The 60,948-nt window shown below is 42.9% G+C and overlaps 5 protein-coding genes across 20 annotated transcripts in view; 1 reads left to right on the forward strand and 4 right to left on the reverse strand.

The window, feature by feature from the left end:
• matn3a (matrilin 3a) overlaps positions 1–516 on the reverse strand; it is a 7,732-nt gene extending 7,216 nt beyond the window's left edge. For 2 of the 8 annotated variants that reach the window (XM_055873167.1, XM_055873165.1), the window contains exon 1: positions 1–512. This exon is cut by the window's left edge and continues 186 nt beyond it. The gene's annotated coding sequence lies outside the window, so the exon portion shown is untranslated. The other 6 variants (XM_055873161.1, XM_055873160.1, XM_055873164.1 and 3 more) reach the window with 4 other exon arrangements.
• Positions 517–8,218: 7,702 nt separating this feature from the next.
• On the reverse strand, positions 8,219–22,736 carry LOC129817689 (lysosomal-associated transmembrane protein 4A-like). Its single transcript, XM_055873179.1, has 7 exons — positions 22,511–22,736; positions 16,399–16,537; positions 13,286–13,362; positions 12,186–12,308; positions 11,066–11,161; positions 10,389–10,487; positions 8,219–9,243 (listed from the first exon to the last, which is right to left on the reverse strand). The coding sequence occupies exons 1-7, from the start codon at positions 22,637–22,639 to the stop codon at positions 9,169–9,171; spliced, it is 738 nt and encodes a 245-aa protein (XP_055729154.1). The 5' UTR covers positions 22,640–22,736; the 3' UTR covers positions 8,219–9,168.
• Positions 22,737–24,555: 1,819 nt separating this feature from the next.
• Positions 24,556–34,251, reverse strand: LOC129817691 (syndecan-1-like). Its single transcript, XM_055873181.1, has 5 exons — positions 33,822–34,251; positions 30,907–30,988; positions 30,639–30,781; positions 30,414–30,528; positions 24,556–30,303 (listed from the first exon to the last, which is right to left on the reverse strand). Exons 1-5 carry the CDS (start codon positions 33,888–33,890, stop codon positions 30,137–30,139), a joined length of 576 nt encoding a protein of 191 aa, XP_055729156.1. The 5' UTR covers positions 33,891–34,251; the 3' UTR covers positions 24,556–30,136.
• An 87-nt stretch (positions 34,252–34,338) lies between these two features.
• On the reverse strand, positions 34,339–57,238 carry LOC129817688 (pumilio homolog 2-like). Of its 9 annotated transcripts, none has more exons than XM_055873170.1 (23): positions 56,799–57,238; positions 54,919–55,273; positions 54,131–54,199; positions 53,882–53,987; positions 48,767–48,954; positions 48,352–48,524; positions 47,747–48,068; positions 45,694–45,787; positions 45,169–45,276; positions 44,856–44,992; positions 44,555–44,675; positions 43,612–43,779; positions 42,995–43,285; positions 42,578–42,805; positions 41,936–42,203; positions 41,555–41,684; positions 41,074–41,208; positions 40,489–40,626; positions 39,710–39,835; positions 39,234–39,305; positions 37,903–38,024; positions 37,413–37,605; positions 34,339–36,884 (listed from the first exon to the last, which is right to left on the reverse strand). In XM_055873170.1, the coding sequence occupies exons 2-23, from the start codon at positions 55,258–55,260 to the stop codon at positions 36,753–36,755; spliced, it is 3,663 nt and encodes a 1,220-aa protein (XP_055729145.1). In that variant the 5' UTR covers positions 55,261–55,273; positions 56,799–57,238; the 3' UTR covers positions 34,339–36,752. The 9 variants fall into 9 exon arrangements, with proteins under 9 accessions (XP_055729145.1, XP_055729148.1, XP_055729146.1 ...); XM_055873173.1 differs by lacking the exon at positions 56,799–57,238 and adding an exon at positions 56,436–56,738 and having other exon boundaries at positions 44,856–44,983; XM_055873171.1 differs by lacking the exon at positions 56,799–57,238 and adding an exon at positions 56,436–56,738 and having other exon boundaries at positions 41,080–41,208.
• Positions 57,239–57,755: 517 nt separating this feature from the next.
• On the forward strand, positions 57,756–59,652 carry LOC129817690 (rho-related GTP-binding protein RhoB-like). Its single transcript, XM_055873180.1, has one exon. The coding sequence runs from the start codon at positions 57,958–57,960 to the stop codon at positions 58,546–58,548; it is 591 nt and encodes a 196-aa protein (XP_055729155.1). The 5' UTR covers positions 57,756–57,957; the 3' UTR covers positions 58,549–59,652.
• Positions 59,653–60,948: the final 1,296 nt, after the last annotated feature.

Below are 60,948 nucleotides of genomic sequence, written 5' to 3' on the forward strand. Positions count from 1 at the left end.
ACGTCCGTTCAAGTTCTTGCTGGCTTACCCAGTCCGCACAAATGTCTGAAACTCGAATGTTTAGGAGAGGGACTTGGAGGGCCAATTTGAAGACCACTGACCAAAGCACGTGTGTAATTATTGTCCAATCCAGATGCAAGAGCACAAATACACCATGACAGCGCAATACACAAGGGGTGGAACAGTGGCAAAGGTACCCCACGGACAAACAGAATAATATTAGTCTGAGGAGAGATTAAATAGCATTAATACAACAAAAATAATTCTAAACACACCTTTACTTTACAAAGTTAAACAGATGTATTTTTTCTTCATAATAAGCAGGAGTAATATTCTTAGATCAGAATGACAGCGCAAAAGAGCGCATTTCCCCCCTCCCCAAACCAAACACAATTTTGGAAGGGTCGGCGATTTGGAGGATCCTTGAATGTCCCTACCCCCATTTCAAATGAATTGTTTTCAGGAGGTCAAACCAATAATCACTAAGCTATTTGATTTTTAATTTTAAGACCTCTTGAAGTATCTAAAAAATATACAGTACCAGTCAAAAGTTTGGACACACCTACTCACCTGGCACATGAATACTACTCACCTGGCACATCAATGCGAGCTGTGGCAAGAAGGTTTGCTGTGTCTGTGCACATTTGTGGCCTGCTGGAGGTCATTTTGCAGGGCTCTGGCAGTGCTCCTCCTGCTCAAAGGCGGAGGTAGCGGGCCTGCTGCTGGGTTGTTGCCCTCCTACGGCCTCCTCCACGTCTCCTGATGTACTGGCCTGTCTCCTGGTAGCGCCTCCATGCTCTGGACACTACGCTGACAGACACAGCAAACATTCTTGCCACAGCTCGCATTGATGTGCCATCCTGGATGAGCTGCACTACCTGAGCCACTTGTGTGGGTTGTAGACTCCGTCTCATGCTACCACTAGAGTGAGAGCACCGCCAGCATTCAAAAGTGACCAAAACATCAGCCAGGAAGCATAGGAACTGAGAAGTGGTCTGTGGTCACCACCTGCAGAATCACTCCTTTATTGGGGGTGTCTTGCTAATTGCCTATAATTTCCACCTTTTGTTTATTCCATTTGCACAACAGCATGTGAAATGTATTGTCAATCAGTGTTGCTTCCTAAGTGGACAGTTTGATTTCACAGAAGTGTGATTGACTTGGAGTTACATGATGTTGTTTAAGTGTTCCCTTTATTTTTTTGAGCAGTGTATATATATCTATACAGTAAAAATGTCAAACTGTTTTTACTGTATTATATATATATATATATATACACTGCTCAAAAAAATAAAGGGAACACTTAAATAACACAATGTAACTCCAAGTCAATCACACTTCTGTGAAATCAAACTGTCCACTTAGGAAGCAACACTGATTGACAATAAATTTCACATGCTGTTGTGCAAATGGAATAGACAAAAGGTGGAAATTATAGGCAATTAGCAAGACACCCCCCAAAACAGGAGTGATTCTGCAGGTGGTGACCACAGACCACTTCTCAGTTCCTATGCTTCCTGGCTGATGTTTTGGTCACTTTTGAATGCTGGCGGTGCTCTCACTCTAGTGGTAGCATGAGACGGAGTCTACAACCCACACAAGTGGCTCAGGTAGTGCAGTTCATCCAGGATGGCACATCAATGCGAACTGTGGCAAAAAGGTTTGCTGTGTCTGTCAGCGTAGTGTCCAGAGCATGCAGGCGCTACCAGGAGACAGGCCAGTACATCAGGAGACGTGGAGGAAGCCGTAGGAGGGCAACAACCCAGCAGCAGGACCGCTACCTCCGCCTTTGTGCAAGGAGGTGCACTGCCAGCGCCCTGCAAAATGACCTCCAGCAGGCCACAAATGTGCATGTGTCTGCTCAAACGGTCAGAAACAGACTCCATGAGGGTGGTATGAGGGCCCGACGTCCACAGTTGGGGGTTGTTCTTACAGCCCAACACCGTGCAGGACGTTTGGCATTTGCCAGAGAACACCAAGATTGGCAAATTCGCCACTGGCGCCCTGTGCTCTTCACAGATGAAAGCAGGTTCACACTGAGCACATGAGCACATGTGACAGACGTGACAGAGTCTGGAGACGCCGTGGAGAACGTTCTGCTGCCTGCAACATCCTCCAGCATGACCGGTTTGGCGATGGGTCAGTCATGGTGTGGGGTGGCATTTCTTTGTGGGGCCGCACAGCCCTCCATGTGCTCGCCAGAGGTAGCCTGACTGCCATTAGGTACCGAGATGAGATCCTCAGACCCATTGTGAGACCATATGCGGACACATGCACATTTGTGGCCTGCTGGAGGTCATTTTGCAGGGCTCTGGCAGTGCACCTCCTTGCACTAAGGCGGAGGTACCGGTCCTGCTGCTGGGTTGTTGCCCTCCTACGGCTTCCTCCACGTCTCCTGATGTACTGGCCTGTCTCCTGGTAGCGCCTGCATGCTCTGGACACTACGCTGACAGACACAGCAAACCTTTTTGCCACAGTTCGCATTGATGTGCCATCCTGGATGAACTGCACTACCTGAGCCACTTGTGTGGGTTGTAGACTCCGTCTCATGCTACCACTAGAGTGAGAGCACCGCCAACATTCAAAAGTGACCAAAACATCAGCCAGGAAGCATAGGAACTGAGAAGTGGTCTGTGGTCACCACCTGCAGAATCACTCCTGTTTTGGGGGGTGTCTTGCTAATTGCCTATAATTTCCACCTTTTGTCTATTCCATTTGCACAACAGCATGTGAAATTTATTGTCAATCAGTGTTGCTTCCTAAGTGGACAGTTTGATTTCACAGAAGTGTGATTGACTTGGAGTTACATTGCGTTGTTTAAGTGTTCCCTTTATTTTTTTGAGCAGTGTATATAAAATGGAATATAACATTTACACAAGTATTCAAACCCTTTACTCAGTACTTTGTTGAAGCACCTTTGGCAATTATTACAGCCTTGAGTCTTCTTGGGTATGATGCTACAAGCTTGGCACACCTGTATTTGGGGAGTTTCTCCCATTCTTCTCTTCAGATCCTCTCAAGCTTGGTCAGGTTGGATGGGGAGTGTCGCTGCACAGTTATTTTCAGGTCTCTCCAGAGATGTTCGATCCGGTTCAAGTCTGGGATCTAGTTGGGCCACTCAAGGACATTCAGAGACTTATCCCAAAGCCACTCCTGCATTGTCTTGACTGCGTGCATTGTCCTGTTGGAAGGTGAACCTTCGCCACAGTCTGAGGTCCTGGGCACTCAGGAGCAGGTTTTCATCAATGATCTCTCTGTACTTCGCTCCGTTCATCTTTGCCTCGATCCTGACTAGTCTCTTAGTCCCTGCCTCTGAAAAAACATCCCCACAGCATAATGCTGCCACCACCATGCCTCACTGTAGGGATAGTGCCAGGTTTCCTCCAGACGTGATGCTTAGAATTCACACCAAAGAGTTCAATCTTGGTTTCATCAAACCAGATAATCTTGTTTTGCATGGTCTGAGAGTCTTTAAGTGCCTTTTGGTAAACTCGAAGCGAGCTGTCATGTTCCTTTCTACTGAGGAGTGGCTTCTGTCTAGCCACTCTACCATAAAGGCCTGATTGGTGGAGTGTTGCAGAGATGGTTGTCCTTCTGGAAGGTTCATCTCCACAGAGGAACTCTGGAGCTCTGTCAGAGTGACCATCGGGTTCTTGGTCACCTCCCTGACCTAGGCCCTCCTCCCCCGATTGCTCAGCTTGGCCGGGTGGCCAGCTCTAGGAAGGGTCTTGGTTGTTACAAACTTCTTCCATTTAAGAATGATGGAGGCCACTGTTTTCTTGGGAGACTTTCAATGCAGCAAAAAGTTTTTTGCTACTCTACGGACAATTCCTTCAACCTCATGGCTTGGTTTTTGATCAGACATACACTGTGGGACCTTTAGACGAGTCTTGTGAGGCCTGTGGGTGTCCTAGAGCAAAGCAAATGACCTGTAGGTGTTCATGAGAGTCTCACCTTTCCACAGAGTGGATATTGTGTAGCAAACTGTTCAGACACTACAGACAGAAGTTGGCAGATTGGTTATATGGACTTCAGATGAGTCTCAAGACGCAATCATATTCGTGAGTCTCACCAATCCATAATAGTTTGTAGGCCAAACCGTTTGGATGCTACAGACAATTGTGTGAAAAGACTGATTTCATGGTCTGACAAACACCACTCTAGCTCTGTCACCTTTAACCACAGATTCAGAAGTTCTACATAGGCAGATGCATTATTAAATTGACTAATTACATCTAACAAACTGAATATTCATTGCCGTACAAAGCACGGAGTGTGCAATTCAAATTCAAATTTTGTCATTTACTGACATGAGATGACGCCAAAATTCATTCTTCAGGCTAGAGAAGCTGCTTCTAAATCGATTTTAACAAATGCCGAAAGTACATTTATACTGTAGGCCAAATAGGTATTGATTAACAATGACATCACATTGAGCTTTTGCAATTTAATAGCTGCATTGCCTGCACTTTAATTGTGTATATTTTTTTGCAAACGTTCCATTTCATAAAAATGCCACGTTCATCCACTTATATCAGTACAGTTGTAACAGCCTAAACATTACGACATTTCTATTCGATCAAACAATCCTCATAATTCTACACTCTCTCAGACCTCGATACAAAAAAATCCCCACTTGGTCTGTTTCTCACATGGACAGATTTTGGGTGGAATAAATCTTCTCGCTTTGCCTCTTCCAATCTGGTCAGATTAAAACGCAGGAAATTGTCATACCTCTGAATTGAGAGGACTCAAGAGATAGAGGGTTTTGTTTTTGTCATTCAACCAAGTGCTGCCCTGAAACAATATGGAAATTGCCATTTAAAATAAGAGTGAAGTATCACACAGTAGACCTAGCATGGAGACAAAATTGATAGAATATGCTGTGAGATATACAGTAATAGCCAGTGGCAATTTTAGCATGCAAATCTTGGTGGGGCAACAAAAACTAAATTCTGGCGAAGCAGCCACAAATGTCAGTAAGTGTCCATGATGGATTCTTTGAATGAAGAGATTGAGATAAAATTGTTTAGTTTGAGTGTTTGTTGCAGTTCGTTCCAGTTGCTAGCTGCAGCAAACTGAAAAGGGGAGTGACCCAAGGATGTGTGTGCTTTGGGGACCTTCATTAGAATGTGACTGACAGAACGGGTGTTGTATGTGGAGGATGAGGGCTGCAGTATATATCTCAGATAGGGGGAGAATGAGGCCTAAGAGGGTTTTCTAAATAAGCATCAACCAGTGGGTCTTGCGACAGGTATACAGAGATGACCAGTTTACAGAAGAGTATAGAGTGCAGTGATGTGTCCTATAAGGAGCATTGGTGGCAAATCTGATGGCCAAATGGTAAAGGACATCTAGCCGCTCGAGAGCACCCTTACCTGCCAGTCTATAAATGCCGTCTACGGAATCTAGCATGGGTAGGATGGTCATCTGAATCAGGGTTAGTTTGGCAGCTGAGGTATGTGGTATTGTGATAAATGTTTGTATTTCTGCAGGTCAGAGAGAGCGGGCGCTCCGCCATGCACAAATAGGGACAAGAGCGGTGACTTGTTTTGTTCTCAAGAAAAGGGCGCCACTGAAAGGAGTGATTACTGGGGTAGCGGTAAATGTAAAAGTGGCCAACTGAAGGGGAAGATTCCTAGTCTTTGTGATGCTCGCCGTTTGGTGCGATGCAGACAGGGTGGCGTGACTGTCGAAATGGAAGAGTCATTGTTTGTTCTTTTGAGTTTTGTTGAGTCCCTGCCCAACAAAGCGAGCTTTTGTGCCAAATCCATTACAGGTGTAACAAAACCAACACCTAGGAACCCCCCCTCCTACACACTGCTGCCACATGCCCATAAGCTTAACACCTGTTACATAATGGATTTGGCACAAAATATCGCTTTGTTGGGCAGGGACTCAACAAAACTCAAAAGAACAAACAATGACTCTTCCATTTCCAACACTCACGCCACCCTGTCTGCGTCGCACCAAACGGCGAGCAGAAGGGCATGACAACAGAATGTGTAGTATTGGGGAAAGAAGTGGTATCTGTTAATTGTAGGGGTGCCCATATGACTGGGCATCAGAAGTGTCCGGAGGCGAGAGACACAGGTTGAGGTTACCTGGGTTAAAGTAGTGCTGACGTTGTCGTATGCAGAGGCATTGGAGAAAGTAGAGGGGTCACGGTGGAGGGATCCTGAGAATGTGTGTGTCAGTAGTAAATCTGTGCCAGCACAGAGGGATAGGCCAACGAGTAATATATGGTTCAGTAAGATTGGCTTTTTAGCATTCATAGCGTTCAGTCACTAGGCAAGTCAGTTAATAACAAATTCTTATTTACAATGGACGGCCTACCCCGGACGACGCTGGTCAATTGTTCGCCGCCCTATGGGACTTCCAATCACGACCAGATGTGATGCAGCCTGGAATTGAACCAGGGACTGCAGTGACACCTCTTGCACTGAGATGCAGTGCTTTAGACCGCTGCCCCACTCGGGAGCCCAGTTATCAACTGTATCGCAGGGCTGGAATGTAAGTCGCAGAAAATAGAGGTTGTGGTGGCAGCTGCAGATAAGTATTCGGGTGTACGAGATTTGACTCCAGAAGAGTTACCGGGTGCGCCGAGTCTCGTCCTCCCAGGCCGTTGGTTGGACCAGGTTTAAATAGTGGAGGATGGTGGGTTTAACGAGTTTAGGATTAAGATGCAGGTTTTTATTTATATTTATATATATATATACACTGCTCAAAAAAATAAAGGGAACACTAAAATAACACATCCTAGATCTGAATGAATGAAATATTCTTATTAAATACTTTTTTCTTTACATAGTTGAATGTGTTGACAACAAAATCACACAAAAATTATCAATGGAAATCAAATTTATCAACTCATGGAGGTCTGGATTTGGAGTCACACTCAAAATTAAAGTGGAAAACCACACATCCAACATTGATGTAATGTCCTTAAAACAAGTCAAAATGAGGCTCAGTAGTGTGTGTGGCCTCCACGTGCCTGTATGACCTCCCTACAACGCCTGGGCATGCTCCTGATGAGGTGGCGGATGGTCTCCTGAGGGATCTCCTCCCAGACCTTGACTAAAGCATCCGCCAACTCCTGGACAGTCTGTGGTGCAACGTGGCGTTGGTGGATGGAGCGAGACATGATGTCCCAGATGTGCTCAATTGGATTCAGGTCTGGGGAACGGGCGGGCCAGTCCATAGCATCAATGCCTTCCTCTTGCAGGAACTGCTGACACACTCCAGCCACATGAGGTCTAGCATTGTCTTGCTTTGTCTTGCATTAATATCTGCTTCAGTAAGGTGGGCTTTTTAGCCTTCATAGCCATGGTTGTCAATTGTACTGCAGAAATGAATGGCCTCACACTAGTACAGTACGGGGCGGTGCATGCACCTAAAAGTTGGATGTGATCCGCCAACGAAATCCAGAAGAAATTACGCCACAGATGGAAACCACAAGCCTAGCTTTGCGATCTCCAAAGTTTGGGATTTTCCATAAATTGCGGCCGTGAATCCGCCATATAAATAGTTGAAGCTCCCGTAAAATGGATAGCTATTGAAAAGATAGCTGATATGCATTTCTCTACATTGTAAAAGACAGTGGGGCGACGGGGAGCGGCTTTGCAAAATGCTATCGCGCAATTATATCATTTATAAAATGGCAAGATATTTTTAGACTAGCACAAAAATAAGTGAATTTACAAATTATCAAATTATGATAATTCACCCCCCCCCCCCAAAAAATGGAGGTGCAAAAACACAAGTTTCCCCCCTATTTTAATTAGCTCCATGTCTCAGGTGGCCAAGTAGACACAAGGCTGTTTGGCTTATCTCTGTCACAAAGAGGAATAACTTTGCAGACCTTTTCTGTTAATAAACAATGCTATGCTGGCAGATGGTAACATTGAAATAAAACCCAGCCCCAAAATAATTGTATATCATAGGAAAAGACACATTCACATGGATTTTAACACAGAGGGCAGTTTGGATTTGTCACTTTAAGCGCAAATATAGAATAATTTGACTAAGTCAAGTTTTTGACTTAAATTTTTGACTTAAATCATTGTGCAACATCACACACCTCTTTGGGGGGGGGGGGTTTTGACTGGTATGAGCATTTAACCTAAGTACAGAACCAAATAGGTTCTCAACAAAAAGGACGTTTCTTTGCTCACATCAGGTAAAAATGAATGTACTCAGTCGGGTAATGGATACAAAATGTTTTTGAATGGTTTATTGAAGTAATTTGTTTCCCACAAGGATCAAAACACAATGTAAAGAAAAGAAAGAAAGAGTAGCATGGATCCACTACTGTTCACACTAGCCGTTCGTTCCCTCCAGGTGAACCTTACGCTCTCCTTAAAGGGACAGTCCACTTCAAAACCAAAGTTTGTCTGATGTTTTCAGTCCTCCAAAGTGGACTTTTGTTAAGAAGTCTTATTATTTAAATCTTGACATTGGACAAATTTTGAGGTTTGAAAACATCTGCCAAATGTTGGTGTACTATCCCTTTAACCAGCAGTGTCTGGACGCTTCGAACTGCAACACAATACACTAGCTTGACTAAGCTAACAACGCAATGTCACAAAGGCGGTGGCGGAGAATGAACATGGCACACAGGTTGCGGATGGATGTCCAAGGCTAAATAAATAAAGGGATAAAGAGAAAGTGCTTCAAAACGTCCCCATCAAACTCTTAGAATAAAATCTAGATAATTTAACAAGCAAAAAACAATTAAAGTATATGTAAAATGTAAAAAACAATTAAAGTATAAAGATGAATTATCATAAGTGGATTGTCTTAAGAGTATTCCTTTTTACATTCACGTATTATAATACCAATCTATAAGGAAAGGATATTGTTTTTCTAAAGCTGGACTGGTGAAAGGCATTGAAGCGATGGTACTTTCACAATATCCCTTTTTTTATTAAGGCATCAAAAGACGGGGCGAGACAAGGAAAGAAAAGTCGTAAAGCTTTCATCGCTTTATACACTACACGGCATCTGCCCCTCCCACTTGTCTATAATATAACGGGGGTTTGAATGTTAGCAAGATTTTATAAAGAGTATCCCTCCTCTCTAGAAATGCATGGTGGGGTCAAAATGACGAGCTCTGGGTGGCCCACACATACATATAGATGGGGGTAGAGACGGGGGGGCACGGGGTCTTCAGGCAGGCATGTAGGGGGGAGGGGGCTCTTTCTCTGGCATCTTCATTGCCATCTCGTAGGTAGGCAGAATGTACTGAGGAGAGAGAATTATTTTCATTCATCAATCAATTTAGAAATATACTGCACACAGTGAGAGGACCAAAGCCATGGACATAATCATATTTGAGACATTTGATATTGTGCTAGATATTTCATCCGTCTAAAACTCAAAAGGAGGGCAGACTGGGTATACAGTACATTCGGGAATTATTCAGATCCCTTGACTTTTGTTACATTACAGCCTTATTCTAAAATTGATTAAATACATTTTTCCCCCTCATCGATCTACACACAATACGCCATAATGACAAAGCAAAAACAGGTTTAGATATTTTTGCAAATGTATTAAAACACATACCTTATTTACATAAGTATTCAGACCCTTTGCTATGAGACTCGAAATTGAGCTCTGTTGCATCCTGTTTCCATTGATCATCCTTGAGCTGTATCTACAACTTGATTGGAGATCCTTGATACTTCAGAGCACTCAGGACCTCAGACTGGGGTGAAGGTTCACCTTCCAACAGGACAATGACCCTAAGCACACAGCCAAGACAACGCAGGAGTGGCTTCGGGACAAGTCTCTGAATGTACTTGAGTTGCCCAACCAGAGCCCGGACTTGAACCTGATCGAACATCTCTGGAGAGAGATGAAAATAGCTGTGCAGCAACGCTCCCCATCCAACCCCGACAGAGCTTGAGAGGATCTACAGAGAAGAATGGGAGAAACTCCCCAAATACAGGTGTGTCAAGCTTGTAGCGTCATACCCAAGAAAACACGAGGCTGTAATCGCTGCCAAAAGGTTCTTCAACAAAGTACCGAGTAAAGGGTCTGAATACTTATGTAAATGTCATTTACGTTTTTTTATTCTTAATAAATTTGCAAACATTTCTAAACTTGTTTTTGCTTTGTCATTATGGGGTAGTGCGTGTAGATTGAGGGGAAAAAACTATTAAGTCAATTTTAGAATAAGGCTGTAAGGTAACAAAATGTGGAAAAAGTAAAGTGGTCTGAATACTTTCCGAAAGCAATTGAAACCACCTTGCATCCTTGAACTGACTAAGGATGTGAAAGGTATGCCCTCTACTGGTTATGCCACAGTATGCTTCAGAGGTTTGATTACGTGTGCCATTGACAATTAGTTTGGGACCCGGAGAGGAGGCTTTTCAGACACAAACCTGTGGAGGGGCCATGAAGGTAGGGTAAACAGCGCTCTCCTGCACATTCCTGTTGTTGATGTACTTGTAGCAGTTCCACACACTGTTGATCAGGTAAGCCTGGGGGGGGACAGCCAAAATGTTAAGTCTTTTTACCTGAGCCAGTGATGCTCAATCCTTTGTCCTAGAGAGCTACAATGTGCAGGCTTGTGTTCTAGCCCAGCTCCAACACCACTGATTCATCTCCAGAAGCTCCATCATCCGTCTACTGAAGACCTGTCAGTCAAGGTCTATCATCCGTCTACTGAAGACCTGTCAGTCAAGGTCTATCATCCGTCTACTGAAGACCTGTCAGTCAAGGTCTATCATCCGTCTACTGAAGACCTGTCAGTCAAGGTCTATCATCCGTCTACTGAAGACCTGTCAGTCATGGTCTATCATCCGTCTACTGAAGACCTGTCAGTCAAGGTCTATCATCCGTCTACTGAAGACCTGTCAGTCAAGGTCTATCAACCGTCTACTGAAGACCTGTCAGTCAAGGTCTATCATCCGTCTACTGAAGTTCAGCCAATGGATGGTAAATCAGATCAAGATCTCAGTTAACACTAATAAGTGCAGTAAATCTAAATATTCTTGGGAATCTGGATGGGGGAAAATAAGTTTAGTATTCAAATCAATCCATTTTCAGAAACACACACCTTCGTGATGATGAGGAAGGCGAAGAACATGAGGACGAAGAGCAGCAGGCAGCTGGAGTCCATGGAGAGTAGGTTGTTCTTGTAGGGGAAGTCCGGCTGAGACGAGACACACATTCAGCACGTACAGAAACTAAACACCCCATAAAACCAGGGATTGTACTGAAATATGGGCCTACAGAGCATCTTTAGCTTCGGTTCCATTGAACATCCCAGTGCTTTTTCATTTCTCATTCAGATGTCAAATCCATCTGATATATTGGCAGCAGGTCTAATGTAAAGACAGTGGAGACGGTAGTGAGAACACATTGTTAAGCCTCCAGGGGGTATGACAGAGTAGGGCCAATGAGTTTGCCAGCTAAGTTACCTAAGCATTCTGCAATTACTTTGTTCATTCTGAATATAAAACTATATTGAACAAAAATATAAACGGCAACCATTTCAAAGATTTTACTGAGTTACAGTTCATATAAGGAAACCAGTCAATTGAAATCTAATCTAATCTATGGATTTCACATGACTGGGAAAGGGCTTACCCATGGGTGGCCTGGGAGGGCATAGGCCCACCCACTGGGGTGCCCACAAAAGGGCTTTATTACAGGCAGAAATACTTATCAGCACCTCCCAGATGATCCCGCAGGTGAAGAAGCTAGATGTGGAGGTCCTGGGCTGGCATGTTACACGTGTTCTGCGTTTAAGGCCGGTTGGACGTACTGCCAAATTCTCTAAAACAACGTTGGAGGCAGCTTATGGTAGAGAAACTAGCCAACAGGCCTGGGGGGGGTGGTGGACTAGCCGAAAGGCCTGGGGGGTGGCGGACTAGTCGACAGGCCTGGGGGGGGGGGGGGGGGGGGGGGGGGGGTTGTGGACAAGCCGACAGGCCTGGAGTGGGTGGTGGACTAGCCGACAGGCCTGGGGGGGGTGGTGGACTAGCCGACAGGCCTGGGGGGGGTGGTGGACTAGCCGACAGGCCTGGGGTGGGTGGTGGACTAGCCGACAGGCCTGGGGTGGGTGGTGGACTAGCCGACAGGCCTGGGGGCGGTGGTGGACTAGCCGACAGGCCTGGGGGCGGTGGTGGACTAGCCGACAGGCCTGGGGGCGGTGGTGGACTGGACTGACTCACCAGCTCTGTCATGTAGTCCTTGATCCGGGGTAGGTAGGTGAGGGAGCTGATGGCCACCAGACAACTCAGAGCAAAGTCAAAGAGCTGGTAGCAGAAGAACGGGATGAGCCAGCCGTCACGATGCTACATGGGGAGGAAGAGTAAACACACGTCATTGACCATACATGTAAAAGGATGGCCATTTCACAAGAGTTTGTCAGGTTGTTTGTCAAGCAGGAAGCATATCTAGCCCTAGCAAAAACCTGATCTAAATTTTGGGTTCTAAGCAATGTTGAGGATGTCACAAAATTCACAGGCATTGAATCAATCTATGTACATCTGTTCTTATGTCATCTGGACTGGGTATTTTGCCAGGGAGGCTACAGCAGCAATGGAACTACTCTGACAAACACTGAATACAGGACATCTACAAGGGTATCCTAAGAGCCTGTATTCACAGCTAAGGCATAACGTTCGTTGCTCACACAAAGATCAACCAAAACCTAGACAATGCGTCGTGCTTTAGCGGTGCGTCGCCATTTAAAGTAGCAGCTCTATTCAGGTCCACGTCACATATCCATCAAACCTGTCAGTGTGGATGCCCATCAGGTAGGCCTGGTGAGGTAAAGATGATAACATTAGAACAACGTTGTGTAGCAAACTTTCCGCTCACCCTGGTGGGGCTAGTTGAATGCACAAGCAAGGAGTTTGCATGTAGTGAATCTGTTATTGGTCAATCTGAATTGCTTAAAAAGCATAAAGACATTAAAAAAACATATTGTACTTTCAGACACCAGGAAGGGACAAAGCACTGCCATCAGAGTTGCATTCATTGGGGCACATAGATGTTTTAAAACATTTTGAAACACAAAACTCAAAATGAGTGTTTATTATTGGACAACTCCAGGTAGTTCTTCCCCGTTTCAGTCTGCTTTCTTCCATAATGAACATGACCACGGTTGAAGTTCAGGGAGAACTATCTTTTCAACTTCCTATTTCTCCCACTCCTCCAGGGGTAATTGTCGTCCCCGCTGTCACAACTTACATTTGTATGCTGGGCTTAGAATATATAAGAGAACATTTGATTGACACACATACAAAATAGATGGATAGAAACTTACAGTAATGGCTCCATAGACCATCATGGCGCTGATAGTGAGCATCAACAGAGAGATTGCGAATCCCACACAGGCATTCTCTATAAGCACAGAGAGAGAGAGAGTCAGAGAGACTAACAGAGTTCCTTCATTAGGTTCAAATACTTGTGTATTCAACTACAAACTCAACTTGTAGTAAGTCTTGAAATTAACGTCAGTCAAAGGCGTTGGGAGAATAATTTCCTAAATCTAAAAAATATTAACCCAAATGTTGAATTATCTATAACTAACAATTGAATATAGTGGTATTGTGCACCTATCCTTGTGAGCCATCATGGCTGCCTGGTCTGGGCCCGTTGCATCCCACGATGGGGCCCCACAGAGTGCATTCATGCAACTGTCAGTGAGAGCGTTACTACAGAGGCCCAATTGATTTGTGTGTAACTGAAGCATCTCCAGGGATGCATTGCCTACTAACTCGCTCTCTTTTAGCGTTAGCGTACTCTGGGGAGCCCTTAGCTTCTCCCACTCAGGCACTCAGTAGCATCAGTGAAGACAACGCACAACAACACAGGCTACGCTAGGCTAATTAATAGGCCTGCCATCTGCTGCACTCTGGTGCGTCGGTCAAGTGCTTCTGACAGCTCACAGCCTCGTGCTGGGCACTAAGTGAGTGAGGTGAGGCGATGCATGTGTGGTTCACTCCAAACTATCAGTCAGTCGTTCTAAAGCTGTGCAGGAAGCCGTTTCTCTTCGGAGTGTAACATATCCGATTGTCGTAACGGTAACTGATGCAATCTGCAAGCCATTCCTTCCTAGTAGGGCATTTATGAGTGTGACTGTGTGAGTGAATGAGAAGAGGCGTGTGTGAGTGAATGAGAAGAGGCGTGTGTGAGTGAATGAGAAGAGGCGTGTGTAGTCCATGCGGAGCTCCCAAATTCAGTTCTGAAACTGTGCATTGTGTGTGTGTGTGTGTGTGTATCAGAAGGGTTGTCACTGATGCAATCTGTAGCCCAATCCATTACAGTAGATCGTTTAGCATTACGTCCCGTGTCTGTCTGAGGCCAGGCTATACATTCATCAGCCTCTGGCAGGCATTCTGAACCAGGGCATCTGCCAACACCAACTGGATAACTGTGTATCTTTCTATGCGTGTGTGAAATATCTGATATTACAGTGAAAGATGTCAGTGGAAAAGAACAGATGGAAATGGTAGTCAAATACAGAACTTTTTCAATTTTTTTGAGGTAATCGTAGGAGAGTATTCGGATGGGAACAACATCTCTTATTTGGGGCTTCTCCATTTGTTTTCAGCTCTGTTAGAATACTTCAGAAAGGTATCCTGCCTTCCTACGTACCTGGAGGTAATCACAGATCTGAAGTGGTTGGATTGCCGACAGTAATAGGGCGCTAACGTTGTTTAATACCGATCCAATCACTTATAGATCTGTGCTTACCACAAGGACACAAGAAAGGAAAGATGCATTTTCAAGTACTCTGACAGGGGCCCTCTTCTAACAGGGGCCCTCTTCTAACAGGGGCCCTCTTCTAACAGGGGCCCTCTTCTAACAGGGGCCCTCTTCTAACAGGGGCCCTCTTCTAACAGGGGCCCTCTTCTAACAGGGGCCCTCTTCTAACAGGGGCCCTCTTCTAACAGGGGCCCTCTTCTAACAGGGGCCCTCTTCTAACAGGGGCCCTCTTCTAACAGGGGCCCTCTTCTAACACACCTTGTACTTTGATATCAGATATCAGACTGCAGGTCACGGCGGTTCAGTCCCTCATGTTTTGTCTGTAAACAATATCCTTTATTTAGACCGTAGGTGGGAGTCCTAGAAAAGGATAGACAGCATTGAAAGTGTCCTACCGGGGATTCATACCTCTAACGCGGGGCGATGTCATACCATTGCTTGTCCGAAGTCGGCTGTGTAGGCTCCAAACTGGCTCGCAACCTTCTTAAAACACGTCAACCAAGTGGGAAGATGCTGTCTAGAAAAGGCACCCATGAAGCCACAGCAGTGCCAGGCTTTGGATTTACATAACACGTGCACCCCCTCCCTCCCCGCCTCCCTTTCTTTTGGCACAGCCCTGCTGTGTGTGCGTGTGTTGTGGGGGTGGTTCAGTCGCTGCCCACAAGAGCCAAGCCCTTTCAGCTCTTACTGAGTCACTTTCTGGGAAATGAGGAGTCCTTGTGCAACCAAGCCAAATAAACAACAGAATCGCACCGAATAAACTAAACACAACAGCCAGCCACAGAGAGCACAGCTCAGCGCTGCCCAGCTCCAGGTTATGTATTAAAATCCTGCTTTTACAGGCTTTGGGCCTGTGAGAAAATAAGAGTTGTAGCTAAATCAGTCTGTATAGGGCTGAAAGGTTAAAGAAGCAGGCATTTGGCGAAAGTTATCAATGCTGGGCCTCCCGGGTGGCGCAGTGGTCTAGAGCACTGCATCGCAGTGCTAACTGCGCCACCAGAGTCTCTGGGTTCGCGCCCAGGCTCTGTCGCAGCCGGCCGCGACCGGGAGGTCCGTGGGGCGACGCACAATTGGCATAGCGTCGTCCGGGGTAGGGAGGGTTTGGCCGGTAGGGATATCCTTGTCTCATCGCGCTCCAGCGACTACTGTGGCGGGCCGGGCGCAGTGCGCGCCAACCAAGGGGGCCAGGTACACGGTGTTTCCTCCGACACATTGGTGCGGCTGGCTTCCGGGTTGGAGGCGCGCTGTGTTAAGAAGCAGTACGGCTGGTTGGGTTGTGCTTCGGAGGACGCATGGCTTTCGACCTTCGTCTCTCCCGAGCCCGTACGGGAGTTGTAGCGATGAGACAAGGTAGTAATTACTAGCGATTGGATACCACGAAAATTGGGGAGAAAATGGGATAAAAATTTAAATAATAATAAAAAATAAAAAAAAGTTATCAATGCTGGATGAGAAGGGGATTGGTGTGTGTGTGTGAAAGAGCTATGAGGTACCAGTCCAGACAAAGTACTGCAGCTTTGCTCACAAATACCAAAATCGGGAGACTATGCTAAATCATGCCAGCTACTGCCTTTTGGGAAGATAAACACAGATTATCGTGGATGCTGTCACTACTGGCCTACGTAGACAACTCAAGTTGAACCAAACATGAAGATAGAACGAACTAACCCTTCAAAACATTCCCCTCCACCTGGAGGGTGTGGCTAAAGTAGTGCTCGATAACCTCATACTGCAGGTCCACAGTGGGCACGTTCTCTGGGTGGGTCACGGCCACAGTCAGCAGAATGCCCATCAACAGGTTCACCACCTGGAGAGACAGAAAGGCATTGTTATGTCCTTCAACACATAGCCTGGTCCTAGATCGGTTTGTGCTGGTTTGCCAATTCCTATAATGTGGCGTGAGTGACAATGACCATAGGAGTTGCCAAGACATTACAAACAGATCTGAAACCAGGCTAGGATACAGTCTGTTGTAGATTAGAACTTTGATATTTTGTGACATACTAGGTTTCTGTTTCCACAGATAAGCAACAAATTACACTTCATTTTATTTGAACAAACCAAGGCGCTCTCATTAGGATTAGCCTAAATAATAGTTATTATTACCAGGTGGTTTGTATGGTTGCTAGGAGTCCTTTCCCCTAATCTGTTTAATGGACTTTCCCTGTCAAAGTGTATGTTATATTTAAAATATTACATCCCTCTCACACATTGCATAATATATTCAATGATTAGACTTGTGATATAGGCCTCTGTCATCAATGTATCCAGAGGTTTTGCCAACAACCGTTGTGAACGACGACAGATGGATCAAATGTGTCTTTTTACACTTGTCAACTGTTGGATGTTAAATCATGCACCGTTACCGATCTTCACTGTGCAAAAAAACAACAAAAACACTCCAAGAAATGTTATACACTTGTGGTTACGGTCCCTCCGTAATTCTCACTTCTTATAATACATATATCAAGTATTAAAATTTTAAAAAACACGAGACGGAGAAAGTGAACATTTATTGAAGACAATCCCACAGGTGAAGAAGGCGGATGTGGAGGTCCTGGGCTGGAGTGGTTAAGTGTGGCCTGTGGTTGGTCTGCGACAGTCAATTCTCTGGGAACAGCTCTGGTGAACATTCCTGCAGTCAGAATTCCAATTACACACTCCCTCAAAACTAGAGACATCTGTGGCATTGTGTTTTGTGACAAAACTGCACATTTTAAAAAGTGGCCTTTTATTGTTCCCAGAACCTGTGTAATGATCATGTTGTTTAATCAGCTTCTTAATATGCCACACCTGTCAGGTGGATGGATTAGCTTGGCAAAGGAGAAATAGTCAATGTGTTGTAGAGTGGTGGCCTGTTGCCAGAGAATTGAATGTTCATTTCTCTACCATAAGCCGCATCCAACGTCATTTTAGAGAATTTGGCAGTACGTCCAACTGGCCTCACAACTGCAGACCATGTGTAACCACGCCAGCCCAGGATCTCCACATCCGCCTTCTTCACCTGCGGGATCGTCAGACAGCCACCTAATGAAACTGGTTTTGCACATCCAAAGAATTTCTGTACAAACAGTCTCAGGAAAGTGCATCTGCGTGCTCATCATCCTCACCAGTCTTGACCGGACTGCAGTTTGGCGTTTTAACCTTCTTCAGTGGGAAAATGCTCACCGTTGATGACCACTGGTATGCTGGAGAAGTGTGCTCTTCACAGATGTATCCCTGTTTCAACTGTACCGGGTAGATGGCAGACAGTGTGTATGGCATCGTGTGGGTGAGCGGTTTGCTGATGTCGACGTTGTGTACAGAGTGCCCCATGGTGGCAGTAGGAATATCGTCAATGTTCCTAGCCTATTCCCTGGGACTGCCAGGCAGAAGAAACATCAAACACGAGATTGTATTTCACTCAACTTTCTAGAGTTTTCCCCATTAGTTAACACTATCAACATTTCCCTTTACTGTGGGAATTGTGATCAAATCAACACAATAGCCACTTCCAATGCTACATACTGAAACAAAACAAACTCTTCAAAACTTAGTATGCAAAACTAACAATGCAAGAGATTTTGTTGTAGGCAGAACGCATCGGAGTAGGATTCTATTGCATTGACTGGCACGACTCAGGCCCGTACTCTACACAAATCAGTGCGCCCTAAATAAGAGCTGCAGTCGGGCCTGCAGTCGGGCCACTACATATGCAAAAAGGCACTTTGCCATATATGGATCTGTGCCAGTCATTTTGAACTGGACTGTGTTTACAGCATGAGCAGTTGTCAGTAGATGTGCTTGTTTTGAGAGCAAAGTGACAGCTACATGTAGTGATGTGTGCACATTTGTACATATCCTTTGCTACTTAGTGAGTCATTACATAATTTGTAGTCAGCAATGTGGGAGTGTTTGCCTCCTACAAGAGCACAAGGTGTGCATTTCCAGACATCTTTGAAGCGAGTCAGAGCTTTTTTTGTCATAAAAAGGGACAGTGTTGTATTTTGAGGCAGTCTTGAATAAGCTAAGTAGCCAATAGGCGAAGGGTAGCATACATTTTGATGGTAGGCCACAATGGTAGGCCTACATTATGATCAAATAGCCACAGTAGCCTATTTGATCACTGTTAAAACTAACTTAAAGTGGATACAACCTCAGTGTTCACAGTAAACGCACGCCGGAAGTTGCACAGCATTTTAAATGTTCAAGTTTGCGCTCGGCAGACCTGAATCTTGCTCAGTGATGAAAAACATTTGAGGGAACATTGGTTATGCTATGGGCAGGCATAAGCTACGGTCAGAGAACACAATTGCATTGTATCGACGGCAATTATGAATGCAGAGATACCGTGACGAGATCATGAGGCCCATTGTCGTGCCATTCTTCCACCGTCATCACCTCAAGTGTCAGCATGATAATGCACGTCCCCATGTCACAAGGATCTGTACACAATTCCTGGAAGCTGAAAATGTCCCAGTTCTTCTATGGCCTGCATACTCAGCAGACAAGTCACCCATTGAGCATGTTTGGGATGCTATGGATTGACGTGTACAACAGCGCGTTCCAGTAAATATCCAGAAACTTTGCACAGCCATTGAAGAGGAGTTGGACAACATTCCACAGGCCACAATAAATAGCCTGATCAACTCTATGCAAAGGAGATGTGTCCCACTGCATGAAGTAAATGTTCACACCATACCCTGACTGGTTCTCTGATCCATACTCCTACTTAAAAAAAAAAAAAAAAAGGCGTTTCAAAAACAAATCTGTGACCAACAGATGCATATCTGTAATCCCAGTCATGAGAAATTGATAGATTAGGGTCTAATCAATGTATTTCAATTGACTGATGTCCTTATATGAACTGTAAATTGTTGCATGTTGCGATTATATTTTTGTTCAGTGTATACAGCTAACTAGGTACTGTTAGCTAGCTAACTAGGTACTGATAGCTAGCTACCGCTAGCACTAGCTACAGCACCAGCACCAGATGTGCATGGGCGGGAGCTGAAAGGAGAAGGGTGTAATTGCAGCCCGAAATTCAAGGTGTTCCTGCATATGCAGGAATGCCTACATCAGAGCTGCCAACTCTCACACATTGGCTGTGAGACACGCACATTTGACCCTCTTCAGGCCACACCTCATATTTCATACATTGAAAACTCCTGCATTTATTTTCCTAATTTATACATTAGCGCGTTAACTGTCCTCCAAATCTTTTGGAAATCAAAGCATCTGCGCCTACAATTTAACATCATGAGCGGAACCACTATCATTGTCCTGTCTTGCCACAGCACTGTGAACCACAGCACATTGAAGCAAATGATTGGTCTAGTTATGTGAAGGATCAAGGGGATTGGATGCATGTTTTAAAGAAACTCCCCTCAAGATTAGACTGGAGCTGAGTTTATAAAACTGTAAAAAGAACAGCATGGTAGCTGTGTTTTAGGTAAAATGTCAACAGAATTAAGTTCTTGTTACTCCCGTCCATAAATCTATTGCAGAATGCAGCCTTTTGACAGCATGTACTAAAGTCGATTTAACCCACACTTGCATTAGATCCCTCGTTTGTTTATTGGCATTTAGGCTGGGATAACAAAAAGGGAGCAGACAGACCTACAGTATGTTTTAGCAGGGAAGTTTGGTAGGGTGACCTGATTTGGAACTATGACAATAATTGTGTCAGATTGTGAACCCAAAAGTGCAAAAGTGTACGTTTGATTCTAAAGGGGACGGAAAATAATTTGGTTAGGGTGTAGTGGTAGATTTGTCATATTTTTATTATCCATTTATTTAGTCTGATCAGTGGAACAATTCTAATTCTTTACAATGGGCTAAAATATAGGGTAATTACTGTGCTTGTCAGCAAGAACACTACTGTTATTCCCCAAACTTGTATTATTCCATTTTGCCAGTGGAATTACCTATTTGAAATATGATATACCTGTTGTGTCTTTCAAAACGAATGATGTATTATTGTATTATTGCAGCCCTTCATGGACAGTTTTGAACAAGTCATACAAATCAGCAAACGGATGTTAAATGCTCCAGGAATCAAATATAATTGTAAACAGTTTAGTATTGTGCACATGCTAGGCAGAGATGGTAGGGGGACTCACCTCATAAATACATATGTAGAGTAAGATGATGTCAAGGATATTCAACTAATAGGCATAAACCACCTAAATATTGATATTCATTCAAATGTTCTTGAAGGTTGGGTGATTGAGAAATTAATTGTTATAACAAGAACATTTTCAAACACCCAGCACCTGGAAAACATAGATCAGGGGTAGCCAACCCTCCTGGAGAGCAAGCAGGGTTTTCTTCCAGATCTATTTTAAAGAGATAGCTAGTTCACCCAAATTACAAAATGTTTGTGTCCTTACCTTGAAAGCAGTCTATGATTTGGTTACCCCTTGCCATCAACCTTTACAGGATTGGTGGGTCCCCCACGGGACGGTTGAGCTAACGTAGGCTAATGCGATTAGCATGAGGTTGTAAGTAACAAGAACATTTCCCAGAACATAAACCTATCTTATATTGTCAGAAAGCTTAAATTCTTGTTAATCTAACTGCACTGTCCAATTTACATTGCTATTGTTTGAGGAGTGCACAGTTATGAACTTGAAAAGTTATTAATAAACCAATTAGGCACATTTGGGCAGTCTTGATACAACATTTTTAACAGAAATACAATGGTTCATTGGATCAGTATAAAACTTTGCACATACACAGCTGTCATCTAGTGGCCAAAAATGTTTTTTCTTTGTATTATCTTTTACCAGATCTAATGTGTTATATTCTCCTACATTCATTTCACATTTCCACAAACTTCAAAGTGTTTCTTTTCAAATGGTATCAAGAATATGCATATCCTTGCTTCAGGTCCTGAGCTACAGGCAGTTAGATTTGGGTATGTCATTCTAGGCGAAAATGTAAAAAAAGGGTCCGATCCTTAATCCTTAAGAGGTTTAAAAAAAGAAGAAAGAAGTAAACTCCCGTGCAGAGCACTACACACAACTTTCTACCTGAGAACAGGGATCAATCCCGGCTTCCAATCTTCCCACATTTTCTAACATTCTACCGTCTCCCTAGCTCATTTTATTACAGTCTGAATGATTCTCAAACCACGTAAACAAAATGTTAGAAAAAATATTAGCATACTTTAAATTTCATCCCCTCAAAGAGGTCGAATGTTGAGTGTTCATTTAATGTTCAAAGCATCCTGAATACACCAGACCTGTGTTTTTTATTTTGTATTTTTTCCACCCTGGTCATAGGCCTAAACCAATACGCAGAATTGCAGTAAATTAGCTTTAAAACAGTAACATATTCACAGTGCCCCTTCTAGGGACTGTGTCAGGGGGCAATGAAATCCATTTAGCAAATCTCACTCCAGTTTTCTTCAAAAGTTGGCAGTCCTGCCCGAATTGCGTGCCGCAATCACACTATTGGCTGAAAGTCCCTAACGGGTAACGTTGACACGTAGCTAATTAACTTATTTAACTAACGTTAGTTAACTATCCGATTACATTTGCTAGTTAGTTAGGTAATATAGGAACATTTACATAATCTAGCTAGCAATATGTTCCAGAGTAGGGCACGCATTCAGATATCAAAGTGACTTTCTCGACAAATACTAGCTTCGGTTTAACTTACTGGTAACAAGCTAGCTAGTTAGTTATTACAACGGCCTACTATCAGTAGTGGCAACGAGGGGGTACTGCAACATGACTGCAACGAAGCTAACGTTAGCACAATCTAAAGGCAAGGCGACCATTTGTATTGTACGCACCATGTACCAGGTGCCGAGAATGATGGTTCCCGTCCTGACATGGCAACACCCACAGCATCTCGTTGTGTAGAGCCTGTGTCGATTCGGTTTAAAATGGTGCATGTCTTCCTCTAAAGTAGGGATAAACATCGCTGAAGCTGCGCGGTGAAGAAAGCCTGCACCATCAACAACCGACAGAGATATGAAGCGCCCACTTTTATGACTGGCGTGGTAAAAGAAAACACAAACTATACCCTGTTTTGATTGACAGACAATTTGGCCATTAGTAGAGCTAAGATGGTGAACGTCAACAAATCAGCTGCCACAGCTCACACTGACAAATACTCAGAACTGTCCCCTGTGGCCCAGGGGTTGAGGGTGATGATGGGGAGGGAATACAACACCATCATCAGTTTCCATTCTCTCACATCAGTTTCCCATCTCTAAAAGACGATATGCTCTCCAAAAAAGAAAACAAACTGCTCTTTGTTATTCAGAACATTTTATTGTTCTACCCTTACACACTAAACATCTCTCACCTCTGCTTTTTGGGGATTCAACGAGTTACAATATGCAGAGAATCTATAAACATGAATAGAATCCATAACTAAAGTGGATGCATACGGTATTCAGGTCAATGACAGGGCAACGCAGAAGTCTTTTGGTGTGTTTGGCTATTGTTGCTGTTGTTTTTGTTTCCATTTACCTCAGTTAAAGATGCAATGATGGAATGATGGATAAATGGTAAAACAACAATGAACTACAGTGCCTTCAAAAATAATTCACATGCCTTGACCTTTTCCACATTTTGTTATGTTACAGCCTGAATTTTAAATGTATTAAAATGTGATTTTGTGTTACTGGCCTACACACAATACCCCATATTGTCAAAGTGGAGGGATGTTTTTAGAAATGTTTTACAAATTCATGTAAAATGAAAAGCTGAAATGTCTTATGTCAAAATATTCAACTCCTTTGTCATGGCAAGCCTAAATAAGTTGAAGAGTACAAATGTGCTTTAACATGTCACATCATGAGTTGCATTTAATGACTACCTCATCTCTGTACCCCACACATACAATTATCTCTAAGATCCCTCAGTCGAGCAGTGAATTTCAAACAGATTCAACCACAAAGACCAGGGAGATTTTCCAATGCCTCACAAAGAAGGGCACCTATTGGTAGATAGGTAAACATTTAAAAAGCAGACTTTGAATATATCCCTTTGAGTATGGTGAAGTTATTAATTACACGTTGGGTGGTGTATCAATACACCCAGTCACTACAAAGATACAGGCGTCCTTCCTAACTCAGTTGCCAGAGAGAAAGGAAACTGCTCAAAGATTTCACTATGGGGCCAAGGGTGATGTTAAAACCGTTACAGAGGTTAATGGCTGTGATCGGAGAAAACTGAGGATGGATTAACATCAATGTAGTAACTCTACAATACTAACCTAAATGACGGAGTGAAAAGAAGGAAGCCTGTATAGAATAAACATATTCCAAAACATGCATCCTGTTTGCAACAAGGCTCTAAAGCAATACTGCTAAAAATGTGGCAAAGCAATCAAGTTTTTGTCCTGAATACAATGTGCTAAGTTTTAGGCAAATCCAATACAACACATTACTGAGTACCACTCTCCATATTTTCAAGCGTAGTGGTGGCTGCATCGTGTTATGGGTATGCTTGTAATCATTAAGGACTGTGGAATTTTTTAGGATTAAAAATAAATGTAATGGAGCTAAGCACAGGCAAAGTCATAGAGGAAAACCTGGTTGAGTCTGCTTTCCACCAGACACTGGGAGATGAATTCACCTTACAGCTGGACAATAACCTAAAAAAGGCCAACTATACACTGGAATTGCTTACCAAGACATTGAATGTTCCTGAGTGGCCTAGTTACAGTTTTGACTTAAATTGGCTTGAAAATCTATGGCAAGACTTGAAAATGGCTGTCTAGCAATGATCAACAGTCGATTTGACAGAGCTTGAAGAATTTTAGACTCACAGCTGTAATCACTGCCAAAGGTAATTCTAATGAGTATTGACTCAGGGGTGTGAATACTTATGTAAATTAGATATTTCTTTATTTAATTTTCAATACATTGCAAACATTTGTAAAAACATGTTTTCACTTTGTCGTAATGAATTATTTTGTGTAGATGGGTGTAATAAGTCAAGGGGTATGAATACTTTCTGAAGTACAAAGACTGTATGTAGCACAAAGACCAGGTATGCCAGACTAAGGGTATTACATGTGACAAATTCAACTGAGATCCAGTCAGATTATTCCTACTTTGAGCCCTAGATGGCAGGACAGCAATAGTGAGACCAAAGTTTTCAAGACAAACTCTGAAGTCAGAGGCAACAATGTGCTATCAGGGCAATTTGTTCAGTGGTGAAAACGAATTAAGTAAAAATACTTAAAACTATTTCTTAAGTATTTTTGGGTAGTATGTGTACTTTACTTTACTATTTATATTTTTGACAACTTTTACTTTTACTTCACTACATTCCTATGTACTTTTTACTCCATACATTTCTCCTGGCACCTAAAGGTACTAGTTACATTTTTTATGTTTAGCAGGACAGGAAAATGGTCAAATTCACACACCTATCAAGAAAACATCCCTGGTCATCCCTACTGCCTTTGATCTGGCGGACTCACTAAACACAAATGCTTAATTTGTAAATTATTTCTGAGTTTTGGAGTGTGCCCCTGGCTATCCGTAAATTAAATTTAAAAAATACAATTATGCTGTTTGGTTTGCTTAATATAAGGAATTTGAAATTATTCATACTTTTACTTTTGATACTTAATTATATTTTTGCAATTACATTTACTTTAAATTTACATTTACAGTAAATATTTTTTTACTTTTACTCAAGTAATATTTTACTGAGTGACTTTCACCTTTACTTGAGTCATTTTCTATTAAGGTATCTTTACATTTAATCAAGTATGAAGTACTTTTTCCATCATTGCATGGACTGAATACTAACTTAGCAGACACTTGTATGCAAAAAACTTTTAAATGAGTGCAGAAAAATCGTTAAGATATAAGCAGAACAACAGTTATGGGTTACAGAACAATATTCCACTCACATGGACCTATAAATATACATTTAAAAATGTCTACAGTTTCTCTATGAACATGCAAAAATATCTTAGAAATGTGTTTTTGCATGGTAAAATATAGAATCTGGTTCAGAAATGTAGTAATATAGTTCTTTCTTTTTCCTTTTTAAATTTTTTATTTTTTTACTTGCTATATTGTATTTACTTCGCCACCATGGCCTTTTTTATATTTTTATTTATATATATATATTATTTGCCTTCACCTCCCTTATCTCACCTCACTTGCTCACATTGTATACTTATTTTTCACTGTATTATTGACTGTATGTTTGTTTTATTCCATGTGTAACTATGTGTTGTTGTATGTGTCGAACTGCTTTGCTTTATCTTGGCCAGGTCGCAATTGTAAATGAGAACGTGTTCTCAATTTGCCTACCTGGTTAAATAAAGGTGAAATAAAAAAATAAAATAAAAAATGACCTTGGTGATTCAGAGTCAGAGAGATAGATGGTTATTATATGGCTCTGCTTTGTGATAAGGTGCTTCTTTCCCACTGTTGCAACACAAGGAGTGTATTGTGTTAGGGAGGTCAATTTCCGCTCCTATTTAAGCAATAAGGGATTAGACATAGGACATACAACTACAAGGTACACTTTAGTCTCAAGGCCACACTATATTAATTACATTCAACACAGTTGTATGTAAAGTGTCCACTACATCAAGGTGTATAATATCCACACAGTGCACACATGTTACAGATCATAACATAATACAAACGTGGAACAGTAATACAAAATGTACTTTGATTTTAAATAAACCTGTTTCTTACTCTAAAATAAACCTTGTAATTACATATACACGTGTAGGATCTTAATGTGACCAGTTTCTCACAGCAGGAAAATAAACCTTAAGCAAAAGAAAATGTGAATTATTGTGTGGATTATAATTAAGAAATATTTGTTGAGGTTGATTCATTTTTAGTAAGGGCAAATAAACATAAAAATTGAAATTAAAACTTTAGAAGCCTTTTTGGTAACACTTTACTTGACACCCAGCGTCATAACATGTTATGACACGGTCATAACCATGTCATAAAATGTCATAACAGCTGACATAACTTGTCATAACCTGTCATAATATGGTCATAACACTGTCATGCCTCATATATTTACACCTGTTGTGACATATACACTGAATATAAACAAATGCAACATGCAACAATTTCAAAGATTTTACTGAGTTACAGTTCATACAAGGAAATCAGTCGATTGAAATAAATAAATTAAGCTCTAATCTATGGATTTCACATGACCTGGGAATACAGATATTACACCTGTTGGTCACCGATACCTTAAAAAAAGGTAGGGGCGTGGATCAGAAAACCTGTCAGTATCTGGTGTGCAGTGTAACACATCTCCTTCGCATAAAGTTGATCAGGCTGTTGATTGTGGCCTGTGGAATGTTGTCCCACTCCTCTTTAATGGCTGTGCAAAGTTGCTGGGTATTGGCGGGAACTGGAACACGCTGTTGTACAAGTCGATCCAGAGCATCCCAAACATGCTCAATGGGTGACATGTCTGTTGAGTATGCAGGGAAATTTTCAGCTTTCCAGAATTGTGTACAGATCCTTCGAAGACGCCACACGTGGTCTGCGGTTGTAAGACCATTTAGACGTAATGCCAAATTCTCTAAAACAACATTGTAGGCGGTTTATGGTAAAGAAATTAACATAAAATTATCTGGCAACAGCTCTGGTGGACATTCCTGCAGTCTGCATGACAATTGCACTCTCCCTCAAAACTTGAGACATTTGTGGCATTGTGTTGTGTGACAAAACCGCACATTTTAGTGGCATTTTGTCCCCAACACAAGGTGCACCTGTGTAATGGTAATGCTGTTTAATCAGTTTCTTGATATGCCACACCTGTCAGGTGGATGGATTATCTTGACAAATGAGAACTGCTCACTAACAGGGATGTAACAAATCTGAGCACAACATTTGCGAGAAATAAGCTTTTTGTTCGTATGGAACATTTCTCTTTTATTTTATCTCATGAAACATGGAACCAACACTTTACATGTTGGGTTTATATTTTTTGTTCAGTATATTTCGTTATTTTATGGCTGGTTATGACACCTACATAAGAGCGGCAAAATCCACATTTATTGAAATGGTTTTTTTCCTTGCAAAGAAATGTCCTTTCTTTTGAAAACGTGTTTCTTAAGTCCTTTGTTGTAATGAATTTTGTTTACAGTCATGTTTTTTTAAAATCATGTTTTAAATAACTTGCAGAAAATACACTTTATGACACTGTCATGCAGCATTATGACCTTCCTGTGTCACTTTACCTGTACTAAGAAAATACACCTCATGACACTGTCAAGAAGCATTATGACCATCATAATCATATAAGCCAGATAGGCCTACCACATACATGCCCTTATATCAGTCATCAGTCACAAAGAGGGTGTCTTGTCCTGCTCCTGAAATATGCTCCTGCATTCATTCCAGTCCTCAGCAATAGAGCATTGGAGTGTGCGCATGTCTGACATACATTTTTCAGCAATTACAATGATAATTTAATATGGTCAATTTCAGAAAATGTTATATAACATAAACATACTGTCGATATGCTCAGCCCACCACACCTCTCTGATTCAGAGGGGTTGAGTTAAATGCGGAAGACACATTTTAGTTCAATACATTCAGTTGGACAACTGAGTAGGTATCCCCCCTTTCCCTTTATAAGTAGGCTATGGTGTAATGGTATGTTTTGCCTTCTGTGGTAGGTTTTGTGTGTTTTGACACTCTTATGTAGGTGTCATAACCAGCCATAAAATAATTCAATATATGTCACAACAGGTCTAAATATAAACCAAACAAAAAAATAACCTTCCCTTTTTCAGGACCCTGTCTTTCAAGGATAATTCGTAAAAATCCAAATAACATCACAGATCTTCATTGTAAAGGGTTCAAACACTGTTTCCCATGCTTGTTCAATGAACCATAAACAATTAATGAACATGCACCTGTGGAACAGTCGTTAAGACACTAACAGCTTACAGACAGTAGGCAATTAAGGTCACAGTTATGAAAACATAGGACACTAAAGAGGCCTTTCTACAGACTCTGAAAAACACCAAAAGAAAGATGCCATGGGTCCCTGCTCATCTGCGTGAATGTGCCTTAGGCATGCTGCAAGGAGGCATGAGGACTGCAGATGTGGCCAGGGCAACAAATTATAATGTCCGCACTGTGAGACACCTAAGACAGCGCTACAGGGAGACAGGAAGGACAGCTGATCGTCCTCGCAGTGGCAGACCATGTGGAACAACACCTGCACAGGATCGGTACATCCGAACATCTCACCTGCAGGACAGGTACAGGATGGCAACAACAACTGCCCGAGTTAAACCAGGAACGCACAATCCCTCCATCAGTGCTCAGACTGTCCGTAATAGGCTGAGAGAGGCTGGACTGAGGGCTTGTAGGTCTGTTGTAAGGCAGGTCCTCACCAGACATCACCGGCAACAACGTCACCTATGGACACAAACCCACCGTCGCTGGACCAGACAGGACTGGCAAAAAGTGCTCTTCTCTGACGAGTCACGGTTTTGTCTCACCAGGGGTGATGGTCGGATTCGAGTTTATCGTCAAAAAAATTAACGATACACCGAATCCTGTACTCTGGAGCGGGATCGATTTGGAGGTGGAGGGTTCGTCATGGTCTGGGGCGGTGTGTCACAGCATCATCGAACTGAGCTTGTTGTCATTGCAGGCAATCTCAACTCTGTGCGTTACAGGAAAGACATCCTCCTCCCTCATATGGTACCCTTCCTGCAGGCTCATCCTGACATGACCCACCAGCATGACATTGCTGCAAGACAGGAATGTCAGTGTTGTGCCATGGCCAGCGAGCACGTCTGGGACATTTTGGATCAGAGGGTGAGGGCTAGGGCCTTTCCCCCCAGAAATATCTGGGAACTTGCAGGTGCCTTGGTGGAAGAGGGCAGTAACATCTCACAGCAAGAACTGGCAAATCTGGTGCAGTTCGTGAGGAGGAGATGCACTGCAGTACTTAATGCAGCTGGTGGCCACACCAGATACTGACTGTTATTTTTTATTTTGACTCCCCCCTTTGTTCAGGAACACAATATTCAATTTATGTTAGTCACATGTCTGTGGAACTTGTTCACTTTGTGTCTCAGTTGTTGAATCTTAAGTTCATACAAATATTTACACGTTAAGTTTGCTGAAAATAAACACAGTTGACAGTAAGAGGACGTTTCTATTTTTGCTGTTTATGTGTCATGACAGTGTTGTGACCATATGACAAGTTGTCAGCTGTTATGACATATTATGACATGGTTATGACCATGTTATGTGTTATGATGCTGGGTGTCAAGTAAAGTGTTACCGTCTTTTTAAACCTCGAATACACCACAAGTTTGCATTTTCTGCTGTGAATTTTCTCATGGCGCAAACCCAACCAACTTCTTTCTCTCAAAAATGAACTCTTCAAACAAATCTGCTGGGTTGAGACATTATTTTGTCTTTGAGGGGAAGTTATGCAATAAACTCCTCCTTGGTCTTCGGTTTCTGATATCCTCCGTTCAACTTGTTTTTCTGGTTGACAGTGTAGCCTCCCTCATCTTTCTTCTTCATGTTATAGACCATGAGTGTTAACAGGGAGGCAGCCAAGGCCAGTCCCACCACTCCTCCTGCAATAATAGCTGCAAACAGGAAGAATAAGAAGGTTGGGCTACAAGTACCTCAGCGCATCTATCAGTAAATATGGAGGAAATAATATACCAAATAATATACTCAATAAGTTGGACTTTACCTGCAAGCGCTTCTTTGTTTTCTAGAAGACCCCCGCTCTTTGCCACATTGCCAATGGCTGATCCGTTGTTGTCATCTAGCTTAGGCCTTTTGTCAAAGGTCAAGTCTGAGTCCTCCTAAATACACAAAAAAAGAGGGGATACTCACACGTTGCAATTTTTTCACCTCTACCAAGAGAGAACATATTTTGCTCATAGTGAATTCTTAAAATACTAAAATGACCTACTGATATTTTATTTCTGGTGTTGTCTGTCATTATAATTGGGTCGGTTTTATCCTCTTCATCAATGGCATTGAACATTAAGTCATCTTCACTCATTGTCATTGTAAATGTTGAGATTGTGGTAAACCTTACTGAGCCTTTGGACACTGAAGGGAGTGGAAGCAGAAATGTTTACTAAGAAATGTGAAACCCACAGACATAGACAGACAGCTACACACACACACACACACATACACAGACACACCCTGACACACACAATGAACAGGATTACCTTCTGCCCATTCCCCTGAACCTGAGCCAGAACTTTCCAGATCATGTCCCGATCCATCCAGGTCTTCTGGAGGAATAGAATACTGAGTACAAGGAAAAACACACGTACAACTTCAGTGTGGAAATGACCCCAGAAGTCCAACATAAGGCCAGTGTCCATAGAAGCCAATAACTGTGTACCTCTATACCAGTGTTAAGGAGTAGTGAACTACATGTAGTTCAACTAGTCATTTATTTACATTTTACAGTAGCTTGGTGGTAGTTGAACTAAATTCAAATCTAGGTTATGTTTTCATTAGTTATTTACTTTTTTTTTGGCCATGTAACGGTGTACAGTGCATACGGAAAGTATTCAGACCCCTTGACTTTTTCCACATTTTGTTACGTTAAGGCCTTAATCTAAAATGGATTAAATTGTTATTTTCCCTCATCAATCTACACACAATGACAAATGACAAAGTAATGACAAAGCAAAAACAGATTTCAGAAATTTCTGCATATTTATAAAAAATAAATACTGGAATATACATTTACATTTATTTATTTATTTATTTTACCATTATTTTACCAGGTAAGTTGACTGAGAACACGTTCTCATTTGCAGCAACGACCTGGGGAATAGTTACAGGGGAGAGGAGGGGGATGAATGAGCCAATTGTAAACTGGGGATTATTAGGTGACCATGATGGTTTGAGGGCCAGATTGGGAATTTAGCCAGGACACCGGCTACATACACTACCGTTCAAAAGTTTGGGGTCACATAGAAATGTCCTTGTTTTTTAAAGAAAAGCAATTTTTTTGTCCATTAAAATAACATCAAATTGATCAGAAATACAGTGTAGACATTGTTTATGTTGTAAATGACTATTGTAGCTGGAAACGGCTGATTTTTAATGGAATATCTACATAGGCGTACAGAGGCCCATTATCAGCAACCATCACTCCTATGTTCCAATGGCACGTTGTGTTAGCTAATCCAAGTTAATAATTTTAAAAGGCTAATTGATCATTAGAAAACCCTTTTGCAATTATGTTAGCAGAGCTGAAAACTGTCATTCTGATTAAAAAAGCAATAAAACTGGCGTCCTTTAGACTAGTTGAGTATCTGGAGCATCATCACTTGTGGGTTCGATTATAGGCTCATAATGGCCAGAAATTCTGAAACACATCAGTCTAATCTTATTCTGAGAAATCAAGGCTATTCCATGTGAGAAATTGCCAAGAAACTGAAGATCTCATACAACGCTGTGTACTACTCCCGTCACAGAACAGAGCAAACCTCAGCTAAATGAGGTCTGAATACTTTTCGAATGCACTGTATCTAACTACTAGAACTTAGTTATAAAAATATGGGTGAAGTAGGCAAGAATTTCCTTTATTTGTTGGTCAGATTTGCCTAATTCTCACTTGAAACATATTTTTGTGTTTAATAGGCTAAATTCCACATTATGTTAACATAAGTGATCTGTTCTTGTGATTTGTAGTCTGACATTTCAGATTTACATATACTTTTTCAGAAAGTAGTGAACTCCTATTTCATAGTAACTTTAGTGAAGTAAACTGTGTTTCTTTAGGATAGCTTTCATGTAGCTTAACTTCTTCCAGTGTGAAGTAATTGGTAGTTTGGTAAACTATACTTTCAGAGTAGACTCACCCTCTCTCACTGGCGAGGATTGTCACAGAAACAGAAAACAAGGAGTATTTATCACATTTTCATGGTAGTTTTAATGATTTACTGGCTGAATAGTATTTACAGGGTTAACTTTCATGCAACCCTTTGAAACCATGTCATACTAGATTAAGGACTGCAAGAGGAAAGGCTAAAACAATATTGTCTCAATAACACAGAGCTGTGAGTCAGCCAGTGAATCATGAGGTCTGAAGTCCAGTGCTACGCCAACAACTCGTCGCCCCACCAGCAACACAACATGGCCGATACTTAATGACTCAGGATGAGGCACTGCCGGCAAGCTGCCACCGTCCTATAAAAACGCCCCGAGGGGACAATACATAGACGGTAGGGACAACAGCAGTGGCTGGATTTTTACAATGTAAATGAGTGTCAACACACTACAGATTAACCCAGTAAGATAACAAACGGAACATTGGATCTTTTGTATGCCAGGAAATGGTTGGTAGAAGAGTGATTCACAACAGAAACACTCATGAAGTGCAGAATCGACTGAGTGGCTAGAACTAATAGGGGCATCAATTTGGAAAATAAAATGTTTAATTTGATGTTTCTTATGACATTGTTTTACTAATTAAAAGATATAGAATTAGGCCAGAATTTTGTCAGTATCATGGTGACATCACAAGTTTCACTCCTGCAGCCCTGTGAAATGAATCTCTTCACAATAATGGTGAGTGATGTACACTCAGTTTTATGCATGACAGTATCATCACACATGAACAAACATACTTTTAAAATGCAACAGTAATCCTGCATATTGAGAAGAAAAATGACACCGATGTACTTTTCAGATCAAAATCTTACAATTTTTCACCTAAAATGTGTATGTGATTGGGTGGAGTCCATACTTTGTTAGGAGGCTTGGTCAAAGGTACACAAGTTGTACTCAAAATTCCATCCCTTGAAAGCCTGTCCGAGAGCTGATCCCCTAGCCTATCATAAAATCTTAATGAAGTTCAACTGCCTGATATCTTATCATTCATTATCGGGTAATGCATAATTGGTGTTAGGTCTAATGATACAATTCCAATGGCATACATACTGTAAATACTTACTTTCTAACGTTGCATTGATGGGAATGGGATTGTAAGTACGCATTTCAAGGTAAAGTCTGCACCTGTTGTATTCGGCGTATGTGACCAATAAAATTTGATAAGATTCACAAGCAAATCGATCACAAAGTAAATGACATTGACATGAGAGAAGTATACCAGGCTACTCACCGATGTGGTTATTGCAGGTAAACATGCACCCATAGCAAACAGTAAAGTGGAAATCAGTAAAGTCCTCATTGTATCTTGTCGTCTGCAGTGATTTTATTACTACTAGTGTAGGTCTTAAAATGTATTTTCCGTCTCATAGTAGTACAGGTGTACGTTAAACCTACCTGTGGCGGGATTCAAGGCTCCGCCCTCCGTTTAGAGAAGCAGATAGTGAGAATGTCAAGAGTCAGACACACAGGATCAGAGTCAGACAAATCTTGACTCAAATTAAATCTTGTGTGATCTGCACAATGTACAGACATTCAGCAACCTGTTAAGAAACTACTTTAAAACAATTGACATTGAAAATTAGTCTTGAGTGTAAACTGGAGACTGGCAAGAAGCACCATCTACTGCTCAAAACAGGTGCTAAGCAGGTCAGTTAAATCCAACTTCATGTTCCAAATTCAAGTACTATAGTTTGCACACCAACTTCCTAAGATATATATATATATTTTTTTAAAGGCACAGAAATAAATTATCAAATGTTAGAACGGTTTATTCATAGTCACAATTCTGCTTCCAAAAAATGAGTCTTTTTTTCTTCATCTAAACGTCTGGAAATGTACATAAGGCCACCTGAAAATGTACAAGACTTTGACAGTGTGACAAAACTCATATGTTCATATTTATATAATTGACAATATCTTACATTTCTTTTGCTTACAAGGTAGTAGCTGTTCCAAAATACAGCACTCTTCTGTACAAAAATAATTCTGTCATATCCTGTGAAGTTTCCATGGCAGCAGAGGGGACCAGAAGCAGCCTCATTTTAAGTACAGAGCATTGGTGTTCCTTTAAAACTGTCACACGTCAGAAAGACAATATAAACAGGAGACGTTATAAAGCTCCGCATACAAAACGAGGCCGACCTTTCTCATAACAGATTTAAAACAAAACCATGTCAGATCGAGAAGCCATAAAAAGATTGTTTTAAAATAACGCTTGATCAAATAAAACTGTATACATTATATTTGAGGGGAAAGGAGTGATGAATATACACACACATACATCAAAATGCACATTTAGGCAATTTTTCCCCCAAAGTGTAAAAGACATCCATTTACAGCATCAACGTTTACAAATGTACAACTGTACAGACGAAATAAAAAAGCATCACTACCAATTTATCAAGGCCTGTCAAAACACCACAACTAGACTTTTGTCAATTAAACTTACACACTTATCAACTGCACATATACTACAATTATTCATATGAAGCAAAAGCCATTACTACTAGCGTCACAGAGGAGTTGTATAGCTTTTTAGATGGCCCCACTACTCTCCCCACCTAATTCACTTGAATACTCAAACCAGATGTTTTTTATTTTTTATAGGAATAACTCAATTAAAACAACCTCCTGACGGTCGGTCTCGCATAAAACCATCCTGTTATTTTTCCTAATTTCATTCCCAATTCTACCCTCCACTTTACATACTTGGGATGAGCCACTTCAAAAAAAAAATATTAAATAAAAATTTACCCCAAGCCCCCTAGCCAAAAAAGCAACCATTTAATATTTACTCATACACAAAGATGCTATACATTTTTGCTAAACTATTTCTACGCAAGAGATGAATATTCAGTACATAAAGATACCGCTTCTAGGGCAGTGTTCATCTCAAAACTACAAGACAGATAGATGTTCCACAAAACATGATAAAGAAATCAGTCAAGTTATTAAAAACCTGTTACAGCATGCCTATGCTTACCCCCCCCCCCCTCACACACACGCCCCGCTACGGTCATTTAATGTAAAGATTACAACCAAGTTAAACTTCCACTATACAACCCAACCTTGTGCTCTGCTTCTGAAAGAGAATAAACGTCCACGCTACCCGTGTCTGCCGTAAGCCCCCAAGCAGCCATTGAGTGATCTGCGAGGGAAAAAAATAAAATAAAAAGTAAGACCATATAGGTGGGATTTAGTGGAATCACTGCTTACGGATGCAACAGTATATGTGCACTGTTGAATAACCATGCCATTCGTCGCCCGGAGCCGACTAGTCAAATCAAGCAAACCGTGTGAGAGCGAGAGTAGGCCAGTCTGTGGAAAAACAGAGGCAAAAAAAAAATGATATCGAGGCGATCACAAGCCGGCAAGTGGATGAAACTCCACTAAAAATGAAGCACAAAGCATTGTAGGTGTTCAAGTAGAGACCAGTGGATGACTAACTCATTGGCACGAGAGACATAGTAATCGTCAGTGGGACAGATGGGTTTCATAATCTATCCATACTATGCAGTGCAAGAAGTAGAAATGGATCCATCAGCTGCTTTGGCATTGGGATCGTTTTGTGGTAGTAGAAAGATTATATATATATAATCTTATATATATATATATATTTAAACACCTGGCTTTTAATTATAACAGCTGATAGTAGTAGTAAGTCTGGGTACAAAAACAAATGAAAAATTGTTTAAAAGGATCACTCAAGTTCAGCCTTATAAAGTCACTTGCTGGTGTAATTGTAAGAATTGTACATTATCAGCAAATGCGTTTCTTTTTTTTTTTTCTACAGAGAATTTACAAGGTAAAAAAACTAAATGTACAGGATTATATAAGAAAAACCAGTCAGTTACATCATAAACAAATTGTGGGTGGGGGGGGGGGGGGGGGGGGGGGGTGCTTTACCCAAGAGATTGCCTGCAAAACTGTCTGCTACCCTCCATGGTGGCCACGTAGGGAACAAGCGCTGAGGGTAGCATTAGAGTGGCAGGGTCAGATGTCACAGCATTTCACAGGTGACGTTTAAATCTTTTTGGTAATTCATCAGAGGGTGTCAAAGGTCAGCCCCGATGGCTCAGGAGCACCTCTTTACATAACTAGAAATAAGGTGAGGGGGGCAGCTCCTAGTCTGGTCTTTAGTCAGTGGACACAGAAGGCAGGACTACATGAGGCCGTTGGTGGGCCCTCCGATTGGCCCCAGGTCAGTGCTACTCTTCATGTAGTATTTCTCTAGCTTGGCCAGGATGTGCTTGCCGTAGGTGTACTTGCGCAGGGTGGCGATGTGGGGCCGGATCTGGGGGAGCAGAGAGCAAAGATGAATTATACCATTTATGGTGGGACTGGACCAATGATGCTTAAAAGTTGTTCTCGTTTTAATTTAAAAAACAAAGCAGTCTGCCTTCCACTTAAAAAGTTTGCCATTGAAGGATACTAAAACATTAAAAATGATGGGACAGCAGTCTGGTTAACATTCCACATAATACAGGACTTCACACAGCACGTGATTAGGAGAGACTCCTATGGCTAACAATTAGAACAACGTCAGAGTATCCTAACCATGCTGTACCCAAAAACACCAACCTTTGGTTGTATGACAATAAATGAACCTGGCTTAAACTGTTATGATTTAAATGAACAGGCAATAGGAGACGTGGGATGTGCTCACTAGGAACCAAAGCCAAGCAAACAGGCCAAAACGGGAAAGGGACTAACCTGAACTTCTCCAATGAGATACACTAATTTTCGTAGCCAAATGTTTCCCGTTGTGAAACGTATTGCACTAATGAATTCACCTCAGAGACGATGGTATATGGCAACCCACCTTGTGCATGATGATCTTGCGCTGGGCGGGCTCGGCCATGTCAATCATCCGCTGCACCACGTAGTTGGCGTACTGGTCCTTCATCATGGTGTACAGGGCGCTGTGGGGGCCGTCCTTCTGGCAGCACACCTCGTCAATCAGCAGGGCCCGCTCGGCACGGGACGAGTGGATCACGCACTTCTCCACCACGTTACTGAAGGAGAGACGAGAGGCTACATGGGCTGGTCTCCTGGACAGTCAGCCTAGTCCTGAACTAAAAACCAACTCACTGGAGAATCTACATTGAAAACCGCCCCTAGAAGTCTCAGAATGTGACTCGTCTCACTCAGTGGACTAGTGTCACTTTAAAAATGGCCTCATTGTAATGGCTGGAAGGAAATAAAGGGAAAGCGCGTCTCCATGGATCTCACTCCCACCAGCTACGAAACTGTATATAAAATGAAGACAGCCCTGTGATTAGTAATGGGAGAACGAAAGGGTTTTGCCTTACCTTGCAAATTTGTGCTGGCTCAGGAGGAGCACTTTTCCGCGGACCTCTGCCACAATTTTGCTCTTATCTTCAGGTCTGCCGTGCTCCAGGACGTGCTGGATGACGTAGTTGCCGTACTGATCCTGCAGAGGGCGATGGAAACAGAAGACAGTGAGCGTGTGTGGGATCACGTTTCCCATTCCCCACAAAGGAAAACAATCAATTACATAATCTTGTAACAGCATTTAGTTCACCTCCACTATGGATTCAATCATTTACAGACAGTTGAGACAGATTTTCTTTTGACAGAAATCTACTATGACACCCCCGCAGAATTGTATCAATAGCACCACATCATCACCACAGATTAAGGTCCAAAGACCAGAGAGAGGCTAGCGATTCGTATGGGACACAGGCCTATACAGGTCCACGAGCAAACAGCAGCATCTTTGTCCCTTCAGGGATTGCTGATAAGACCGTTATGGTTGTGAGGGACAATAACCCAATACACCTAAAACTGTGCAGACACAAACTCACCTGACCAGATAATAACATCAATAGTGCCAACATTTGACAATCTTAAATGATGACAATTCCTCAAGAAAACAGATAAAGGCCAAAATGTTACAACATCAATTCATTATTTCTCAATAATGCTTTAAGATACAAATGTCAAATATAAAGTCAACATATATATTTTTTAAAGTACATGTTTTGTCGTGGTTTCTTGGGGAATCACCCATGAGTATCATGCCCCCCACCCCCTATTTGATTTAATGCAAATTAGATTGATTTACAAACCTCCCCCATCATTTGGCATAATTGCTCTACATGGTCTGATGGACTTTACCCCTAAGTTCCAAGAACTTACAGTTGAGTTCAAAGCCTATCGGACAATCCATGTCAATGTTGGGGGGGATCCAAATTGTGGCAAAACAAATGCTCTCGACTTAGGGAGTCTTTCTACCAAGCAGTGAGGATTAAACATCAGAGAAGGAAGAGAAGAGAGCAGGAGGGAGGGGGAAAGAGGAAGAATCAGGAGGTGCCCGTGACCTAAGAGAGGGATTATCTAAACAGAGAGAGCCGAGAAGTGTGGTGCTGTGTATCCTCTACGTGACAGAACAGATTGTTTAGAAGCGAAGGAAGGAGAAAAAAAGAGGCGAGGGAGGAAGAGGCGTGCTCTGTGAGTTTAGAGGAAAGAGGCCTGCAAAAGAGGGATAGAGATTTTAGTGACGGTAAAAAAAGGCCTTTACTGTGTTAAAGCACACTGGTTGTTGAGAGAGAAAGAGAGAGAGGGGAGGGAGGTGACACGAGGACAACGTCCGCATGGGAGGGAGGCGAATTGCTCTGACCTTAAACAGTGCGTCGCTGGACACTGTATAATATGTTTTGGGTGTCATCTCCAATGAAACGCCTTGATATTTCTAGATGGAATAAGTGGGGGGAGGGGGATAAAATTAACATAGGTCAGAGGTAGAAATCATTGACAGCATTCATACACTTATCCTCATCTATCATTAACGTTAACTGACAGGGCTCACAGTCATGTTCGTTAGGCACCAAAGGGAAGAAAACCTACTGAAACAGGGAGGGACTGCCGGGACTTGTCCAAAGAGAAATCAGACATTTTTGTTTTCCGTCAACCTTTTGTGCCCTAATGAACACAACCCAGGCTACACAGCAACACTAACAATGAAAACGTCACAAGAACTACAACACACACACACACAGCTCATCACATTAACAACCACAAAGCATTACATTGTTTGTATCTGGGCGACTTGGGCCTAGTTATGAGGAGACCAGGGGTTTAACTGGCTGCACTTACCTGGCCGAGCTGCTCAGAGTGCTGGTGCAGCTCCTCCAGGATGGGCAGGGTCTGCTCCTGGGTGCAGTGCTCCAGGATCCTCTGAATCACCCTGCAGCCGTAAGGGTGGGTGGACAGCACAAACACCTGCAGGGAAGAGACAGACAGCACACCTCAACAAAATGGGTGGCAGGATCCCTCGGGTCTAGATAAGTGGAAAATAAAGTAACGCTTCAGATAAATGGAATTAAGCAGAACATTGATTAAAGCGTAGAGTATGTTGTCATTAACTGGCACTCCATGTTGATATGTGAAAATTTGTTACAAAAAAAAAAAAAAAAAAAAAAAAACACTTGAAAAGGGCCAGTCCATACATTGAATCCTAAGGAGAAAACATTTCTACTGTGTGTCTGGGTCATTTTCAATAGATTAAGATTTTTCTGAAACCGGCAGATACGGCTATTGGAGCTGGTCCAAAAATAACAGATTTTAGTTTCCAGTTGTAAAAAGTGTTGCTGCGGAGTGCCCTGCTGAACACGAGCCTAGCTACACCCATAACTAGGGGTGCGTTTGTAAATTCACTCTGGCTATGTACTCCGATTTCAGAGCACTCTCGTCTGAGTGTGCCAGCGCACAGAATTACTAATGAATTTACAAACGCACAACACCCATTGAATATGGCCGTGTCAGTAAACGTCAGCAAAAAAAATATATATATATTCAATTGTTGCCAACAGAATCTCTCATTTTCTGTTACAAAACGTTTTTCCCATTGCGTGCCCTATTGAATGGGCTCTCACCTGGCCCTGGAAGGCGTCGATGATGAACTGCAGGGCCTGGGGCTGGACACACTCGATACACTTCTGCACCACATGGTTCCCGTTCTGATCCTTCACACACTTCAGCACGTGGCCGTCCAGTTCTCGTACGATGTCACTCTGAGGAAGGGGATAGAGAGGGAGAGGAGTAATCTATCCATTCCTCTCTCACATCCATCTATCCATTTTCAACCCGTCTAGGTCATTCACATAGAAATTGAGTCATTCTACCATTCTGCTTCTACGGTACATACATCCATTCTCTTCCTTCTAACGGCTCATTGATAACAATCTAATTTCTACCATAGTCCTTAATGTCAAGGGCAATTTCAAAGACGCTTAAGGCTTTTCAAAGTGGACTGAAAAGGTCACAGGATCATATTACACAGGTTTCTGTCCATCCACCATGCTTACCGGAGAGTCAACTTATCAGAAGACAGCAAACTGATAACCCTAGGGCTACGTCATGGTCAAAAATAGTGCACTAGAAAAGGGAATAGGATGCCATTTGGGATGCATCCTAGAAGCAATAAAATACATCGAATGAGAAGTGAAGATCCCACTTACAATTACCTGCTGGTCAGAGGAGATAGACTCCAGGGCCTTCTGGATGACCCGGCAGCCATACATCTGCAGGGCCAGGGGCAGCACGTGGCCGCGGATCCGCGTGGCCAGAGCCAGCTTCTGATCCGCACTGCCAAACTGCAGAGACAAACAATACTTCAATTACGACGCAAAATGACAGCGACTTGAAAGTTTGTTGGTTTTGATTGTTTGCATTATATAATGTCCAGTCATTTAAGACAAATGCTCTTATCTAGATAACCGTACAAGTGTATCCAACTAAAGTAGTTAAGACAGACGATTAATATTGAACCTGAAAAAAATACGCCACAAACTGCAATATTGGTGACAGTAAAAAAAATCGAATTATCAGACACGTACTGGTTGAAAGCACACTAACAGTTGGTATGGTATGATCCAATGATATCACAAGTATCCAGAGTGGCATTGAATCTAACCCGACAACTTTGACCACAGTTCCCACCTCAAAGAACTTCTGGATGACGTAGTTGCCAAACACGTCAGTCATCAGCTGATAGGCTGCTTGCAGGATCTCCCCAAACACCATCTGTCTCTCTGCTGGGGTGGCCCTCTCCAGCTTCTGCTGGATGAACCTGGACATGGGGGGGAGGGGGGGGGGAGAAAAGGAGGAAGAGGAGTTAAGAACAACCGAGCATTATAGTGATAAGTGTTGTTTTTCAACAGCATGATTGGAGGGCATAATATGCAGCAGAGGATGTGTGAGTGTCTGTGTACCACTGTGTGTGTGCGGCGTGAGAAAATGCATGTTCAATTTATGTGAGTGAGCTTGTGTACGTGAGAGAGACTGTGTGTCCATTCAGCAGTGCATCTATTCGTCACCCACCTGGAGCCGTGCTGGTCCTGGGAGAACTCCACCATGTGGCCGGGCAGGTCACGCAGCTGCAGGTTGGGGAAGCGGTTGTTGCGGAAGTCCTCCAGCAGGCGACTGCGCCCGCTGGGCATGACATCTGAGCGGCTGTAGCGGGGCCGAGACGGCGGGAACAGCTGGCTGCTGGAGCTGAACAGGCTGGAGGTGCCCCCCGCACTGCGGTACTTGGCCTCAGCGCCGGGTGCCGCCGAGATATAGCGCCCGCTACCGTTCGTCAGGCCGCCTGGAGGTTGGGAATACCGGGAGGGAACAAAGGATGAGGGGGTGTTGCCATAGAAATAGAATTTCGACCCTCGGTACGTAGCTTGAATGGTAATTCCCCCTCTGGTCACTATTTCTATGCGTGTCTAGCCATCGACTTAGAGTGGTGTTGAGTAAAGTGAAGTAGACAGATTATATGTGAGAGACAGATTATATGTGAGAGAGAGACATATCTCCATATGTTGCAAAACCATTTCATCTTTTGAAGAGTGACTGAATTACAATGGCAGGGTGGCGACAAAACTTGTGTATCGCTGCATGAAGTTTTCTATCTGCCTGCACATCTTATGTTCATGTCTATGCTCTCTAACATATCTTTATAACACCTGGTCTTACCCAGGTGAAGGCTGGAGGAGGAGCCATGAGAGGAGGGCAGAGAGGGTGGGGGTGTGAGGGGGGAGTGGCCCGGTGTTAGGCCAATGGGACTGGGCGAGGAGTAGCCCAGGCTGTTGTAGAAGGGCTGACCAATGGGGGTGAGGCTGCTACCACCTCCACGCTTGTACAGGTCCGAGTTGGCCAGCAGGGAGTCCCGGCGAGAGACACTGCTGCTGGTGGAGCTCGACACTATGGGAGAGAGAGATGAAGACGGGGAAATAAGGAGACGGGAGAGAAAAGAGGACAGCAGGGCATCCAAAGAGGGGGGGTACAGAATCTTTGGAAAATGTAATTAATTGTCAAGAGTGCATGACATCACATCTTATGTATGCTTTTTGCCATATGTACAATGAACCTGAAGGTTCCTTCTCCACTAACCTGAGGAGCCGAAGCCTCCGAGCGCCGAGCCCAGCCCCACGCCCAGGGAGCCGCCGGCACCGCTGAACCCTAGAGACGAGGTGGGCGGTGGAGCCTGGGAGGTGTGGGAGAACAGGGAGCTGCTCTGGGAGCTGGCCGGCACTGACCCAGAGCCGTAGAAGGAGCTGGAGGGTAGGCCCTGGTTCTGCTGCTGCTGGGGCTGCTGCTGCGGTTGGGACATGGAGCGGTACAGGCCGTTGGGCTGGGGGCCTGACATGTTGTTGCCCGAGCCGGACGCTGACGCCGCAGCCGCTATATAGAGAGAGGGGAGAAAGAGGGATGGAAAGAAAAACCAGGTCACCACGGTTCAGTGTGGTGCCTATTTGGAGAGGACATGGGGTAGGGTGAGCACTATTAAAACTGCTGGATAGCCCTGTCGTATGAGCAATTCATTCACGTCATTGTAAGATTGAGATTCGATTATAAAGCCTTGCTCAACTTTCACAAGCAAAGTACAGTAATATTGTGTTCACACTATCAACATGGCACTCATTCCACTAGCTGCTAAGCCGCCTCCAAAAACACAATTTCCCACAAACATTAGGAGAACACTGGGCCAGACAACCCATGGTACTCACCAGCCTGCGCTGCGGCCTGTGGGTTGATGAGGAGCGGGGTTTGGACCAGGCGGACGGGCCCTCCCAGACCACCGCGGGCCCCAGGGGCCATCACCAGGGTTCCGTTCTGGTCGTAGTAAGCGGCGGGGGCCAGCATCTGGTAACCTGGGTGGGCAGGAGACAGACAAACTGAGGGGAAACACACTGTGAAAACCAGCCTGGCGAGTGTGTGTTTGGTCTATGAAGTTGCGTGTGGTCTACAAAAGGGCTGAAGAAATGGTATCTTACTGCACCAGAATCAGAAAGGAAAGGCAGTTTGAAAGAGTATGTACACAAACCTTTTCCAGAGGGAATATGAGACAAGCTTTCATATCAAATTACCCCCCCCCCACTAAAACACTACACAGACCTGTTAAGCCTGCTGGAAGGGGCTAAAGGGAAACCACAACATGCCTTGGAAGGCTTCAAGAGTGGCATAGATGCACATAATGCTGAGAGCCAGTATAATATATTCAAATGCTACTCTTCACCTCTCACCCCTTGGGTAAACTCCAGACGTGTACGCGACTGGCTGTGTTATACTTTTCACACTACCGCGCCGACCCAAACCAAACCCTGCCTGCTCGGATATTCTTTTGACATTGTCCTTTGTTCCTGCAATTATGTGGCTGCTTAACCAGGTCTGCTCAGTAGAGCTTGGTTTGGCTCAGTAGTGTTCAAATAAAATTTTATTTGCGCCGAATACACATGCGCCAAATACCTTACAGTTAAATGCCCTTAACCAACATTGCAATAAAGAAAAACAACAAATAAATAATGAGCAGCAGTAAAATAACAATAGCAAGGCTATATACCAGGGGGTACAGGTACAGAGTCAATGTATGGGGGCACCGGTTAGTGGAGGTAATTTGTACATGTAGGTAAAAACCCGTGTGTGCTCAACTAACACTACTCCGTCACTGACCTGGCATACCAGCGTAGGCGAGGGCAGGGTTGGCGGCGGCTGCTGCTGCCAGGGACTCCTGCTGGCTCTGCTGGCCCTGACCAGGGGTGAGAGGGCGCTGGTTGTTCCCGGGGCGCATCACCTGGAGAGAGAGAGAGAAGATCAAGGGGTTACACCACAACCGCACTTAAAATGACTTGAGTCATCCGAGAGGGAAAATGTACAAGATAAATCATGGTCACTTCCAATACACCTTCGGCTATAACGCTTAACTCTTAAATTCATTCTCTAGTTAGCTGCTGTTAATTGGTGAAATGCCTACCTGTTGCTGTCCTGGCCCCGGTCCCTGATTGGATCCCTGCTGGTTAGCGTTGTGACTGGCAGCCTGTTGCTGGAAGAGGTTGGCAGGATACACGCCCCAAGGAACACCATAGTACTGGGGAGGAACCACTGTAGGCCCTAAGGGAAGGGAGTCATCAGTTACTACTACCAAACCTGTGGTATGAACTTGCAATTCAATTGAATTTTATACAGAAGATGATATTCACGTAGCAGTAAAGCAGATTTTGATGACAGTACCCACTCAGAGTGAAAGAGGTGCTATGTATGAATACAGTTCGGGTGTGTGTGCTAACCGGCAAGTGTAGCTGCTGCGGCCAGTCCAGCAGCAGTGTAGGGGTCGGTTCCGGGGGGTCCAGTGTTGATGATGTATGGGTTTGGCACGAACGCGGGAGCAAGGCCGGCTGAAGAAAACCTCCAGTTAGCAGTGTGTTCATATCGAATAACACATCACCCGATATCAAATTGTCGTCAAAACCACAATTAAATTAAACTTCATTTTTTAAAGTACGGCATTCGGGACATTTTTACGTACAAAACATTCAGACGTAATACTACACCAATAATGCGTAATACTACCCAATATGCGTGTGTGCAGTTTGGAGCCAAATAGTGAATAATGAATAAATCCACAGTACATTACTGTATATAGTAATCAAAACTACAATCATAATTTAGGGGGTGCTTGTATTGTTGCTGGGCAGCAGACAGGGTAGAACATAGCAAGGTGTTGTTGCTGGGCAGCAGTCAGGGTAGAACATCTAGAACTTACCAAGGTATTGTTGCTGGGCAGCAGTCAGGGTAGAACATCTAGAACTTACCAAGGTGTTGTTGCTGGGCAGCAGCCAGGGCATACTGTTGCTGCTGGGCCGCAGTGAGCTGCTGGACAGTCAGATGGTTGGACCTCTGGAACAACTGGACAACAAACAGAACAAGTTAGACACATTAATACCCAAGCTTCCACTACTTTCAGGGACAGGGAAGCAAACTGGTAAGGACCCCAAAAGGTGACAAACTACTTGCACAGAAACATGCAAAAGTTTGCCTAATTTCAGAGAAATGGGTTTAAAGTTAGAGTATGTAACTTTTTGGGCAAGTGGACACATAGAAAAGTGAGTTATAGATCTGTCATTCTCATTAAAAGCAAGTCCAAGAAGCACTAGATATGTTCCATGTGCGCCATTTCTATTCTTCCTGTTCTTAAGTTTGAGTCTTTTACTTTGTTATGTACACCAGCTTCAAACATCTGAAAATACAAGATTTTTGGTTATTGGAAACATATATTTCAGAGATTTATATGGTACAATGATTCTCTACACTATAAATTGCTTGTTTTGTAACAAATTGAAATTGGGCGAATTATAATTTTCGCAACCAGGAAAGCTTAAGATATTATTGCCAAATTCCATTTCCAGGTTTAGGATTTTCCCTGTTTCTTTTCACCCAGGTTAATTTTCACGTTCTCCTTTAATTCACCATAGCAGCACCCACCTGTTGCACGCGCTCCAGCAGGTATATTTCACTATGGCCTATTTATTGCCTACCTCCCTTATTTTACCTCAAATTCTCACACTGTGCACTTCTCTATTGGGTTATTGACTGTATGTTTGTTTATTCCATGTGTAACTTCGAGGTGTTGTTTGTGTCGCACTGGTTTGCTTTATCTTGGCCAGGTCGCAATTGCAAATGAGAACTTCTCAACTAGCCTACCTGGTTAAATAAAATAAATGTAAAAAAATATATATAAGAGAGTTGTGTTTGGCTAGCAGTGTTTCTGCAGCGGTGTTTGCAAATCGATTGATACAAATCCTTATGATAACATTCTGTAAGGTAGACCTACTTTGCAGTCAACATTTAAATTGTGATGTTTTTTTTGGGAAAGCCACTAGATTATGCAGACATTAAAGTCATGCTAACTGGCTACACAACACAGAGGTACACAGAAACAGGCCGTATTTCTTCAGAAAGTTGTAGGAAATAAGAATCACTGATGCATTATGTTTGTCGGGTTCACCAAGGGGTCATGAAAAGGATTGTATCAAAATGTTTTATGTATTAGAATAATTGATTATGCTTATGTTTTATTAATAGAAGGGGAGGGGTTATAAGACCCTTGACTACAGATTAACTATATATATATATATATATATATATATATATAGTTTTAGAATTGTTCCACAGTTGTTTGCTCTCTCTCTCTCTCTCTCTCTCTCATAATGTGTGACAGACAGAACTCTGCAGGGGAGTGTGGGAGATAAGAGACGACTCAGACATTCCACAATAAATCAACTTTGGGGAGGGAACATTTATTGCCTAGCTTTTAGATAAACACTGAAACTCTATGTTTGTATAGCTATGGATGCAGGGTTTTGGTCTCAGGAGTAAAAAGGTAATGACGTAGTCAGTGACATCACTAAGGCGGGACTTTGGTTTAAAAAAACAACTTGAGACCTTTTGTTTGATGCAGAACTTACTCAGAAACATGTGTGCTATGTTCCTGTTTGTCAACTTCTGTCTGCAATTGCATTAATAAAGGCTTTTGAATTATTTAATTAAAGATAGTCATAATGCTAATATCATCAATGAACCAATGATTGACAAGGACAAAGAAGAAACAAACCCTAACATGTTCATGAATTCTGAGAAACTACTGCAACATAACTTCTTTCCTAATAAGTTCAACACATTTAACTTTCTGTGCTCAGTCAATGATTGATAGGACACAGACACCCACCCAAAAAACATTGTTCCTTCAGATCTCAAGGTCTATTGGAGATCAAAACGGCTCATATCACCAAAAAGTGACAGGTTTACATCAATCTATGCACCAGAGAGAAATGTAGTCCCTCGTTACTACTTCCTGGTTCAACCCACCTGCTGCTGGGAGTTGTAGTCAAACAGGCCGACGGGGGTGCCGGAGGAGTCTACCTGGATCTGGTTGCCGGCGTAGTCGAACTGGAGTGACTCCACACCCTGCTGCTGCTCCATGTTGCCCATGTTCTGGGCCTCCTGATTCTGGAAGTCCTCCTGCTGCTGGGGCTTGCTCTGGGGCTGCATGGTCTGGTGCTGGAGGTGGTGTTGGTGCTGCTGATGCTGGTGCTGCTGGTGCTGGACCATCATCTCCAGCCCGGCCTGGCCGGGGCCCATCCTCTCCACCGCCTCGGTGGGGGAGGCCTGGCGACTTCCTGGGGTGGGGCTGGAAAAGGGGGGGGGGGGGGGGGGGGCAGTACATGTGACGATATGGTCTTTGAGGCTTTGTTCACAACTACCTCCCTGCAAAGTCTCAGACAGACTGCCTTAAAATCAGTTGCTCTTTGAAGCGAAAGGATTAAAATGTCTTATCTGCATAATTCAAATAACTTTCATTTCCCAAAAAGGGCTCTATGTGCAGTGACAGATTGGTAAATAAAATATATATCTCAATGACTATCTCATGGTCCCCCATTCACCCCCCAATAACCACTAAAAATGGCCCATACTTGAAATCTTTGCAGTCTCTGTCCATGCCATTGAGCAGGCCTCTCCCATTGGCCTTGGCCGTGTCACTCTCCTCTCCCACTTTCATTTCTGGGCTCTTGTCCTCTTCAAACGGGGACGTCTGGTCTTGGGCGTTACCTTTCTCCCTCCCGTCCGGGTCAGCGTCCCCGCCGCCCTACAAAAGCAAAAATAAATCAAACATTCAGAAGACTTGTTCCTCCAAACAGACGCAACGCTCCATCGGAGATCAAGAGGCTAGGCCCTAAGCAATAAGACAACTTGATGTTGCATTTCTGGAATAACTCTAGACCTGACAATTTTTGTATCACTACTGAAGCCGATGTAGATCTTCTGTTGGTTCTGAGTGGATTGGCGTAAAGGGCAGAGAGCGAAAGAGACCTTGGCAGAAAGACTTACATAGCCACCGTTCCTGTAGCGGCCATCCATCTTGTCCCCGGGGGAGGAGCTCAGAACGTACTCCACCATGCTCACGCCCAGGCCTCCGCCCTCGGAGCGAGGGGACAGCACGGAGGTGGCGTCGCCGTTCCCATGGAAACCCTGTCCGGGTCGTCGCTGCACCATGATTGGTTGGGACACCGAGTGATCTGCTCATCAGAGGAAAAGAATAGACAGCCAGGAAGGTGAGACATGGAGATTGTCCTTTCTCAAAGAGAAAAGGAGTTTCAGCAAAAAAAAAAAAAAAAAGAAAAGCTATTTGCATGGTCTTCACGGTACCAGTTCAACTATGTATTAACTCCACGCACTAAAATGTTACGCTATGCCTTCATGCATAGAAGGAAACCTTGATTTTGGGTTGAATTGGCCATTTTGTTAAATGCACCATTAATTCTGAGCAAATAGAATTTTATAAAACAAGTACCGGTAACTCAAGCGTAACTAAACGTAATCCCCAAAAGTAATTATTCATCATGAGAGGGCCATAAACAATAACTAAACTCTGCAAAAAAGAAACATCCCGTTTTCAGGACCCTGTCTTTCAAAGATAATTCGTAAAAATCCAAATAACTAAACAGATCTTCATTGTAAAGGGTTTAAACACTGTTTCCATGCTTGTTAAATGAACCATAAACAATTAATGAACATGCACCTGTGGAATGGCCGTTAAGACACAAACAGCTTACAGACGGTAGGCAATTAAGATCACAGTTATGAAAACTTATGACACTAAAGAGGCCTTACTACTGACTCTGAAAAACACCAAAAGAAAGATGCCCAGGGTCCCTGCTCATCTGCGTGAATGTGCCATAGGCATGCTGCAAGGTGCCATAGGCATGCTGCAAGGTGCCTTAGGCATGAGGACTGCAGATGTGGCCAGGGCAATAAATTGCAATGTCCGTACTGAGAGACGCCTAAGACAGCGCTACAGGGAGATAGGACAGACAGCTGATTGTCCTCGCAGTGGCAGACCACGTGTAACAACACCTGCACAGGATCGGTACATCCGAACATCACACCTGCGGGACAGGTACAGGATGGCAACAACAACTGCCTGAGTTACCCCAGGAATGCACAATCCCTCCAGTAGTGCTCAAACTGTGCGCAATAGGCTGAGAGAGGCTGAACTGAGGGCTCGTAGGCCTGTTGTAAGGCAGGTCCTCACCAGACATCACAGGCAACAACGTCGCCTATGGGCACAAACCCACCGTCGCTGGACCAGACAGGACTGGCAAAAAGTGCTCTTCACTGGCCATGGCAGAACACTGACATTCCCGTCCTGCAGGAAATCACGTACAGAACGAGCAGTATGGCTGGTGGCATTGTCATGCTAGAGGGTCATGTCAGAATGAGCCTGCAGGAAGGGTACCACATGAGGGAGCAGGATATCTTCCCTGTAACCACAGCGTTGTCATTGCAGGCAATCTCAACAAGCGCAGTCCGATGATGCTGTGACACACTGCCCCAGACCATGACGGACCCTCCACCTTCAAATCGATCCCGCTCCAGAGTACAGGCCTCGGTGTAACGCTCATTCCTTCGATGATAAACGCAAATCCGACTCACCGGGGGGGTGAGACAAAACCGCGACTCGTCAGAGAAGAGCACATTTTGCCAGTCCTGTCTGGTCCAGCGACGGGTGGGTTTGTGCACATAGGCGACGTTGTTGCCCGGATCTCAATCCCATTGAGCACGTCTTGGACCTGTTGGATCGGAGGGTGAGGGCTAGGGCCATTCCCCCCAGAAATGTCCAGGAACTTGCAGGTGCCTTGGTGGAAGAGTGGGGTAACATCAAGAACTGGCAAATCTGATGCAAGAACTGGCAAATCTGGTGCAGTTCATGAGATACACTGCAGTACTTAATGTCTTTATGTCTCAGTTGTTGAATCTTGTTATGTTCATACAAATATTTACACATGTTAAGTTTGCTGAAAATAAATGCAGGTGACAGTGAGAGGACATTAATTTTTTTGCTGAGTTTAGTAATGCTGCATACTTAAAGAAAAGAAAAAGGTTCAAATCTCACCTTTTTGGTAAAAATAGTTAGACATTGCTGAGGCGTAGTCACTTTTGAGGACAAGCTCAAGTACACAGTAAAAATACGAAATATTTTACATATTTCCTATTCCATAACTATGAATAAAGTCTGAAATGACTAGTATGCTTTTTAAATATAAAATGCAACATGTAAACAGTTGGTCCCGAGTTTCATGACAAAAAGCTTATTCTCTCTCAAATTTTGTGCACATATTTGCTTACGTCCCTGTTAGTGAGCATTTCTCCTTTGCCAAGACAATCCATCCATCCACCACACAGGTGTGGCATATCAACATATCAAGCTGATTAAACACCATGATCATTACACAGGTGCACCATGTGCTGGGGGAAATAAAAGGCCACTCTAAAATGTGAAGTTGTCACACAACACAATGCCCGTCTCTAGCTTTGAGGGAGTGTGCAACTGGCATGCTGATTACAGGAATGTCCACCAGAGCTGTTGCCAGATAATGTAATATTCATTTGTCTACCATAAGCCATCTCCCAAGTCGTTTTAGAGAATGTCACAGTACATCCAACCGGCCTCGCAACCGCAGACCACGTGTGACCACGCCAGCCCAGGACCTCCACATCCGGCTTATTCACCTGCAGGATCGTCTGAGACCAGTCACCCGGACAGCTGATGAAACTATGGGTTTGCACAAGTGAAGAATAGTAGGGAAGCTCATCGGCATGCTTGTCGTCCTCACCAGGGTCTTAACCCGACTGCAGAGCGGCGTCGCAACCGACAAATGCGCACCTTTGATTGCCACAATGGAGAAGTGTGCTCTTCACGGATGAAACCCGATTTCAACTGTACCGGGCAGATGCATTGTGCAGGAATGTCTACAAGAGCTGTTGCCAGAGAATTTAATGTTAATTTCTCTACTATAAGCCGCCTCCAACTTAGTTTTAGAGAATTTGGAAGTACATCCAACAGGTCTCATAACCACAGACCACCTATATGGTGTCGTCTGGGCAAGTGGTTTACTGATGTCAACGTTGTGAACAGAGTGCACCATGGTGGCGGTGGGACTATGGTATGGGCAGGCCTAAGCCAAGGACAATGAACACAATTGCATTTTATCAATGACAATTTGAATGCAGAGATACTGTGACGAAATCATGAGGCCCATTGTCGTGCCATTCATCCACCGCCATCACCTCATGCTTCAACATGACAACGCACAGCCCCAAGTTGCAAGGATCTGTACACAATTCCTGGAAGTTGAAAATGTCACAGTTCTTCCATGGCCTGCACTCACCAGACATGTCACCCATTAAGAATGCTTGGGATGCTCTGGATTGACGTGTTCCTACAACATCCAGTAACTTCGCACAGCCATTTAAGAGAAGTGGGACAACAATCCACAGCCTGATAAACTCTATGCAAAGTAGTTGTGTCGCACTGCATGAGGCAAATGGTGGTGACACCAGATACTCACCGCTTCTGATCCACAGCCATCATTTTTTTTGAAGGTATGTGACTAACGGATGCATTGTCTGTATTCCCCAGTCATGTGAAATACATAGATTAGGTCCTAATGAATTAATTTCAATTGACTGATTTCCTTATATGTAAAATCCTTGAAATTTTTGCATGTTGCATTTATATTTTTGTTCAGTGTAGGATAATCAAATAATAAAGTGACCAACTATAAGATTTCACCTTCCTTATAACTGTAAAATTCATATTTTTATGTTTAATGATATAATTTTTTGGGGCATATATTCTAAAGGTCTTTTGATCAAAATGTCGCTGTGCACGTCTCACAGAGCTGTAGCTTGGCTACCTGAACTTGATAGGAACTAGCCTTTCATCTCATATTAATCTTATCAGTCTGACAAACAAACTATGCTCTTTTTTTACTTATATTTTTATCTATGAATTTTGAGATTAATGGCTATAAATCGATATCAATGTGCTACAGCGATGAAGCCACGCTCTCCTGCTGTGCTATGATGTAAGGATTGCAGGCATGTGCTTTGCCATTGGTTGTGACATAGGGTTCAGCCAGGAGTTGGACAGTTGGAAGAGCGAAAGAAATGGTAGGAGGGCCATCACAGCTTCAAGTGGTTTCAGATTTCACATCCTACTTCACACCGGCTCAAATATACTACGGTGTCAGTAGGAACCAGGCAATTGGATCTAGTGTCCACAAAAATGTCAGTCGGAACCAGTACCAGAACCATGCAGATCCCCTAAACAGACACTAAATCCAAGAAGTTAAAGCTGAAATGACACTTTTTGTGCGACTGACCAAATTCACATAGATATGTGTGTTATAGATCTGTCATTCTCATTGAAAGCAGGACTAAGAAGCGGTAGATCTGGTCAATGTTTTCCATTTCTATACTTCCGCTTTTGCGTCTTTTTCACTTGTACACCAGCTTCAAAAAATATATTTTACAGCAATTTAGATGGTACAATGATGCTCTACACCAGGAATAACGAACTAGATTCAGCCGCAGCCCAATTTTCTTCTTGTGCAGATGGTCAGAACATAATTTCAAATCATTTGTAGACTGCAAATTGACCACAAAAAGCACAAACAGATATATTTGACTAAAACAATCTCAACCTTGCTTACATTTGTATATGATCATGTCATATCTCTTTATTATGCGTGGGAAATACTTGGGAACAGATTTCTTGATTTAAAAATCACTTGGAGCTAATTTCCTGGTGTTTTTTTGTTTTAGGATTTTATGTCCAACAATGAAAATTCCACACACACTATATATCTACCGTATATTGAGATTTTTGTTTGTGCTCAGAAAACCTGATAAAACCATCCGACGACAGTTGGGGCACCCTGCTCTACACTAAAGCACACTGTTTAGTCACATAAAAACTGAAATTATGATAACTATTAGAATTTTAGCAGCCAGGAAATGGCGGAGCGATTTCTGCATAGTGCCTCTAAGAATGTATGCATATGGGGGAGCCAAGGGGTTGATAAAAATAAAATTGGTTCTCAAAAAACCCTGAGGGTAAAACAAACAGACAAGCCAGCAGAGGCATAGAAAACCACTCACGAGAAGATCCCCAAGCATTCTCCCTCCATTCCTCTCCAAGGAGCATCCCTTTCCTTCCATCCTTGGACAAGTCATCCGAATCCCACAGTTTTTTTGCTGGCAGGAGCTGTAAAGAGAAGGCAAAATGGCTACTTGGACATTCTCGACATTCTGGGTCACCGTGGGAAACTTCAATGGAAGATGTAGCACAGAATCGATCCTAGTTTTAAAGGGAGGAAACGTGAGATGTTGTGGTGGATCTCAACCTACCTCACCCATGCCCCTGGACTCCAAAGCAAGGGCTTGAAAACCATAGTTCATCTCATCCACAGTTCGAACCTGATAAAAATAATAATTTGGCTTCAGTCAGTTAGAGCATATACACAATTCAACCTGGCAAAAATGGTATCCACATTCATGGAAAGCTAGTTCTGGACATCATATTGAAATTGGAGGAACACAAATTGACGCAAACTCCAACCACACTTGCGAGGTTGTCCTATACAACAAAGACATTATGGGTCTAAATAAATGACCATGTTCACTAAAAAGTAATAAAAATCCTACTACTGTATGTGTTGTTAAAGCATAGGATGAGTTACAAATCTAAATTCTATCCTTAGATAGAGATTGCTGACAGAGACCCCCCCCCCCTCCCTCTTTACACAGACACACACACTTCCCACGTCAGTTGTTGTTGTCAACAGGCTGGGTGTTTACTGGGAATGGAACATATCCTTAAAACTTTCGTGTGCAACTTTGAAAATTAGTTTAACAAGCCATTAGAATGAACCACTAGGATATTTGACAGGCTAATGCTTTCTACAATGAATATTTGTTGAAAGTGATTTCTATGAAACAGAAGCAAGTGGCTTTCTAAAGAGTGGGAAATCTTTGGCTGGTGCAATTTATGTAATGCTCTGGACTGAAACAGCAAGGGTCTCTGTTGTGGTAAAGTAGTTTCTAGAAAGTATAAGATCTGCTTCTTTCAAATATTTTACCATTATCAAACAAGAAGCTTGTAGCCAAGTAGTTTGGCTCTGGCAAAATCATTGTACCTGGTCAACGTGGTTGCCGTCTCCAGTGGGCCAGCGGTGCTTGCTGGAGGTGCAACCTCCCAGCTGCTCCCCAGGCTGCCTCTGGAAGAAGTAGCCCACTGTAGCATCATCCTGAGAGCGCCCACTTAGTGGAGGCTGTGGGGTGCCTGGTATGGGGTTGGGTCCCTGCAGACGGTGTGGCCCTCCGGGACCCTGACCTGCAACCCCTATGGCGGCCAGGGATCCCCCTCCGTGCACTCTGACGCCCCCGGCTTCAGGAGCACCGTTTGTGTGCAGCATCCCGCCTCGTGTCTCCTGCCAGGCCACGTCATTCATACCTAGGATGCTGCATGGAACGCTCATTCCACGGGGAAACCTTTGGAAGGGGAAATAACAGAACATGTGTGAGTAGAGAGTTGCTTTCCATTGGATATGGATAGCACTTAACAAACATCATGTATAAACATTAGCCTGAGTTTTCTGATATTGAATGTATTTGTATTTATTAGGGATCCCCCATGCATGCTTATTGAACCAACCACACACATATACACAGTCTTTCTTTGGTCCCTAACAGAGTTTCCTTGCTTTGTTTCATAAGTTACAATATCATTTGTAAATTGACACACTGAAAGGTCTGTAGAACTTCAGCATATAGCACTAGCAGCTAGTGTCAACATAAGGTAACATAATCTTCTCTGGGGACGTTACCTGCCCTTCCTTTGACTTGGCTACCTAGCTTGCTAGTTAAGCTAGCTATTACATTAATAAACTTGAGCTCGTTGCTAGCTAGCTAACATAAACTAATAAATATTCAGTGTCCGAAAGTCCGTGTAATACGCAATTTGGCCTTCTTAGCCAAACTAGGTAACATCAATCGCTAACATGGCCAAATTTAACTAGCTAGCTATAGACATTGTGGAAACCAATCTCTTGATAATAATCAAAACAATGTTAGGTAACGTTAGGTAACGTTAGATGGATAACGTTAACTAGCTCTCCATCTAGCCTAGCTAAATTAGCTAGCTTGCTAAATAACTTGTTAGCGTAGCCAATCGAACAATGAATGTCTGCCCACTGAGTGCTCAACTCTTCGGTGTCGGGTGTGTTTCGAAATATTACAGGCAGCATGTAGCTAGCTAGTTAACGTACTGTAGTTCGTTGGATTAGTTCGGCTAGTTAAAAAAAAATACTTGTCTGAATGTTAGTTATCATGCGAAATGTATACATTCGCCAACTAACGTTTCCTGGCAACTTAACATAGAGATATTTAACGATTTCTCTGTTCAGGACAACGGGCCAGTTCACTGGAAAACAACCGTTCGTGAACTACGTTAGCTAGCTATCATTAGCTACCTGACGTTAGTTAGCTAGCTATACTGACAGAAGCCAAGTTAGCTAGCTAGCGTTAACAGTTCACTTGCAAATCCTGCGTCAATGTTGAATTTGTTAAATGAACTAACTTAACTAGCTAGCCAGATAACTATATTTGTTGATGCTACCATGGCTATCTAGGCAGATTAAGGAAGGCCTCTTACCTTTTCAGTTTGATAATAAAAATAAATAAATACCCCCAAAAATTACTAGCGAGCTATTGTAGTTAAATAAGTGCATACAATAAAAGCATAGCTCTCCGTTGTTCACACGCCGCTAAACATTTGTAATCAAACGTTTTTAACCGAGCGAACCATACAAATGCCGTCTGGTGTGCTGCATTAACAAAACACCATTGCTGCTGGGTAACTACACACTCACTAACAACATGGCCCCCCTCCAAGTTCCAGAGGGGCCTTACCCGCTAAACAAAAGGGGGAAATACTCAACGACCACAGCAATAATCCACGTTGAAAATAGTGAGAATACGTACAACATCGCATTATAGACATTTAGAAGATACTCACGCGCTGTCTTTTCGGTAGAAGAGCGATGCTTGTACAAAATGTCAGGGGTATAAATGTATATTGTTTTGTATCCGTGGAGATCGGTGTTTTAATGATTTGGGATTGAACATGCAATATACAGGAGTTTGACTATATCACGCTAGTGCCCTCCCTGCAGCCTATTATGCATATTGTACGTTAACTAGACCCGCGCATAGTACGTTAATTAAACCCGCTATTTGCAATTATAATACAATATACAATAATACCCACTCATAAATGCTCAATTATTGACACGTGGTAGCATATGCATGATTTATCCGTATCAATAAAAGTATTCTAGGGAGTCCTTTCAGTAAATGCTGATCAATATTTTTCATGATGGTTAATGAATATGACAATGATTGTTATAATTCTATAGGTGTAACTAAAACCGACGAAGACACTCGTTCCAACGCTACTATCTCTATGTAAATGAGGGGTGGGGGGTGGGGGGGTTATGGGGAGCATAGATATGCTGTGCTAAGGCCCTGAAGAAGAAAAAACGTGGCCTATGGAATTGTTATCTTGGGAGTTGATGGCCAGTTGAAATATTTTAGTATCAGTATGGTCGAAGCCTTCTCTGCCCACTGTAGGCTACAGTTTAGGACAGTCCTGTGTGTTTGACATGAGGATAAACTAGTGGCATATGCCCAGGTCAAATGTTTTTTCATGAATTTGATTATGAATTATGAAACATTTATTGAATTTTTTTTAATGGTGTATGAAATATCCCAAATTATATTGCCAAATTAGTTGAGCTCTGATTTTATAGAGCTGATCCCAGGTCAGTGTCTTGGCGAGACATGGTCCTCGTGGTACGACCCTCCTCTACCGACAAGGCAGGTCTGGGATCCAATCACCTCCTTCTTTCGAAATAATGATCTCACCGCCCTACTTCCGATTGGATTGCTATATTAGGAAAGCACCCATGCTCTTTATAAAGGAAGCGCTTCAGTGGCTGGACAGGGAGCAAATAGTTGAGAAATATCGAATCCAGCGGAGAAACACACTCGGCTACATTCATGGAAGTTTAACCAGGCTCGTACCAGAATCGGACTAATTGGCTAACACAGACAGTTTATACGTCGTATCTGTTTAACAGTTAGGATCACGGGAAAGTATCAGTTAAGAGCAGCAAATGGCAGAGATACGAAAAAAGCTGGTCGTAGTCGGTGACGGCGCCTGTGGAAAGACCTGCTTGCTGATTGTGTTCAGCAAAGACGAGTTTCCTGAGGTCTATGTGCCAACTGTATTTGACAATTATGTGGCCGACATTGAAGTGGACACCAAGCAAGTCCAACTAGCACTGTGGGACACGGCTGGACAAGAGGACTACGATCGCCTTCGCCCGCTGTCCTATCCGGACACTGACGTCATCCTGATGTGCTTTTCCGTGGACAGTCCGGACTCCCTCGAAAACATCCCCGAAAAATGGGTGCCAGAGGTAAAGCACTTTTGTCCCAACGTGCCCATTATTTTAGTTGCCAACAAAAGAGACTTGCGCAACGACGAGAATGTTAGGAGCGAGCTGTCCAGAATGAAACAGGAACCAGTGAAAACAGAGGATGGGCGCGCCATGGCCATGCGCATTGGTGCATATGACTATTTGGAGTGTTCTGCTAAAACGAAGGATGGTATTCGGGAGGTGTTCGACACTGCGACACGTGCTTCTTTACAGAAGAGATCAAAACCGTCCAGCGGTTGTGTGAACTGCTGTCTATTGTTGTGAATGAACAGCTAACGTGAGCAATAATGTCTCTTACGTTAATGTACGGCTGCCAACACCACCAAGACCTGTTGTCATTGTGCTTGAAAAGATGCATGACCAAGTCTTTCTCCCATTAGGCTAAAGACTTCCTTTTGAACCGGTAGCCATGAGAAATGTAATAATCCTCAGACTGTGGATAATCTTGATGTATTCACCTGATCCCTTAATTGACGCGAATACATACTCTAATACAAGTAGCCAACAACTGACACTCCCTGTGATTCTAATTTACTGAATAAATTCATTTTTCAAGCATTCCGGATGCTGCCTGAAATGATGCTGTAGCCTCTGAGGATATTGTTCCAAGGTGCCTACTTGAGTGTCGGGTGCCAAGGCTTGTTGACATGCAACCATGTTAGTCACGAAACGTGGTGATGCCTTCAACGCCACGCACATTTACATAGACAAAAACCTACACTTCCCTTGTCTGTCACGAATGTTGAGTACAATTTATATTTCAACTTAATCTGCCGATTGTGAGTGATGTTGGTCCTTCAGCTGGTCGACATTTAAGACAGAATATCCAGGGACGTATTATTAAACCAAATTCAAAACGCAGGTCTGTGTGTGGCAGTCAAGATGTTTGCTCATGAACAAAGGCATGTGCACAAGACCGAAGTACATGCACGTGATGTATGCATGATAACAGGTGTTTACATGGTTTTGTACATGTGCCAGGTGATAGAAATTTCAACTTCAGTACCAGCGCACTAAAAAGTCTAGATATTTGCCTCAAATTCCAAGCAGCTGAAGGACCAACCACACAGGCAACCGGTAGAATAAATTCAAACTTAATTTATTCAACATTCTGGCTTGTAAGGAACATTTCCTTGATTGTTTGTTATGATGCTCTCCTAATGTTTTTAAAAGGCTGTACTTCCTGCCGTGTGTGTCATTGCATTAACATGACAGGGATACCACTGCAGCACTGTGTAAAGCATGAGTGCTATTATTTCACATACTGTATATTGTGGGGTTTCAAAAAGATCCCCATAGTGCAATATTTTGTATTAGTTTCAAGTTTGTCAGTTTGTTTTTAAATAATAAAGATATGATTAGAATGTGTATAGCCTACTTCCAATGGAATTATATTTGTATGGCCTGCTGCTGTGGATGTAAATGCACATGGGAAAAGCTAATTATTTGACTTTTTGCATAATTATCTGTCCCACATGGGAAATTTCATAGTGGATCATCATATAAATATTAACGCAAGTCAGGAATTTAAGGTCACCATTACAGGGACATTAAAATGTGAAAAGGATCTCTCACCCCTGACTTATGAGTCTGGTGTTGTTCACGGTCACAAAGCAATCCACTTATGTAATGCAGCTATAGCTTATTGATAGCAGCAGTTAACCCACATCCTGCATATTTTCACACTCTCACAGCCTTGTTTTGGATAAAAACCATCACAATTCAGGACAACACAAACTACCTCTGATGCAGAAAGGGGTTAGGTGGTATGGAAAGCTATTTTAACAGCTATCAAAATAAACAATACAGTAAAATAAATATTGGAAATAGTATTACAGCACAAGGGGATGAAATGAGGATAGAAAACACAAAGGCACTGTTGTAATATGGGGGGACTGGATGAACAGGAAGACTGGGAGACTGCTTTCCATCACAACCCAACCACACACAATTGACTGGAACCACTGGTAGGCCTACTAAATGTGACTGTGGTCAGCTTAGTGGTTTAGGACAATGACACACAATGCTATCCCCTTCTATTCTCTGTCTCCATTATTGGTTTAAACCAGGGAGATAAGATAGCAAGTGTGTGTTTCTAAAATTGATTATTTTGCGATGTTTCTATCAAGAGAACTGTCAGGATATTACACTGTCGTTTATAAGCTACTTTGTCTAAAAACCAGTGCAGTGGAGGAGGGATGAAAAAAAATGATGCATGATTAACATGAGGGGGACTTTGTAGCTAACATTTCTTTGATGCCCAGCCAGGTTACAGAGGAAGGTGAAAGGAATTCAATTTAAAGCAACAAAAATGAGGTGCACAGTGAATGTTTGAGAAGGCGCTCAGTTAACAAGACATCTTGATATGATGTCTTTGTCAGTGTCTCAACAAACCCTGTGTTTTATTGATGTTTTTGGTGCTCTACCTTTACAGTACCATGTTAAAATTGCCTTTGAATCAACACACAGGTGATGGGTGGGACATATTTTCAGCTGTTTAATTCTCAGTAATCAACAGCTCAAACAGCAAAGAGAAACGGCAGTCCATCATTACTTTAAGTCAGTCAATCCGGAAAATGTCAAGAACTTTAAACATTTCTACAAGTGCTGTCGCAAAAAGCATCAAGCTCTATGATGAAACTGGCTCTCATGAGGACTGCCACA

Source organism: Salvelinus fontinalis, chromosome 20 (assembly GCF_029448725.1).
Source record: "Salvelinus fontinalis isolate EN_2023a chromosome 20, ASM2944872v1, whole genome shotgun sequence".
Lineage (NCBI taxonomy): Eukaryota > Metazoa > Chordata > Actinopteri > Salmoniformes > Salmonidae > Salvelinus > Salvelinus fontinalis.

Bases quoted from the DNA above. Each gene is read 5' to 3' on its own strand.
- LOC129817689 (XM_055873179.1), bottom strand. From the start codon at position 22,639: ATGTTTATCCCTACTTTAGAGGAAGACATGCACCATTTTAAACCGAAT. The intron at 11,162-12,185 runs GTGAGTCAGTCC...GTCTCGTCTCAG, and splicing joins AGGACTACATGACAGAGCTG to CCGGACTTCCCCTACAAGAA. The intron at 9,244-10,388 runs GTTTGTGTCTGA...CTCTCTCCTCAG, and splicing joins CCTTCATGGCCCCTCCACAG to TACATTCTGCCTACCTACGA.
- LOC129817691 (XM_055873181.1), bottom strand. From the start codon at position 33,890: ATGAGGACTTTACTGATTTCCACTTTACTGTTTGCTATGGGTGCATGT. The intron at 30,782-30,906 runs GTAATCCTGTTC...CACTCCCTTCAG, and splicing joins TTCAGGGGAATGGGCAGAAG to TGTCCAAAGGCTCAGTAAGG. The intron at 30,304-30,413 runs GTAAAGTCCAAC...TCCTGTTTGCAG, and splicing joins AAACAAAGAAGCGCTTGCAG to CTATTATTGCAGGAGGAGTG.
- LOC129817688 (XM_055873170.1), bottom strand. From the start codon at position 55,260: ATGAGCGTTCCATGCAGCATCCTAGGTATGAATGACGTGGCCTGGCAG. The intron at 45,788-47,746 runs GTGGGTTGAACC...TTTGTTGTCCAG, and splicing joins ACTACAACTCCCAGCAGCAG to TTGTTCCAGAGGTCCAACCA. The intron at 44,993-45,168 runs GTTAGCACACAC...CCCTTCCCTTAG, and splicing joins CGCAGCAGCTACACTTGCCG to GGCCTACAGTGGTTCCTCCC.
- LOC129817690 (XM_055873180.1), top strand. From the start codon at position 57,958: ATGGCAGAGATACGAAAAAAGCTGGTCGTAGTCGGTGACGGCGCCTGT.